Source organism: Bolinopsis microptera, chromosome 12, assembly GCF_026151205.1.
Source record: "Bolinopsis microptera isolate Bmic1 chromosome 12, MBARI_Bmic_1.0, whole genome shotgun sequence".
In the NCBI taxonomy this organism is placed as follows: Eukaryota; Metazoa; Ctenophora; class Tentaculata; order Lobata; family Bolinopsidae; genus Bolinopsis; species Bolinopsis microptera.
In genome coordinates, this window is record NC_087083.1 from 10,649,744 (window position 1) to 10,721,185 (window position 71,442).

The 71,442-nt window shown below is 37.2% G+C and overlaps 3 protein-coding genes and 1 long non-coding RNA gene across 4 annotated transcripts; 3 read left to right on the plus strand and 1 right to left on the minus strand.

Moving 5' to 3' along the window:
- Positions 1-3,384: 3,384 nt before the first annotated feature.
- Positions 3,385-4,603, minus strand: LOC134824056 (uncharacterized). Its single transcript, XR_010161340.1, has 3 exons — positions 4,450-4,603; positions 3,914-4,078; positions 3,385-3,543 (listed from the first exon to the last, which is right to left on the minus strand). It is a non-coding gene; the product is annotated as an uncharacterized LOC134824056 (long non-coding RNA).
- A 7,119-nt stretch (positions 4,604-11,722) lies between these two features.
- Positions 11,723-16,012, plus strand: LOC134823897 (uncharacterized). Its single transcript, XM_063835495.1, has 7 exons — positions 11,723-11,967; positions 12,226-12,391; positions 12,887-12,929; positions 13,064-13,143; positions 13,304-13,384; positions 14,219-14,299; positions 15,872-16,012. Exons 1-7 carry the CDS (start codon positions 11,753-11,755, stop codon positions 16,010-16,012), a joined length of 807 nt encoding a protein of 268 aa, XP_063691565.1. The 5' UTR covers positions 11,723-11,752.
- An 886-nt stretch (positions 16,013-16,898) lies between these two features.
- On the plus strand, positions 16,899-23,070 carry LOC134824411 (uncharacterized). Its single transcript, XM_063836313.1, has 12 exons — positions 16,899-17,004; positions 17,700-17,809; positions 17,984-18,061; positions 19,554-19,640; positions 19,840-19,882; positions 20,006-20,129; positions 20,468-20,527; positions 20,725-20,864; positions 21,160-21,242; positions 21,428-21,498; positions 22,196-22,277; positions 22,562-23,070. Exons 2-12 carry the CDS (start codon positions 17,720-17,722, stop codon positions 22,667-22,669), a joined length of 966 nt encoding a protein of 321 aa, XP_063692383.1. The 5' UTR covers positions 16,899-17,004; positions 17,700-17,719; the 3' UTR covers positions 22,670-23,070.
- Positions 23,071-25,485: 2,415 nt separating this feature from the next.
- Positions 25,486-30,141, plus strand: LOC134823964 (growth/differentiation factor 6-B-like). Its single transcript, XM_063835561.1, has 5 exons — positions 25,486-25,752; positions 26,566-26,687; positions 28,468-28,557; positions 28,781-28,944; positions 29,134-30,141. Exons 1-5 carry the CDS (start codon positions 25,667-25,669, stop codon positions 29,773-29,775), a joined length of 1,104 nt encoding a protein of 367 aa, XP_063691631.1. The 5' UTR covers positions 25,486-25,666; the 3' UTR covers positions 29,776-30,141.
- The last annotated feature ends 41,301 nt before the right edge of the window (positions 30,142-71,442 follow it).

The following is a 71,442-nucleotide window of genomic DNA, read 5'->3' on the forward strand; positions in this document are numbered from 1 at the left end:
ATTTCGCAAGTAAGTCATTTGTCTTATAGTTGCAAGTTTCAGCCGCGGAAGGCTTAAAATTCGAATACCCTTTGGGGGTGGTTTTGCTTTTTTTTTGAATATTGGATAGTGTCAAAGGTGCGGGGGGGTGGGTTCACATCAAAAGTTGCATTCTTCACAGGAAAAACCTTTCGAGCATCTGTGTGGGGGCCTCATAAAATTTTGTAATACCAATTTTTGTACAAAACTAAAATTTGCTTGTTGACGCAGTTTTCAGTCGGGTTTTTTCCCCAATTTGGGATTTCTAAAGATTTAAAAAACGGGGGAAACCCCCTTCGGTCCTCCTTTTTTTTGGAAACAAAAAATTACTCCTTGTGATCAAAATTTTTGGGGGCCGCTAAGCCCCTTTTTTTCGCTGGACTGGGCAGGGAGGAGTTTGTGCAGCACTCCATTGATTGCCGGACGGTATAAGCCGTTTTGGATTCAAAACCCCCCCAAAACTCTTTTGCAAATATGTGAGTTTAGTCTATATTAGTTGCAGTTTCAGCCGCGGCAACAGTTAAATTCGAATACCCTTTTTTGGGATGGTTCCTTTATTTAAAAATTTTGGTAAGTTCAAAAATTGGGGCGGGTGTGTTTACATAAAAATTGCTTTCATTCACAAAAAATTTTTTCGGGCTTTGAGGGTTATAAAATTTTTGAAAAAACCAATTATTTTCAAAACAAATTTTGCTTTTTACTTCAGAATTTTATCTTTGTTTTTTCGCACACATTATTTCATTTTAAAATTAAATAAATTTCAGGTGAACCCCTTCGGTCCCCAAAATTTTAGGAAACAAAACAATAACCCATGTGAGTCAATTCTTTTGTTCCTTCCCAGAGGTACCCCCCCTTTTCAGCTGGAAGGCGTGCAGGTAGAAGGGGTTTTCTGCAGATCCATTGATTGCCCGGGCGGGAAAACAGCCCGTTTTAAAGGTTCAGAACTCCCCGCAACCAATCTTCTTCAAGTAAGCGAGTTTTAGTCTAGTATTTGTTGCAAGTTTCAGCCCGGCAGCAGCTTTTAAAAATTCGAAGTCCCCTTTTGGGAGGTTCGTTTTTTTTTTAAATATTTGGATAAGTTTCAATTGTGCGGGTGGGGTTTCCAATCAAAGTGCATTTCATTCACGGGAAATTCTTTTGAGCTCTGTGATGGGACCCCCTTTAAAAATTTTTTGTAAACCAATTTATTGTCAAATACTAAATTTGCTTTTATTAATATTTCTTTATGTTTTTTTGCGCACACTTTTGCATTTCTTAAAAATTTAACATTTTTCAGATACCCCTTGGTCCCCCCCCAATTTTTAGGAAACAAAAAATTACCCATTGGGAGGTCATTTTTGTGTTCCTGCCCAGAGGCACCCCCTTTTTCGCGGACATGGGGGCAGGTAGAAGCGATTTGCTGCAGCACCCCATTGAAGGCCGGAACTATACGCCCGTTGAGGATTCAATACTCGCCCCGCAACACCCAATCGTCTCAAGTATGTGCTTTTTTTTAGATTAGTCAAATTTCAGCCCGGCACAGCTTTAATTCGAAAAACCCCTTTGGGATGGTTCGCTTTTTTTAATATTGGATAATGTCAAAGGTGTCGGGTGGTGTTCACATTCAATAGTTGATTTTTATTTCCGGGGAATTTCCCTTTTGAATCTGTGATGGGGCCCAAAACTTATTGTAATACCAATTTTTTACAAATTAAACCTTTTTTTGTTTACCATTTTCAGTCTTTTTATTCGCAACATATTGCATTTCTAAGATTTTCATAAATTTCGGATAAAACCCCCTTTGGTCCCCCAATTTTTTAGGAAAAAACAATTTTTCCATTTCACAATTTCTTGGTTCCCCGCCCAAGGTACCCCTTTTTTAGCTGGACATGGGTGCGGAAAGCCCATTTGCTGCAGCACTCCCCTTGATCTTTCGGACAGGTTAAGCCTTGACGGATTAAAGTACCCCCCGCAAACAATCTTTTTGCAAGTATAGCATTTAGTCTAGTATTTGTTTTTAAGTTTCACCGTGCAAGCGCTTTAAATTTTGAAATACCCTTTTAGGGATGGTCGCTTTTTTTTAAAAATTGGGTAAGTTCAAAGTTGGGGGGGGTGTTCAAACTTTGGTTATTTTTTTCACAGGAATTCCTTTTCGGCATCTGTGAGGGGACCTATAAATTGAAATCCAATTTTTGTCAAAAACAAACTTTTCTTGTTACTTAAATTTTTAGTCAGTTTATTTTCGCACAATTTGCATTTTTCTTAAAAACAAAAAATTTTAGGATGAACCCCCTTCGGGGCCTCCCAATTTTTAGGAAAAAAAACTTCCCTGTGCAGTCACTTTGGGGTTTTGTCCAGAGGCTACCCTTTTTTTAGCTGGATTTTCTGCAGGAGAAGCGATTTGTGCACCCCATTGATTGGGGCAGGTATACGAGTTGCGGATTTAATCTCGCCGCAACAAACTTCTGCAAGTTTTACGATTTAGCTAGTATTAGGTTTCAAAGTTTCAGCCCCCGGCAAGCACTTAAGTTCGAAGTACCCTTTTTGGGGGTGGTTCGCTTTTTTTTTTAAATATTGGATAATTGTCAAAATGGGGTGGGGTGGGTTTAAATACAAAGTTGCATTTCATTTCCAGGGAAATTTCCTTTGAAAACGTATGGGACCTCAAAAATTTTTTGTAATACCAATTATTTTACAAAACAACTTTTGGGGTTTTGACTTCTTTTAGGGGAGGTTTATTTGCAACATTATTTTCATTTCTAAATTTTTAAAAAATTTTTAGGAAGAACCCCGTTCGGGTCCTCCAATTTTTAGGAAACAACAACCTTACGTCCATGTGGCAGTCACTTTCTTGTGTTCCTGCTCCCAGAGGCTACCCCTTTTTCAGCTGGACATGGCGTGCAGGTAGAAGCTGAGTTTTGCTGCAGCACTCCTTTGATCGCTGGGACAGGCTATACAGCCCATGTTGACGGATCTAGATACTCGCCCTGCAACACAATCTTCTGCAAGTATAGTCGAGTTTATCAAGTATTAGTTGCAAGTTTCAGCCGCTTGGCAAGCAGCTTAAGATTCGAAGTACCCTTTTAGGGATGGTTCGCTTTTATTTAAATATTGGATAAGTGTCAAAATGTGTGCGGGTCGTGTTCACATACAATAGTTGCATTTCATTCACAGGAATTCCTTTCGAGCATCTGTGATGGGACCTCTTAAACGTATAGTAATACCAATTATTGTACAAATACTAAGATTTTTTGCTTGTTGGACCTTCAGTATTTCAGTCTATGCTTTATTTCGCACACATTATTGCATTTCGTAAGATTAACATAAATTTCAGGATGAACTCCTTCGGTCCCTCCAATTTTTAGGAAACAACAACTTATCTCCATGTGCAGTCACTTTCTTGTGTTCCTGCTCCAGAGGCTACCCCTTTTTCAGCTGGACATGGCGTGCAGGTAGAAGCTGAGTTTGCTGCAGCACTCCATTGATCTGCCGGACAGGCTATACAGCCAGTTGACGGATTCAGATACTCGCCCGCAACACAATCTTCTGCAAGTATAGTCGAGTTTAGTCTAGTATTAGTTGCAAGTTTCAGCCGCTGGCAAGCAGCTTAAAATTCGAAGTACCCTTTTAGGGATGGTTCGCTTTTATTTGAATATTGGATAAGTGTCAAAGTGTGTGCGGGTGGTGTTCACATACAATAGTTGCATTTCATTCACAGGAATTCCTTTCGAGCATCTGTGATGGGACCTCATAAACTTATTGTAATACCAATTATTGTACAAATACTAAACTTTGCTTGTTGACGTCAGTATTTCAGTCTATGTTTATTCGCACACATTATTGCATTTCTAAGATTAACATAAATTTCAGGATGAACCCCTTCGGTCCCTCCAATTTTTAGGAAACAACAACTTACTCCATGTGCAGTCACTTTCTTGTGTTCCTGCTCCAGAGGCTACCCCTTTTTCAGCTGGACATGGCGTGCAGGTAGAAGCTGAGTTTGCTGCAGCACTCCATTGATGTGCCGGACAGGCTATACAGCCAGTTGACGAATTCAGATACTCGCCCGCAACACAATCTTCTGCAAGTATAGTCGAGTTTAGTCTAGTATTAGTTGCAAGTTTCAGCCGCTGGCAAGCAGCTTAAGATTCGAAGTACCCTTTTAGGGATGGTTCGCTTTTATTTAAATATTGGATAAGTGTCAAAGTGTGTGCGGGTGGTGTTCACATACAATAGTTGCATTTCATTCACAGGAATTCCTTTCGAGCATCTGTGATGGGACCTCATAACCTTATTGTAATACCAATTATTGTACAAATACTAAACTTTGCTTGTTGACTTCACTATTTCAGTCTATGTTTATTCGCACACATTATTGCATTTCTAAGATTAACATAAATTTCACGGATGAACCCCTTCGGTCCCTCCAATTTTTAGGAAACAACAACTTACTCCATGTGCAGTCACTTTCTTGTGTTCCTGCTCCAGAGGCTACCCCTTTTTCAGCTGGACATGGCGTGCAGGTAGAAGCTGAGTTTGCTGCAGCACTCCATTGATCTGCTGGACAGGCTATACAGCCAGTTGACGGATTCAGATACTCGCCTGCAACACAATCTTCTGCAAGTATAGTCGAGTTTAATCAAGTATTAGTTGCAAGTTTCAGCCGTTGGCAAGCAGCTTAAGATTCGAAGTACCCTTTTAGGGATGGTTCGCTTTTATTTGAATATTGGATAAGTGTCAAAGTGTGTGCGGGTGGTGTTCACATACAATAGTTGCATTTCATTCACAGGAATTCCTTTCGAGCATCTGTGATGGGACCTCATAAACTTATTGTAATACCAATTATTGTACAAATACTAAACTTTGCTTGTTGACTTCACTATTTCAGTCTATGTTTATTCGCACACATTATTGCATTTCTAAGATTAACATAAATTTCAGGATGAACCCCTTCGGTCCCTCCAATTTTTAGGAAACAACAACTTACTCCATGTGCAGTCACTTTCTTGCGTTCCTGCTCCAGAGGCTACCCCTTTTTCAGCTGGACATGGCGTGCAGGTAGTAGCGGAGTTTGCTGCAGCACTCCATGTATCTGCCGGACAGGCTATACAGCCAGTATACGGATCAAGATACTCGCCCGCAACACAATCTTTTGCAAGTATAGTCAAGTTTAGTCAAGTATTACTGTATTAGTTGCAAGTTTCAGCCGCTAATCGTCAAAACATTTCACATATACTATCACATAGAAACACTAATATAACAATAGGGCTCGGAATTCCCAGATTCGTAACTTAATTATGTCGCGTGAAATCGATACAGGAAGATCGCCCGAATTTGTTGGATTGTGGCTAACTGTCAGACACCGCAATAAAAACAGTGTTAAAACGCACATTTTTATTCATGTGCTGTGGCGCCAATTTAATTGATAAAATCTTCAAATTAACGACACTTGATAGATTTGACTTTTATCTTTCGAAAATTGTGGTTGAATAATGTGCATAATATACACAAGCATCAAATAATTGTCTTATAAGTGTACGTACTGCTGTGTTATGTTGTAGGAAGAAAAACATTCAATTACCAAACACTAAATAACAATACACGTTTGTAAGAACCTATTACTTAAACTAACCTTAAATTATAAATATTTTTTCTGGATACACACATTTACTTGTTAACTTCATGGCAAAATATGTCCATCATCAGTTCCGATACTGATAAAACCCGTATATCTTGATCCATCTGTGTTTGGAAACTTTTCTCGGATCGCCGACACAACACATGATGGAAGTACGTATCGAACCTTTCTATCCAAATCTTGGGAGCTTATCAAATTCACAAATGATTTGTAGGCTAAATATCTCCACTTTTTTGGTGTCAAATGTGCTTTTAGATAGTCTACCCGTTTTACAGCATCATTGATGGTGAAACTAAACAGGTATCTTGAATATCTAAGCCCTTGTTCAGATAAGACCATATGAAAAACCAGAAAGCTTCTCCTACTACTGGTGTCTCTTCCCTCACGGTTGTTACAACCTCCGACTGCACAATGTCTTACCATCAACCGTCTTTTGATAAATTTTAACTAGTAAAGAGTTGTTGCAGTGATAACACGTGCCGCAGTCGACAACAAACGCGAAAATTTGTAACAGCTCTGACTTAGTTATTAATTCTTTAATTGGAAGATAAAACTTTTATCTACGGGGTACAGACTACGGATACATATGTTAGGTTCGTGTCTACACATTACACGTTATTCAAGAAAGCACACATTTGCAAGCTTTAAAATACAAAGACCGTACAGAACGAAAGTAAACAAATTGAACACTGATCGTGCTACATTCAAATTCCATGAAGTGAGCTGTCTTTAATTGCTTGTAGGAACTAGATTAATCGCTGTACACCAAATTTAGGAAGATATGTGAAATATAATGGTTTATACCTGATGGTAATCTTGTCGGTTCAACAAAAAAACCAACAGAAAACTTGTTATGGACAATTAAAATCAGGCTTTTTTACACATGTCGTATATGCTATCCCGTCACCTAGCCACAACTTGGAAAAATGTAATTGATATACCCCATATTATCTCAGCTTGTGAAGCAATTACGACGGAGCTATTTTGGGATTGCAGCAGAATTACTAAGCCTAGCTCACTACCCAAGTTTCGAGTATTTTTGAAGAATTCGCAAATTTACACTTCATGATCTCTTTAAGATTCGAAGTACCCTTTTAGGGATGGTTCGCTTTTATTTGAATATTGGATAAGTGTCAAAGTGTGTGCGGGTGGTGTTCACATACAATAGTTGCATTTCATTCACAGGAATTCCTTTCGAGCATCTGTGATGGGACCTCATAAACGTATAGTTATACCAATTATTGTACAAATACTAAACTTTGCTTGTTGACGTCAGTATTTCAGTCTATGTTTATTCGCACACATTATTGCATTTCTAAGATTAACATAAATTTCAGGATGAACCCCTTCGGTCCCTCCAATTTTTAAGAAACAACAACTTACTCCATGTGCAGTCACTTTCTTGTGTTCCTGCTCCAGAGGCTACCCCTTTTTCAGCTGGACATGGCGTGCAGGTAGTAGCGGAGTTTGCTGCAGCACTCCATGTATCTGCCGGACAGGCTATACAGCCAGTTGACGGATTCAGATACTCGCCCGCAACACAATCTTCTGCAAGTATAGTCAAGTTTAGTCAAGTATTACTGTATTAGTTGCAAGTTTCAGCCGCTGGCACGCAGCTTAAGATTCGAAGTACCCTTTTAGGGATGGTTCGCTTTTATTTGAATATTGGATAAGTGTCAAAGTGTGTGCGGGTGGTGTTCACATACAATAGTTGCATTTCATTCACAGGAATTCCTTTCGAGCATCTGTGATGGGACCTCATAAACGTATAGTTATACCAATTATTGTACAAATACTAAACTTTGCTTGTTGACGTCAGTATTTCAGTCTATGTTTATTCGCACACATTATTGCATTTCTAAGATTAACATAAATTTCAGGATGAACCCCTTCGGTCCCTCCAATTTTTAAGAAACAACAACTTACTCCATGTGCAGTCACTTTCTTGTGTTCCTGCTCCAGAGGCTACCCCTTTTTCAGCTGGACATGGCGTGCGTACATACAAACAAACATAATCTTTCGAATTATAATATAGACTAGAAAGCCCGTGGTAACACTGACAGGGATGAAGCTAATAGTATTCTTTGGACTTTTGAAGGAAAGTTTTAATCGCATCAAAAAATATCCATCCCGACCGAAGATACACGATACAGCCGATTGAAATGTAGCACGCACTGAACACAAATTAATTACCGTTAATTCTTCAGATATAAGTGTTTATAATTAAATCAAATAATTGAACTTTCATCAATGAGGTATGTAACTATAAGTAAATCAATCTACATACTATACTTATTATTCTGTTAAACATAGAATCGTCTAACTTACGGAGGGCCGGTACTGAAGGGTAATTAGAGGTAGACGCACAAACTTGTCCTAGAATCCAGAACAAACTGTGGGCTACTAGAGTTTTCCGAACTAGCATGCCATAACCTATGAATAATGAACGTTATTAAAAGGAACGTATTTTTACTTGATAATAATTAGTCCATCTCACGAGAAAGTTGAACCACGTGCAAAGCTGTGGACAATGTGACTATATTTGGTATTGTCACTCAAATATGGGATACTCCTTTATAACTAATACCATTAGGTGCATAATGCGTAGTTACCAATTACCATAACAACAATGAAGTAACCATAGCAACAATGCAGAAACCGTCCTACATGCAAACTATATTCACGCTTGTTAATAGAGCGGGCCCTATAGAATCATAGATTACAGAAATTTAAAAGGTGAAAATAATGAGAATTCAGAACTTATGCGATGCAAATAATACAACAAATGAAAAATAATTACGAATAAGGAGAATTTAAATATAAACTAGCCATTCGAATCAAAATGCCAGCACCTATGTTTCTATATTTCTATCATTCAACAGAAAGAGGGCCCAATATGTGGATGAACAGCAGCAAGGTGAGGGACGAGTGTCACGTGTTATTAGCGGGGTCACGTGCTATTGTCACGTGTTATTAGCGGGGTCACGTGCTATTGTCACGTGTTATTAGCGGGTCACGTGCTATTGTCACGTGTTATTAGGGGGGTCACGTGCTAGTGTCACGTGTTATTGGCGGGGACCATCCATATGAGAACGCATGTTGCACCGTTATTACAGGTGTAGGATGAGATTCAGTGAGGTGAACTGATCATTAGACACTGGACAAAGATACAATAGACAGTGAACTAGTGGAACTAACGTAAATTTAGAGCAACTGTTGGGAAAGTTATCGAGCGCAGATGGTAATTTTGAAATAAAATATTGATTGTTCACCAGATTAGAGTTTGTCATATTTTAAATTCTGATCGGCCCCCAAATTTATTCAAATTCCACGTATACGGAAACAGTCATTCCGACGAACCTCTATATTATATTTATGAAAATTATATAATAGCATGGGGTCCCCAGGTAATAATAGGGCCGGAATAACATGATGCGAAATAAAATCTCCAAATTTCCTTTCTCTCAAGTTTGGAGGATGTATTTTTCTATGCTGGTGTTAATCTTCTCGAGTAATGTAAGAGTGTTTAAATGCATATGCAGCAACTGCTCCTTTCATAATATTTTGTATCATTTCTCAAAAAAGTCACACTTTCTGTGGTATACACCCTGTATAATATCACATTGTAAAGTTATAAAGCTTGAAATTATCTTACATTCTGGAATTGAGACTTGAGTAGAGTATCCTTTTTCTTTTATTCCTGATCAACGGAAAATATCTTAGGTATTGAGTGGGCATTGTGTTCTACTAAGATAAAGTATGAACTATATGAGTACAGAAGTTGATTTCTAAAATGATATATGATCGCTAGAAAGTTTTGCCGCGTATCAGAAATAGCTAGGTAGTACTATAGTAGGTAATTACATTACTAGATTACTGTAGCACAAGCAACCCGGTTGCTTAGCAACAGTGTAGTACTAGTTACCATAGCAACAGCTTACACTCTTATAGTTATTGTATAGCGTTGATATTGGTGCTGATTTGTATCCAGATTGTAACGAAAAGAATTTGTTGCGTTATCCAAACTTAGAACATTGCCAATGAAAATAAACATAATTTTGAAATAACTTAAATTTACATAAATATTCCTTTACTATCTTACTATATATAAAGCGAGACGATATATATGTGTTTATCCGTGCCATTTTACTGACACCACGGCATCAACTTTAACGCGACTTTCTGCAAAAACCGTAAAAGATATACAACTGAAACTTTTTTGACTGGGTCAAATGCTTTAATGGCCTCCAAATCAGCATGAAAAAATAAAAAATCGGCCAAGGAATAGGAATTTTAGAGCCCAAAATTTGGACCCCCAAGTGGTGTCAAAAACGCGAATTAAATAGGTAATAATTATTTTAGTCTCTTGAGTCTTGACACCATTTTAGGGTTATACGGGTTCCTGCTAGTATAATATGATTTATCGCTAGCTTCTGAAGTATCTTAGAAACTTACAGCAGACTAAGTTTTCGAAAAAGTGTGTTTACGCTTTCAGACTTGCAATATACCACTGTCACGAGTAATCATGAGTAACCACTGTCACGAGTAAACATTAGTAACCACTGTCACGAGTAACCATTAGTAACCACTGTCACGAGTAACTATTAGTAACCACTGTCACAAGCAACCATTAGTAACCACCGTCACAAGTAACCATGAGTAACCACTGTCTCGAGTAACCATTAGTAACCACTGTCACAAGTATAGTAACCACTACCATAAGTAACCGAGTAACCTGCACTACCATAAGTATTAAGTAACCGAGTAACCAAATAGGTTCCACTAGTAATTTGGTGACCAACCTTTTCATTTTTGCGTAGCCTCATGAATTAAAACAAATATATGGCACACATACTAATATTCACATATTTGTGTGCCACATATGACGACAAATAAAACAGTGATAACCACACAGACAAGCATTTTATCAGTAAAATAACCGGATTATGCTGCTCAGGTTACCGGGGAACAGTTCAGCTGTGTTAGTTAAGTGACATTGTGTTTCAGATAACAGCTGATGTTTTGTTAATGCTTTAAAGCTTGTTCTATTATTTTCTTTAAATACTATTTATACCAGTCTATTAAAATCCTTGACATTCCTGACTGAAAGAAATAAACCCATGTGATTTACCGTACATCATGAATTTCCGGGCATCCCCATTCACCGTGTACTCCGATTTACCGTGTACCCCAATTTACCGTGCACCACATTTACCGTGTACCCCGATTTACCGTACTATTTTAAATTTCCCATACTGACCGTTAAGTTGGGGTTTGTTTACCTCAAAACCTTCACATTTTCTTAAATCTTTAAATAAGAGCTGTTAGCCTTCACCTCCCACTTTTACATTGTCATATCCTGTACGTGATATTCGAGCTAGGGTTTGCTTTGTGTCGTCACTCGTCATGTACCTGGTTCCACAATTCGTTAAATAATGATATGTGGGCTGTGGTGAGGACTGGGGAGGTGAGGCATATTGCTTTGATTGAGACATGGCAGTGTTTTGTTTCTTGGGTGTGATTCGCCAATTGTTGTTGCTGATTGGTTAATTGTTGTCACGTGACAGAAAAAAATACCCATCACAATTCACATCTTCAGCATGCCTTCAAAATAGTGTATCAGGATGTGCTCAGCTATAATTATATTATAGGCTTGACTAAAAAAGGTTTTCTGTAATTATTATACTATTATGCTAGTTACGTCATGGCTTAGTAACTAGCCGTTATCTAGCCATGACGTCACAGTAATTATCCGTTATCTAGTGATGACGTCACAGTAGCTATCCGTTATCTAGCGATGACGTCACAGTAACTATCCGTTATCTAGTGATGACGTCACAGTAACTATCCGTTATCTAGTGATGACGTCACAGTAACTAGCCGTTATCTAGCCATGACGTCACAGTAACTAGCCGTTATCTAGCCATGACGTCACAGTAACTAACCGTTATCTAGCCATGACGTCACAGTAATTATCCGTTATCTAGTGATGACGTCACAGTAGCTATCCGTTATCTAGCGATGACGTCACAGTAACTATCCGTTATCTAGCCATGACGTCACAGTAACTAACCGTTATCTAGCCATGACGTCACAGTAACTAGCCGTTATCTAGCCATGACGTCACAATACCAGAGAAGCAGCTCACAGACCAGTACCTCCACAGTAGAAGACATCAGCTACACTTCCACAGCGAACCAGTTAACTGGGTACCTGTACAGTGAGGTGGAGGGATTCTGTAACAACCTCGTCACAGACCAAACCACAGACCAAACCACAGAGCAAACCACAGAGCAGACATCAGAGCAGACATCAGATGTCGGCAAATGGAAGTGTGTTATTATTCGTATTTGTAGAAGTTTGCTTTGTCTTGTGTGACCAAGAGGCTTGTGCTTTATAATATTTGGTTTGAAAATTGGCCCATATTACCAGATACAATTTTAATCAATTTGTACTAATGACCCTGAAAAAGTATCTTTATCTCTCCTCTGTAAGATATTTGTTAATATTACACTTACTTTACTACTTTACTACAAGTAAAGGGGATTGTCCCTAATGGGTTAATGTTAATATTACTACTGCCCCACCAGGTACGGGGGCATTAAGAAAGGTGTGACTGTGTACAAGACAGCCAGTGACTTCCAATCAAACACACCCTGTATGTTGGGCAGAATACAGATAGACTGTCAGCCTTCTTATCTGGATGCTTATCTCACCAACCCACAAACTAGGTTCTACTATGATAACTCTCTCAAGGTACAGTGGTCATATTATAGATACATACATGGTTGTTATGGTAACGTGTTGTTATGGTAACGTGTTGTTATGGTAACGTGTTGTTATGTAAACGTGTTGTTATGTTAACGTGTTGTTATGGTAACGTGTTGTTATGGTAACGTGTTGTTATGGTAACGACGTAACGTGTTGTTATGTTAACGTGTTGTTATAGTAACGTGTTGTTATGGTAACGTGTTGTTATGTTAACGTGTTGTTATGTTAACGTGATGTTATGGTAACGTGTTGTTATGTTAACGTGTTGTTATGTAAACGTGTTGTTATGGTAACGTGTTGTTATGGTAACGTGTTGTTATGGTAATGTGTTGTTATGGTATGCCCGGGTATATACTTATTATGGGTATTCATTATCGGTACTCATTAAGTCATAAGTGATTTGTCCCCCCTTAGTAATTAGTAACACCCCAATGGTGTTAGATATTAATATATATGCTCATACATATCGGGATATTTCAGGAAACGAAACTGCTCCAGACTGTGAACCAATACATAAAGATTTGTAAGTTATAAAGAGGGTATCCGACATGAGCCACATGACTACCCCCTCCCCCAATTAAATTGTATAATTTATTTAAAGCCTGTAATGGAGAAAATACCAAACAATTTATTTTGCTTGAAGAATATTTCCCACAGATTATACGGTGTTTCAAACAAAAAAGTGTCTTGTCAACTACAATGTTTGTATTTGCAACGTAGCAGCGCACAGAAAAGAGGTAATCCTTTTAAAAATAATTCTTCCCTTTCTGAATTAAGTCAGGTTTGATTGAGTCATCTCTTTAGAAAATGCATTTGATACCTTGCTTTCTTCTAATTTTATTTCTCTCTGCATTTAAAAATGCGAAGAGTTGTGTAAATTAACAAAATGTATTTCAGGGGGATACGTTTATAACAGGTTACTGTTCAGTTCCTACCCACAAAAACATGATAGTAGAGACAGGGGTTCCCACCATCTGGGTAATGATTTCAAATAATTTCAAAAAGTTCGGGGGGAAGGGGGGGGGGGGGGGGGGGGGGGGGGGGGGAAGGGGGGGGGGGGGGGGGGGAGGGGGGAAGGGGGGGGTCTAGTTTCTAGGTGTTCTCTCGCAAAAAGAGTTAACTAGATCTGAGATGTTATTTGTGCTTACTATGGTCTCTACTTTATCCTTTATCAATAACTTACAAAGTATTTCACCAGGTTACCATAACAACACGTTACCATAACAACACGTTACCATAACAACACGTTACCATAAAAACACGTTACCATAACAGCACGTTACCATAACAACGCGTTACCATAACAACACATTACCATAACAACACGTTACCATAACAGCACGTTCCATAACAACACGTTACCATAACAACACGTTACCATAACAACACGTTAACATAACAACACGTTACCATAACAACACGTTACCATAACAACACGTTACCATAACAACACGTTACCATAACAGCACGTTCCATAACAACACGTTACTATACCAAAACGTTACCCAAATAACACGTTACTATAACAACACGTTACCATAACAACACGTTACCATAACAACACGTTACCATAACAACACGTTACCAAAACAACACGTTACCATAACAACACGTTACCATAACAACACGTTACCATAAAAACGCGTTACCATAACAACGCGTTACCATAACAACGCGTTACCAAAACAACACGTTATCATAACAACACGTTACCATAACAACACGTTACCATAACAACGCGTTACCATAACAACGCGTTACCATAACAACACGTTACCATAACAACGCGTTACCATTTCAACATTTTACCAGGTACACTACAGTGGGTTTGTCATAAAACCAGGATTTGACAAAGAGGGGAAACCTTGTTCTGACGTTTTCTACATATTTCAGGTTAACCTATGAACACCCTTCAGTTTGAGATTTAGGAAGAGGCACTGTGTTCATATTTATCAAATATAATTTTAATCACTCCCCCGCAGCTTCTATACTATTGTGACTAGTCATCTTACATTTAAATACCAAGGAAGATTTGTACTTATTTGTAGTTGTAACAGTCTCCTAGCTCAATCATTCGAGTGGCCGGCTTCTGGTATACGTTGGCCAATCTGCCGTTCCCTGAGAAAACGCATTAAGTCACATCGATGTCATTTTGAGAAAATGGGACAAACGTGTTCGTCGTTTTTTAAGTAATTTTATTCGCATAAACGGGGTTAATTTTGACATCTATTTGTAAATAAATTATTGTCATATGTCCTAAACATGCTTAAAAGCATAAATTCACCAACACTGATCTACAAAAACCATTTTCCTCCAGAATAACTGAACTATTTTCCCATCCGCATTGGACTTAATGCCTTTTCTGAGGGAATTGCGGACTTAATGCCTTTTATCAGGATCGATTTCAACCGATTCCTCTCTAGAAAGGCAGTAAGTCCATTTTTTCTCAGATAAAGTCAACACAGAAAATACAACATTTCTATATTTTTGATCATATCTTTGCAATATAATTATGTGGGCCTCCTGTGCATTGCAAGTAAGTAATATTGACGAAAAATGGATAATTTTTCGTTCAAAATGCCTATAACTTCTTAAACATCAAATATTTTGGAATAATTTTTACAGCATCGTATTCAGCTCGGTCAGACGCATTAATTTGGGTAAAAATATTTAAACATACAATATTTAAAGCACCAAATTTTTCAAAAAAAGTTTCAATAATTCACACAGGTTCAAAAATTTTGAAAATAATATTTCTTTAAATTTTGAAATATTAGTACCAAAATTGTTTGCTTGCTGAGCTGATTACGACCGCATAAAAATTGTTTCGATATAACTAAAACTGTGGAAGTTATAGGCCAAAAACTATAAAAACTGCAAATAAAGTCTGGACTTAATGCCTTTTCTCAGGGAATCTCAAGGAACAGAAAAAGTTCCCTCAGAGAAGGCATTACAAATGGACTTAATGCCTTTTCTCAGGGAAGGTTTTGGGATAACGAGCTAAATATTCACGTTTTGTGTGACTTAATGCCTTTCGCGGCAGCTAAAACAGTATTTTGATAACTTGATTCATAGCTTAAGTTGTAGAGAATCTTCTCCTGAAAATTTTGGTACCAATATCTCAAAATTTCCAAAAAATGGACTTAATGCGTTTTCTCAGGGAACGGCAGCAATGTCCTCCACTCTTTTTTCTTTTGATTTGAATAGACGCTATTATATCAAAAGTGGTAATATTTGTTGTGAGGACACGATCTTAAATTTAAAGTAATTAAAATTATTTTCCAAATTTTCATTTTCATATTGTCGCCCTTTAGAGCCGCACTGAAATGGTTAGTAGCTACTGCTAGCACTTGTGCCTGCTGCTGTCCATATGGGCGGGATATAAGCACACTATTTCATTTCATTATTCTATACCCAAATACAGAAACACCTTTAAAACTTTTAAAAATGCACAATCATCTACAGTTTGATTACAAAGGAGACCTGCCAATGTTTGTGGTAAACTTCGCGTTGGAGAGGCAAATGACACAGCTAGGTAACATCAAGATGGTCCTGGAGAAATGTCTACTCTCCCCTGGGTTCAGTGATTCTGGGATATCCTTTTGAGTTGCTAATAGATAGTTTAACTGATCATTTTCATTAATTAGATTTATTTACTTGGTTATGCAATGTTTGTGAAAAGATTCGAGTAAACGAGTAAAAGAAAAGAAAACGCTTAACTCGCGTAATTGCTATCTCACATTTGGTTAAATATTTTATAATCACAATATTTACCATCCCACATTAGCTGGTTTAACGGACTTTAGTTACCCTCCTATATTATCGAGTGGTTATGGTAACGTGTTGTTATGGTAACGTGTTGTTATGGTAACGTGTTGTTATGGTAACGTGTTGTTATGGTAACGTGTTGTTATGGTAACGTGTTGTTGTGGTAACGTGTTGTTATGGTAACGTGTTGTTATGGTAACTTATTGTTATGGTAACGTGTTGTTATGGTAAAGTGTTGTTATGGTAACGTGTTGTTATGGTAACGTGTTGTTATGGTAACGTGTTGTTATGGTAACGTGTTGTTATGGTAACTTATTGTTATGGTAACGTGTTGTTATGGTAACTTATTGTTATGGTAACGTGTTGTTATGGTAACTTATTGTTATGGTAACGTGTTGTTATGGCAACTTATTGTTATGGTAACGTGTTGTTATGGTAACTTATTGTTATGGTAACGTGTTGTTATGGTAACTTATTGTTATGGTAACGTGTTGTTATGGTAACGTGTTGTTATGGTAACGTGTTGTTATGGTAACGTGTTGTAATGGTAACGTGTTGTTATGGTAACGTGTTGTTATGGGAACGTGTTGTTATGGGAACGTGTTGTTATGGTAACGTGTTGTTATGGTAAAGTGTTGTTATGGTAACGTGTTGTTATGGTAACGTGTTGTTATGGTAAAGTGTTGTTATAGTTACCCTCCTTAACGGCTTATAACACGATTCCCTCTCGACTGTAGGCCTCTCGCGCCAAAACTCAGGAGATAGCAGAAATTCTGACTCCAGCAGAAACCTAATCAGATTACCTTCTACTACTTCACTCGGTTCAATCGGTCAGAACTTTATTGACAAAGCACATATTTGTTTCATAAGTTTGGGCGAATTCCGATGTGCTGCTGTCCGCGGACAAAGGTTGTGTTACCATTTTCACTTTCCCCTCCCCTCCCACATCTCTTTTGTCCCTCCCTCTTGCCCCTCCCACCTCTCTCTTGTCCCTCCCTTTTGCCCCTCCGTCCTCCCCCCTCTTCCCCTTCCCCTCCCACCTCCCTCTTGCCCCTCGCTCCTCTCCCCCTCTTTTCCTTCCCCTCCCACATCCCTCTTGCCCCTCCCTCCCCTCCCCCTCTCATCTCCCCTCTCTCCCCCTCTCCCTCTACCCCCCTCCCACCTCCCTATTGCCCCTCCCTCCCCTCCCCCTCTTTTCCTTCCCCTCCCACATCCCTCTTGCCCCTCCCTTCTCTACCCTCTTCCCCTCCCCCTCTCATCTCCCCTCTCTCCCCCTCTCCCTCTACCCCCCTCCCACCTCCCTATTGCACTTTCCTCCTCTCCCGCTCTTACCCTCCCCCTCTCACTTCCCTCCTCTCCCCCTCTTCCCCTCCCACCTCCCACCTCCCTCTTGCCCCTCCCTCGTATCCCCCTCTTTCCCCTCCCACTTTCCTCTTGCCCCTCCCTCCTCTCCCCCTCTTTTCCCTCTCCCTCTCCCCTTCCCCTCCCCATTTCCTATTTTATTTGCCGATAAGTAAAATTGTAGGTTGTGGCAGATGGACGGGAATGGAAAGACGTGACTCTTTTTCTTCAGCTCGATCAGTTGTTACCTCTACCAACAACAGCTCACCTCCGCTCTCCATGAAATCATTCTCTGTGAGTTACCAATATCAGATCTCAATATTTTACAATCTTTAAGTTTGTCTAAACTTAATCATGAAAAAGTTATTGGAAGTTCTAAGGTTTAATGGTGACTTCTCAAGTTTTCATCCTTACATCAATATGTTGTCATCTCCTTATGTTTCAGGAGCCTCATCTCAAAATTTTCAGGAACCTTATCTTCTCGACGATCCGTTAGTGGTGTTTTATGTTGACAGTAGTGAGGATGAACAGAGTGCTCGGGGTTCTCAGGAAAGTTGAGGGGAAGGGGTGAAGGGGGATGGGGGGGGGGAGGGGAGAAGGGGGCTCTCAGGAAAGTATAAGGGGGAGGGGGTAGAGAATGAGGGGCTCCAACTGTAGATCACTTAAAGTGAAAGTGTTTCTTAATCCAGCGATATAATACTCAAATATTGTTCGACTGTACCAGACCATGTAGTACCTAGCTGAGCGTGCAGAGAGCGTGATCCATTTAATTTGTGCAGTTATCAACTTTACAATGGTACGTTACATAAATACTAGCTCTGTAGTATATATATATATATACTACAGAGCTAGTATTAATGTAAAGTACCATTGTAAAGTATATATACTTTCACGTTGTAGTGGCTCAGTTGGTTAATCTGCCTGGCATTGCTTAAGGTACCAGGTTCGATTCCCGACTCTGTCACTAGCCGTGGGGTGAGCGTCGTCGACGCTCAGCTAAGGATCCTGAGTGGTCTATGCAGCCCCCTGGTCCACTCAGCCAAATACTCGAGAAATCGGGTGTGAGGGTTAAATGAGGAGCTGCCCATTGCAGCTAAGTCTCGGGCGAAGAAAGTATGGTACACACTACCTTAACCGTCACTGGCCTAATGTATAATTGAATCCTTCGGCTTCCTGTAATTGGCTGGTTACACACTTGTGTAACAATGTGGCTGTTGGAATGTCCGAAGTAAAATAAGTGTTGAGATTTAAAAAAATATATATATACAGGGTGGGCCAAAAGTCAGTACCCATACGTTGGCCTTAATAGCTCCGCCGTGTTTTATATTTGAGAGCTGTTGCTTTGCAGATGGCATACTCTACTTACTGGTTCGAGGATTCCGTCGTCAAAATTTGAAAATTCGGATATTTTAGACCACGCCCATTCAATATTAAAACACCTATATTGTTTTCTCTGAACATGCTGAACACCTAATTTTTTCAGAGACGGTAGATTATCAAATGTTGCATATGATCTGAAAACATGAGGCAAAACGGATTAGAAATGACGAAGTAATCAAGCATTTTCTGTCTCTCGTTAACAAAATTGAATGGGTGATTATGTGACACCGTGACACGACACTTCAATTGGGCACCCTTAACAATTCCCATAATGTTTAACGGGGGCACCTTATCACGTGATTAGGTAAACCAATCACCTGATCACACGTAATGAATAAACTCGTTATATATACTTCATATCTCGGTCATCTGAGAAGCTACAGTTCTAATTCTTATGGCCAAACACAATTCAATAACATTTAGCTTGATCCGACTATCCAAACTATCAAATAAATGTGAAAATGAACCTCCATTTGAAAAAAATGAACGCAAATATTTTTCGAGTTGACAAATTCCTCGAACCAGTGGTGGTACTAAGTCATACCAGAAAGAAGTATTTAAATTGGGCACTCAGTGAATGAGCTATAAAGGCCAACGTATGGGTACTGACTTTTGGCCCACCCTGTATATATAGTTCTGTTAATCCATGTTCAATCTCCAGGAGTCGCTAATGCAAAGTATAATCATACAAGGAGAACAGATTCCCCAGAGTCTGGTTGGAAAACTCGCTTTCTCCACTCGACAGGTTTACACTCATTGTAAAAAGTGTGGTCTCTCCTTTTTTTAAATTGCTATCTGGGTAACGATTAAAACACGGTTGTGATGAGAGTTCATGCAACTCCTTCAGCAATATATTTATAAAAGGTTTAATGTGGTTATTTCTTGTTATTGAGTTTATGATTTTGGTAATGATACTGATAACAAATCAGATCCTTTTATTTCAGAACAGTGTCATGTCCAACATGAGCGATACTTCAAGTGTTACTTGTAAGAAAAAAGATTTAAGATTTACATTTATCACTTTATTGAGTGAGGCAAGTTGTTAATAATAATTTACGTACATTTAAACATATAGCATTTTACTCCTGCAAAACGTCTCGATTCTCTCAGCGAATCTTGAGCAACAATACGAATCTAAAGCTAAGAAATCTTCCGGAGAGTTATATAAAGACTATGTTGGGATAATAGAAAGCGTCAGATTCTCTTCACTCAGCCACTCAACTTTACCCTGGAAGTAAGTGACAATTGTGTGATTTAGGGTACACTTGTGTGATTTAGGGTACATTTGTGTGATTTAGGGTACACTTGTGTGATTTAGGGTACACTTGTGTGATTTAGGGTACACTTGTGTGATTTAGGGTACATTTTTGTTTCAGGGTGCCCTTGTCAGTTGTCTAATTTAGGGTACCACTTCGTGATATTCGATATCACAGCCGCAACAGTCAGCATTAAAAGATTAAACAAATTTCCCACCAGCTTAAGCTGCCATAACGAAATGTGGGTTAAAATGTATCATTATTGTTTTATTATGTTGTTGATTGATCAATTAATTAATTAATTAATTATCGTCAGGGTTATCGATCAAAAGAGAGGAGTGTGGATTTTGGAAAACACTGATTCTGATAAATTACAGTGAGTATATTTCTTTACAAGTTAAAGTAAATTACAGTGAATATATTTCTTCACAATTTAAGTTTAAATGTTAAAGTAAATTTATTTGTTTCGCGATTTATTAGCAGCTAGTTGGCTGCTGCAATTCCAATTTTCCGCAAGAAACACGATTTATTTTGGTTAATTATTTTGATAAAAATAAAACCACATTCTATAAGTATCTGCGGTGTAACAAGAGTAAATGCTGACTGTGATACCCTGGTGGACTACCTGAACAATCTGAACAACAAAATTGAGTACGACAAGTTCCTCCATAAAGCCATGGTGGTCGAAGAAATCAACGAGAATCTACAGATATGTGGGTACAATTTTATCTTGCTACAACTTACAATTCCATATTTTCAATCATATTCTCGTCATGTTACCATGGTTACGACTTATTAATGTACACTGTGGACCTAGCTTGTTTTCTGTTTTAAGTCAATAAACTCCAACCAAAACTCGAGAACTTTTCTATAGAAAAAGTGATCATCTCATCAGCAAGGACTTACCAACTTCTTCTAGTAACCATGGTTACTTACCAACTTCTTTTAGTAACCATGGTTACTTACCAACTTCTTCTAATAACCATGGTTACTTACTAACTTCTTCAGTGTATATGCAGTTCAAGACAAAACACTGTCTAATGGTACAGTATGAAAGAGACGCCTGTGTTTTTCAATATGTCTGCAGAAAGGTAAGGTGTTGTTATGGCAACGTGTTGATAATGATTTAAGCTCCTTTCATGTTGAATTTTTAATATTTTTTTATTCATTGGGTTATCGAATTCTAACCTCATTGAGAAAAAAGTACATTTATTCAGGAAAATAAGCCTGTGTAATCTAGTGCATCAGTATGTAAAACTAAAATAAGATTCTTCAGGACAAAAAAGCCATGTTGGTCACTGGGAGCATTACTCATCCGAACTGTCCTCCTGATAAAGATATTACCAGGTAACTTATAGTTATTATGAATTATAATAATTATTAATTGTTTAATTAATTATTTATATTTTAGGCTGTAACCTTATTAATTCAATGGAATAAACCTAGCATGCCTTGGTTGCAGCATCGCTTCACTTATAGGTGCATATAGGGCCCGATGTAATTGCTGCGATCAGTTTACTGGTCAACTGGTGTTTCGGTGTCCCTAATTTTGTTTACACTCGGTCACTTGTCAAGGCATGTAAGGTCATTCGGCGATATTTTCTTTGAAATAAAATGATGTATTTGTGTAAAAATTTGAAAGTTTATTGATAAAAAATAAAAAATTAATTATTATTATTATTTAATTAATTAACTATTTATTTATTTAATTATTATTAATTATCAATTAAAACTTGTAACTTAATTCTTAATTAGTTGGGCAGAGCACTTCTCTAATCTGCTCAATCCACAAACAACACCAGTGGATTTAACAAATATTGATAGCATTCCAGTTGAGGCATGTTTCACTTTCAGTTCTTCAAGAAGACGAACATCATTCAAAAGTCAAAACCCAAATTTACCGTACACCCTGATTTACAATACTAATTTCCTTTACCAAAACTGTACTGTTAATAGGGGTTTTACTGTATTAACTTACATAATTTTTTACATTATTACATTATTACATAATTACATAATTACTTAATTACTTAATTGACCTCAGGTTGTCAGTGGATGTGAGCGGCTTCATCGTAGAGTCTTTACCTGACGATCCAACTCAATGTAGTCTTGTTTTCGTTTCCAAGGTAACTCATAGTAGTCTCGACTTTGTTTATAAATAAAATTCAGATTTTCGTTTATAATGTTCCCCCCAGGTCAGTATTAGTGAAAGTGAAAGTGAAAGTGAAAGTGAAAGTGAAAGTGAAAGTGAAAGTGAAAGTGAAAGTGAAAGTGAAAGTGAAAGTGAAAGTGAAAGTGAAAGTGAAAGTGAAAGTGAAAGTGAAAGTGAAAGTGAAAGTGAAAGTGAAAGTGAAAGTGAAAGTGAAAGTAAAAGTGACAGTGAAAGTGTATAAATATAACGTTCCCCTAGGTCAGCATGGGTCCTGGTTACTTCCCTCACTCTCTCCTCTGGCTGGTTAAGAGAAGACAACCCCTACTTTTAGCTCGAATTGCTGCTCACTTTAAAACTAAAAAATGAGGGAAACTGACGTCATGTATCTGTAACGCAGTTCAAACACAAGGATTCGTTTTTATACGAGGGCTATAAGGCCTGGAACTGTTAATGATGATGTGATGAAAATTTATCGGAATACTTACGATTCTATTTCATCACACATTTATGTGTTTGTGAACAGTTTATTAAAAAACAGTTTATTAAATAAACTGGATTAAGGAGGATTTACTTGGCCGAGGGTTACAAAACCCCGAGATTTATTAGCAGTTTAAATTTTACTGCTTTATTAAAGTCAGCACAGTATAGTGAGATTTTATAATTGATTTGGCACAATATTGTTAGGTTTTAATGGATGATCATCCCCAAATTACTTTTTTTCTTAAAATAATGGTTGTAAAAGTAAAACATAAAGTTTTGTACAATGTTTTGTGAAATTATGAAATTTTATTGAATTCTCCACAACTTTCTACAGTTAACAACTGCTGACTGCAACGTTTTAAATATGAAATCTAGTGCAGTATATCTTACTCGTCTGTATCTTGTATTTATCCTATGAAATAATTTCCACCGCGCTATATTGTCAAGCTGAACCTCCTGCAGTTTCTGAATACCCTCGATTTGCTTGAATCTCAAAATGACGAGCTACAGCTGCGATTTTTAATTTTCAGTGTTACAACTTACAAGATTCTTATAACTTTATAACACTGACAACCATAAAAGTCCATCAGCTCGTCGCGGGATTACGATATAAATTTCGTTAATTAACAATTATACAAAGAAATACAATAGTAATGGTTGGTGTGTGGCTATACAGATAACAATGAGTCGCTATAACAATGAGACACTTATAAGAACACGCCTCGACAGAACAAATACTCCCAATCAGGATATTAACATGCTGATTTCCGTGATTTCCCTGATCTCCTTGTTATTTCCAGATCTTACATTTTTAATTTTATCAATAGTTAAGTTTCCATGCCCTGACACATTTTTTCTTCTAATTGTTTTTTAATTTCTTGGACGTTAGAAAGTAAAAATCAAATATCGATTTTAATTCGTCGTGAAGATTTGCTTGAAAGTAACATATTATATTGATTACAAGTAAGTTTTTAGAAACTTTAACATTTTGAATTTCACTTATACGCATCACTGCAACAACAATTTTTGTAGCATGATGCTACGGTAACGCATAGTTACGGTAACGTTTTGCTACGTAACGTTTTGCTATGCAAACATGTTAATGTTGCGGTATCTTATTGCTATCAAATATGGCAGCATTTTGCTATGGTAACGTGTTCCTATGGTAACGACTAACGTGTTGCCATGATGATTTTATTGTTAGAGTTACGTACTGGCTACTGTAGCACTGTTACTCGAGACCTCAGTCATAAAAAGTTTATGTTTATGGTAGCACATTAATTAATAATTACTGCTATATTCTTATATTAGCAAACTGTAGCAGTACTCCCAATTACTCTAGTTGGCTGTAATTAAAAGCATTATAAACCCAAGTCGCCCGATGAACCACAAGAGCTCGTCTACAGGACATTAAAACGTATCGTTAATTAACCGAACCACTAAACCTCGCGGTCACGTGATAAGAGAGCGCGCCCACGTGTTACAGCGTGTTACCACGTGCGTGTCACGTGTTAGGTTTATTAGAGCCGGAGTGCTGATTAGCTACGTGACATCACGGGTGTTGTATGAGAAGTATTCCTATCATCCTATCAGTTTGTTATCGTATATTAGTGAGTTAGTATATTGACAGACGAGGGCTTACTGCATACTATTGCTTGTAGGCTAGTTTCATATACTGTACTAGACCAGTCGCAGGCTTTACTTTCTGAATTCCCTGGTCGTTTTAACGCCTTCTTTCTTCATTCATTTTCTTCATTCGTAACATCTGGAAAATGGAGAGGTTCGTTTTTATGAAGTTAGGGTTTAGATTTTATTTTATAAATATATAAATAACATATTGGTTTCTAATTATGTTTTTGTTGCCTAGAATTGTAATGTGTACGTCACCTTATAATTTAAAACGTGTAATACTAATTGTCAATTATCTATTTAGATAGGTTTCACATTAATTTTGTAGCATGTGACTGCAATAACTGATATAATTCCAACCCTTCAAAATTGATTTAGATCGGTTCAGTTTGTTAAGTAGTGGACATTTTTAGATACTGTAAAGCTGTAACATGTTAATGTTATGTTACATGTTATGTTAGGGTTTTTTTCCATTTATATAAATTTGGTTAGGGTTACAAAAATGTAGCTTTGTTAGTTTAAATTTCAAATCGAACAGTTGGATCAAAATCGAAGGTAAACCTTAGACATAATCCCATTTTTCACCACTTTTCAGCATTTTTTTCAGTTTTTTTTTCAGTTTTCTGCATTTTTTTCCAATTTCCTGTTTTAACTGCAGTTACAATCACTCCGTCAGTACACAACGTTTCAATAATTAAATTTAAGTAGTATTAGTAATACGGTACTCATCCATTCAGATGTTGGCAAATAAAACAGATAATTATTAATCACAGTGTAGCTGATTTCGATTAAAGATCAGCTGGACTCTATCACAGCTTGTATTAGGTACAGAGTGGGGCACTGCATACGCGTGTTGTTTAAATCACAACCCCCCTCTCCATCGCATTAATAAAACTCTAGCTACCAAGGAAATAGGACACATAAATCATTACAGAGTCTATATTTCAATTACTTTGAGCTCACCACGTGACACGTCCCTGAGCTGAATAGAGCAATCTGATTGGTTCACAATAGCGAGGGAAATTGCCTATGTCCGTGTACAAGTTACCATGGTAACATGTTTCCAGGGCATCAAATCAGTTTGACATCTGTTGAGTTTGACATGAGTTTTTGTTATTCCAGGATCCAGTGTTGCAGTTTAATTCAGATAATTCAACGTTGATAAAGCACGCGACAACTTACTGCACACACAGCACGTGCTCGTTACCAAGGTAACAGATATTACAGCTCACTTAACACGTGACAAGAAAGAAGATGACGTCACTTCAGGGATCGAGCAGGACTTTGCTCTGCAGCTTCGTTATCTTCCTCAGTAGCTTCACACATCTCGACTGTGGAGGGTAATCATTACTTTCTTTTTTCACGCTCAGAAGTTTGATTATCAAGGAATTATTGTTAGTTCCTCTCTAGTTCGCAGTTTTTGAGACAATGCATGATTTCCACAAAAACATGTGTAGTTAAGGGGTTGACGAGAATTCACGAAAGAAACTTCCTCCTGATATAATAGTTATACCAAGGCATATTCGGGATAGATATAGCATTTCAAACTGATCGTTATACATATGATGCAATTTCATTTTGTTCTATATCCAAATCAAAAGCGAGCTTAGTCAAACTCAACTATCAACAAACAAAATGTTGATCAAAAAGTTATAACTGTTCGGCCGATTTGGGGGCTATTTTCTGAAAACCGGATAGAAATCGTAAATGTTGGCCAAAAAAACCCGCTAATCGTTATACGGTTCAACTAACGCTCAGTAACGCTGAAGCTCTGAAGTAAGAGTTAAAACTAAAATTTCATATCATTATTTTACCTGTTTTAAACTCACCATTCAATTACGACGACACGTGACTACCCTAGTGATAACACGTGACTATCCCGTTATAAATCAAGAGGCTTGCATATAATGAACATATTGACACGGGTGCAGAGTTGAGTCTGTACGGAACCTAGTAGTTTCAGATCCTTGTTTAACTTGCCGTACAGCAAGGTCATCCACTACTTTAGCCCGGCGAGGCACATAACTCCCTCTACAACTCCATATCAAATGTTTCATATATACTAGCCAGGTTTACAAGATATATCCTTATAACACGTGGCTACCCTAGTGATAACACGTGACTACCCTAGTGATAACACGTGACTATCCCAGTGATAACGAGGTATCAGCCCCGGATTATCTGATAGAGCTCTACAACAAGTTCAACAGAGGAGTCGGAGAAGTGGAGGAGGAGGAAGAGAACGCTAACAAGATATTCACATTTTACAGATCAGGTACAGTAGGGGTTAAGGATTAAGGAAGGGAGGAGGGGGAGGAGGATGAGGAGGGTGAGAAGGGGGAGGAGGGTGAGGAGGGGGAGGAGGGGAGGAGGAGGAAGAGAACGCTAACAAGATATTCAAATTTTACAGATCAGGTACAGTATGGGGTAAAGGAAGGGATGAGGGAGGATGTGGAGGAGGGGGAGGATGGGGAGGATGGGGAGGAGGGGGAGGAGAACGCTAACAAGATATTCAAATTTTACAGATCAGGTACAGTAGGGGTTAAGGATTAAGGAAGGGAGGAGGGGGAGGAGGATGAGGAGGGTGAGAAGGGGGAGGATGGGGAGGAGAACACTAACAAGATATTCACATTTTACTAAACATTTGTTAAACAAAATTTTATCAATCACCTCGTTGAGTCTCTGCAAAGTGAATTGTATCTATTTTGTATGAAAAGGTATTTTGAAGATCGGGATATCCATCCTTGCCAAGATTAAAATAATTGAAAAACCGCGCCGATAACAAACATGTTCTCGCACTTGTATACTATAATATACTAAAAGTAAAACAGGTTAGGTGTATACTACAACTTGTCAATTGTTTGATTGTGCGGTCCAATTTGTTTAAGTGAGGAGGAAATCACTAATTTCTGTCAATTGCCAATAAATTAGACCAGTGATTATAATTGTGAATATAATGAATTATCGCGATGTTATTAAGGTAGATGAAAGGCGCAACATCCGTCACGTGTACAGAATCATATGTAATAAACACGCGTGTAAAAAAGTTAATTGGGATGCATAACTTATAGTAACTAAGTAAAACAGTATGGAGGATAAATACAGAGCCCGTATCTACTATCTTATTGACCTAAATGTTGCCGTCTAAAATTATTTCGAGACTTGACCAGTGTTCGACACATGAAACTTATTGTGGTTATTATAAGCATTATGGTTATAAGCAGGGTTGATACATGATAAGGCTATGGTAGCGACATATATGTGAAGCACATGAATATTGTATGTTACTGAAATAATGCATCGTTAACCATGGTAAGCACAATAACCAGGGCAATGGAGATGTAATTTCCGAATTAAAAAGTTTCGCCCTTGCAATCCAAGAGATATCTTATCAACAATCGATCGCTCTACGGGAGCGTAAGGATTTGTATTTATAGTCGAGCATGACTCTTATTATTTTATACCACCAATTTGCTGTCCCACATCCAAATCAATCAACTCGTTACATTTGAAAGTTCATGTGTTGGTGTCAAGCAAGTTTATAAATCATTACTTAAGTGTAAAGTAATTCAAGAAAATATGAATAACCATGGTTACAATATGAATAACCATGGTTACAATAACCATGGTTACAATAACCATGGTTACAATAACCATGGTTACAGAGGGATGCAGCTCCTATTGCTGGAGAAGCCTTAAAACTGAACTCTCAGCAGATTTTAATTAAGAAGCCTTATAAGGTTAGGTGCGGTTTATTGGTTGTGGGAACCATTGGAGACTTCTATTGTAGTTCATGTAATTACCTGAACAAGGACCATAGTTACTCGGGGAAATTCATTTACTTACTGAAACAAAAAATAACACTTATTTGATTAGTAAATAATGCAAGTTTGATTATTTAAAAGAAAATGCATCTGACTTCTACAATAACACACATTGAATTAGTAGAGAAAACTTATTTAATTTCTAAAAAAAACTATTCACTTAGTAAAAAAATCTATTCAATTACTGAAAAGAACTTATATTTATATACTAAAAACACTTTACATCTTCAGGTGTGACAGAATTGGAAGGTTTCTATTTACCACAAAAAGCGAAATTGGATTTTAATATATCAGCTTTTAACAGAGAGGATAGAATCTTAGGTGAGAGAATTAAAAATAAGGAATATATAGTACAAAACTTATAATTGCAGTTGGTTAGAAGATCACGAGAAGGGATTTAAGATGAATGCAATTATTATTGATGATGCTAAAGAGATTGCGAAGAGATTAAGATTAAACCACAATTTTCGTCGTATCGACGTGCTAGCTAAGAATCCTATCGAAAAAGTGAAACTCCAGTTGATTAAACACTCACACATTTCAGCTTCAAATCTGAGAGTATTTGTGGGCGATATAAGTGAGAGTATACCTTTAACAAAAGAGGGCTCCGTTACAGCCGTAACATTGAAAACGACCTGTAAAACGAGAATATACGACCGCTCAGATGTTTTACTGGTGAAAGGAAGGGTTTGGAGACATACTAAACAGGCATGGAAATGTTACAATTTGCTGAGAATTTGTTTTCTTATAGTTTGAATGAAACGTCCAGATTGAAAATGAATCTTACCATGTGTTTCCAAAGAAATTGTTGCGTCCATAATTCAATTATATCCGTTCTCGCAATTTCCGCCCAAATAAAGTCCAAAAAGACGATTCTAACCAACACATGTACCTCAGCTGAAGAAGTCAGACACTGGACAGTGGATAAAGATCAAAGTAAGCTCCATAGAACGCACCCTAAATAACCTCACCCCCTACCGACACTTCTACCACTTCGTGGTGCGCTGCTCCATCACCACCCAGCTCAGTCATGGTTACCTGGACAAATACGGGGGCAGAACCCCTATCTTCAGCATCTCCAGGAGCAAGGAGCCAACTCTGGTGGTGTACACAGTGAATAACTCATCTAAGCCCTTTAGAGAGTACATGAGGAGTAACCAAGAGGGAAGACAGGCCGCTCTCCCGGGGGAGGGAGACCAGGGAGTGCGAGCTAGCAGGGGCTTCCAACATAGGTGTGTCCTCATGGATCTGTATTTAAACTTCACTAAACTAGGCTGGGGCAGTAAGATAATCCACCCGCTAGAGCTAAAGATAAATCAGTGTGCGGGGCAGTGTCCCTACCCTATGTCCCATGCCATCGACCACTCAACCAGTGCTCTCTTTAGAGGGGCCTGGTACAAGAAATTCCCGGACTCGGTAGCCAGGCCCTGCTGTGTACCTTCCACTTACAAGCCTGCTACTCTAATGTTGAGTGGTGATCACGTGACTGTGCTTAAAAAGTTTGATGATTTGATTGTCAGTAAATGTAAGTGTTTGTAGTAGGAGTTCTGAGGAACGTTTGATGTTATACTGTGGAACAATTTGTTTAAATTACCGCAGTTGATGTGTTTTTATGGTCAAAGATTGAAGACTTCTTGGGCTTAACTAAACTGTGTAAACATTTTAAGCAGTTTTGCAGGTTACAGAGAAATTGGCTAGTTTTATTGTTCAGCTGAAAGTGAAACAGAGTTGTTCTGTTTAGTTTCACTTCATTACTTACCGGTAGTGTTACTTATTTTAGTGCTTACTGTTATTTTGTGGTTTTCATGTTACCTCTTAAAATATAGCTTATTTTGATGACAATACTGAATCTGCAATCAATTGAATTTTTTGTAATTTATCTTATGAACCGCAATTTTTACTTCCAGTACCTCAATTTGGTTTCATACCATCATCTATTAACTGAATAATTGGTTTCTTGGAAAAATCTCCATCCAATCTGTCAAAATTGCGTTCAGAAATTTTCATATTTGAAAATGGGACAGAAATTGGAAAATACGAAATTTAATTTCGTTTTGTTAAGCTTTCTGCATGCAGTGAGCTTCTTCCAACTGAAATAAAACTTCCAGCACCTCAATCGTGTCATATTCCAATTATAGTTGACTGACTAATTAAATTGTTTGCAGGTGAGAAATTCAGTAAAAACTGTAAAATTTCGGTTCTGGAAATTTCATCTTCAAAATTTGCAAATGGGACAATATTGAATATGATTTTTAAATTTAAATTTTCTTCAAGATTTGGACTTCCAGTAATTTTGGGGTTACTTTGCAATCTTTTGCTTTTTACCTAATTTGCACGTTAGTAGAAGCTCTTACGGGCATTTTCTGCTCGATACGCTAGGGACTTCAGAAACACTGCTCCTTTCTAAACGTATTTTTTCCGTTTACCCTTTTTATTTGTAAAAAGGCAATAGTGAAAAATTACTAATGGACTTTTTTGCAGAAAAACGTGGATTTTTGGTGAGCGAGGTAGGTACTTGGTTTTATATATGTCGTAATCCGTTAGTTACTGCATGTCAACTAGGGCTCTTACTAATTCGCTCGCCCAAAAATTATCACGTGACTTACTAATAACTTTTACAAGACGAACATGTTACAAAAAACCGGAAGTCTCTAACTCTTTTACTTTCAAAGTTAGGCCCCATCCAGTAATATATATTATGGCTAGCTTATAGGTGAATAGAATCATTTATCATAATCCAGCGCACTACCTAGTCATATCATTATCACATGATCGAGACAGATTTTCGCCGATATCTCGCTAGGGGAGTATTTATTTAACTTTATGTCGTGTGGGGTAATTCGTTGTACTTTGTACTTGTAGGTTTATAAGTATAACCTACCAAAACGCGCGCCGAGTTAATTGGACTCGTCGACGGTCGTGGAACAAATATTTTACGAGTATCACCCGGGCCGTTAAGTGATTCAGAATCAGCTTTCGAAAATACATTGAACCAAGTAGATTTCAACCATGTCAGGGGTTCTTTTAGAACAATCTCGAAGATCGATTGTAAAATTTGATTTAGCAGTAGCACGCTTGGAAAATAATGACGGTGACCTATTAACTTTTGGTAGTCCGAAAACATGGTATTTTTTTCAAAACAATGCATAATCTACCAGCTAGAGAAAGAAACCCTGGTTACCCTAACATTATCCACACTATCTGGCCTTGTAAACCAAAGAGCCGGGATTCTCATCTCAGCTACTGTTTAAAAAGCTAGAACCATGTTTGCGATTCATTAGTCTGCGCGCCTGGTGAACTGCTAAATCTACCTTTACAGGTCTACCTTTAGTAGTCTATAGTACAACTCTCTAGCATGAGCTGCTGAATAGCACAGGTTAGCACGGCCCACGGGTTGAGATCATCGAGCATAATCATGATAATGCCATACAATATGTTCATTATATGCAAGCCTCTTGATTTATACAGACGTATTAAAGAGCAGCTCTCACTGACTCTCAGTAACAATAACATAAAACCTGGGCTTGTTGAGCCATTAGTCCCTTTTCCTCCACATGACAACCACGTAATACAAGGTTAGAAAGAGGGAGCATGCTCTCTTTGTAGCCACAATACTTATACACGCCAACGGTTCTCCTTCGTTTGTGACACTGCTTACAATTTTAAAGCTATCCAAAGTTAGATAACCACCTCCGGAGTAGTCCACTATCAAGTCGTGATAGTTACCGAGGTAACAAGTCCCAGACGTGTTACCATAGTTACCCAGACTGGGATCAAGATGGTTATCTTCCTCACAGCCCTCTTCTTCGCTGGAGCTGCTGCTACTGATGATGATGGTACGTACACAGTAGTTACTAGTTAGAATATCGTATTCAACAGTTACTAATTAGAATATCGTATTCAACAGTAACTAGTTAGAATATCGTATTCAACACTTACTAGTTAGCATATCGTGGGGGCGCAGCGGGGTCCAAGGGACAGCAATAAACTGGGACTGAAAAGAATCAAGTACTCACGTAAATTTTGTAACTTCACAACAGTAATCTGCATTCTCCAATCAGAATTTACGATTTACTCAGGCCTCATCGTCTTAAGATTTTGACATTTCCCAGTGGTACTACTGCTCTTTAATTTTTCGCTGGAAATTAAGCACTAAGCAAATGCTATACCAGTCCCTACCGAACTCAGTACTTGCCACATTGAATGGAATAAGTACATGTATTATAGTGGGATTTGGGAATAATTTACGAAATGCTGAAGTCAATTGCCTGCCGTTTAAACAGTACAGACTGCAGTCATAAACGCAGCCCAGTTACCAGGCGACCATGTAATGGGGACTAGGGGGCTTGTTTTTTCTGGGTTCAATTTTTTCCGGGGGGGGAGGGGGGGGGGGGGGGCTGCAGCCCCCCCCCCCCTGCCCCCCCCTGGCTACGTGCCTGCCGCAAACTAACCCGTCCAGTGTCCACTACCTCCGCAAACTAAACCGTCCACTACCTCCGCAAACTAAACCGTCCACTACCTCTGCAAACTAAACCGTCCACTACCTCCGCAAACTAAACCGTCCACTACCTCCGCAAACTAACCCGTCCAGTGTCCACTACCTCCGCAAACTAAACCGTCCACTACCTCCGCAAACTAAACCGTCCACTACCTCCCTAGGTGTGTTTACTTTAGAAACCGACTTAACACACTTACACAGAATCTAAGGAGCATACTATCTCAATTCTCAATACGGTATCAAAAAATATTTGATATCACATCTTTCAGTGGAGTATGTTATCACACAGACGACAGCAAACACAATGCTTTCATTAGAGCTTCGAAAAAACTTTTGGCGAAAAAAGATATTTTTAAGTTTTCGAAAAGTTTTTCTAAAAACTACCTTTCAAGAAAAACCGATCATTTTGAGCCAATAAACATTTTTATGATTTTTGGTAATTACTAATTAGCTAATTAGTAATTATCCAATTATCTGATTGTCTGACATGAACATTTTTCCGACGAAAGTTTTTCTCGTCGATAAGATAAACACCCTCGATTAATTCTTAACCTTCTACGATGTTCACAGCTGAAGATATTTGACAAATAAGAAAAGAGGTAGAACGTGGCAAAAGTGGCAAAAAGTGGCCTTAGGACAAGTGGAAAAGTTTGGAAAAGTTGGTCAGCCGAATGAAACCTAAAAATTGAACCTAAAAACGTCATAAATCCTTTGGAAGCCTCTTGTGTCAGTAGATCGATTTTTTCAGACGGATACTTTTCCAAATACTGCAACTCTATCTACAACAAAGGCTGCCTAGACTAGAGATTTTTAATATGCAGGTATACGACTGTATACCAATCTAGACCTTCAGGTTGTACAGTCACTGCTTTTCGAGCTAATAGAGCTCCTCTTTAGTAATACGAATAAATTTATTTGTGTTTCTCTCTATAATAACAACAATTTTTTCTCTAAAAAGGAATATAACGGATACTTATGTTTTTCTGCTGATAAACTCAAAACAGCTATTACATTTATTTCTGTTTAACACTTTTGTTTGTTTTGGGGATCAGATTTTAAGGCAAACGAAAGGCATTCCCATGGGAGGGAATTCTAGTAGCCAGTTCGCTGATCTTTCGCTAGGGAAGTGTGAATTCAACTACATGACACGCCTAATCAAAGAAAAGAAGTTCGGTCTCGCTAAGCTCCTCTCAAGAAACTGCAGATATGTCGACGACCTCAACACCATGAACTATTTGCATTTCTCCAACCTAATCAGGTCCATTTATCCACCTGACCTGCTTATGGAGAGGAGTGGTGACGACAATAAGTCCGTAAACTATCTCGACATCAACATCTCGATGAATAACTCCGGACACGTCGCCACCAAGCTTTACAACAAACTTGATGACTTCAACTTTCCTGTGGTCATGTACACCTTTCCTAACAGAAATATTTCCTCTTCTGTTGGTTATAATGCTTTTTACGGTCAGGTCCTTCGTTACTCTTCCATTATCTCTGACCTTAATTCTTTGCTGTGTTCTACCAACACCCTTTATAGGACACTTCTTTCAAGATGTTATAATGACAGACTCCTGAAGAGTAAATTCAGAAAGCTTCTGAAAGACCGACCTAGTATTCTGTACAAATACAGTATACTTGATGTCAGCGACATCCTTGACATCACATTTAACGTGGATAGGTGATCACTGACGAGTGATTGCTAGGGGGTCTTGGCACATTAAACCGGTACAGGTGTTAAACCCCCGAAACCGGTGTGCCAAGTCATCTGCTGATGATGTTCACATAACATTATTTCCTCTCTCCTTTATTCCTTCCGTCTTTTCTTATACTTACAGTTCAGTTACTTTATTTCACCAGGTCTACCTAAGGATCAATTATTCTTTGGCTGGGTTTCACCTCTGGTATTGGCTTCATTCCCGTTCCTTTTCCTTATTCTTTATATTTATTTTTTATATAGTTTAGTGAGACTGTCTGTACTATCTTTGCACTTTGTACTGCCAATGTCCATATCACGTAAAATATTGACCTTATAAGGTAATCGTGACGTCGCGTTATCCATGACAGTTGGCACGAGTACTAAACAGACCGTGCCTGCAGTCACGTCAGGCACGGATTTTTAGCTAGGTACGGCTTTTTGAAAGACGTGCCTGACATGCCTCGGGAGTTGTCACGTATCCTTGGCACGCCCTCTAAACACACTACGTGCCTCTGGTCATGAATGTCGTGCCTGTTGGGATTACATCTGAGTTCTGACTGCACTATGACAACAGTCATGGTGACAACAGTCATAGTATGATAGTATGGTAGGGCCCTTAAATTTTGAGAATAAACTATCGGCGACATTCTTACAATTCCTCTACAATTCTGTTGGTTATAATGCTTTTTACGGTCAGGTCCTTCGTTACTCTTCCATTATCTCTGACCTTAATTCTTTGCTGTGTTCTACCAACACCCTTTATAGGACACTTCTTTCAAGATGTTATAATGACAGACTCCTGAAGAGTAAATTCAGAAAGCTTCTGAAAGACCGACCTAGTATTCTGTACAAATACAGTATACTTGATGTCAGCGACATCCTTGACATCACATTTAACGTGGATAGGTGATCACTGACGAGTGATTGCTAGGGGGTCTTGGCACATTAAACCGGTACAGGTGTTAAACCCCCGAAACCGGTGTGCCAAGTCATCTGCTGATGACGTTCACATAACATTATTTCCTCTCTCCTTTATTCCTTCCGTCTTTTCTTATACTTACAGTTCAGTTACTTTATTTCACCAGGTCTACCTAAGGATCAATTATTCTTTGGCTGGGTTTCACTTCTGGTATTGGCTTCATTCCCGTTCCTTTTCCTTATTCTTTATATTTATCTTTTATATAGTTTAGTGAGACTGTCTGTACTATCTTTGCACTTTGTACTGCCAATGTCCATATCACGTAAAATATTGACCTTATAAGGTAATCGTGACGTCGCGTTATCCATGACAGTTGGCACGAGTACTAAACAGACCGTGCCTGCAGTCACGTCAGGCACGGATTTTTAGCTAGGTACAGCTTTTTGAAAGACGTGCCTGACATGCCTCGGGAGTTGTCACGTATCCTTGGCACGCCCTCTAAACACACTACGTGCCTCTGGTCATGACTGTCGTGCCTGTTGGGATTACATCTGAGTTCTGACTGCACTATGACAACAGTCATGGTGACAACAGTCATAGTATGATAGTATGGTCGGGCCCTTAAATTTTGAGAATAAACTATCGGCGACATTCTTACAATTCCTTTACAATTTTGGTAGAACACCTCTTCTTCATGATATTCATTAATCGTTAAGATGAGTAAGTGGGGCGTTGTTTAGGAGTCGCATGACGTAATGTTGATAGGTGAAAATTCTGTTTTTCCTCCACTAGCGAGATCAACAAATGAAACAAGCAGTTAATCACACAAAAATATTTTCGATGGTCTACATCTTCATCAGTTCTCAAATTATTTGTTATATAGTATTATTTGTTATATAGTTTTTTATAGTGTTGAAAGTATTAAAACTTTCAACACTACTATGTAACAAATAATTTGAGAACTGATGAAGATGTAGACCATCGAAAATATTTTTGTGTGATTAACTGCTTGTTTCATTTGTTGAGCTCGCTAGTGGAGGAAAACAGAATTTTCACCTATAATCATTAATCGTTGCACAGTAGTTATGAGTTAAAAATAAAATTACCAGGTTGGCTACCAGTCGTACCTATGGTGTTTATAGAGTGGGATCTTGAGTCGACACCTTTCGAAGTTAGAACTGATAGCGTGCTGGGGAGTGACGAAACGGTGAGAGTGGTCTTCTTCTCTGCTGGTGGAGATTATGCAGGAGCAGTCTACATCTTCTTCAGATCTACTCTACAATACTGGCTCGACTGGTGCAGCAACTCCAACACTAACTTCCCTGTTAATCCCCCCTCTGCTACTGACAAGGTGTGGCGTATCACTCTAACCAGAACTGCAGGTGATTTCAACCTTAGACACCACCCTAGACTAGTGATACACTGTAACGAGGTGGAGGTTCTCAACATACTGCTCTCTGAATCAACGTGCAGTAATAACGTTTGGAGCACTATCTGGAACAGAGACGTGACAAAGATAAGGTTTGATTCCGCCGACAGAGCATCTGATTACTACAGACAACAACCAGGTGACTAATAACAACAAGCACTGGTTTAACAAAGTAACAATTTAAACTTTAATTTATAAATAAACTAACTTGCTGTTTCTCTCGTAAGCTCGTGATTACGTGTTTTTGTGCCTGCATGAGCAAAAAAAAAACACGTAATCACGAGTGTGTTATTTAACATAATATAACACATATATAGGATATGGGATATAGGATAGTTAGCATATTGTTACTTATAACTTAATATAGTGGTCATAATTTTATCAATTACTGTTCTCCGAATGAGATAGAATCACATTCTTTCACTGAAGGCAGAGTTATAATCATATTGGCGATAGCGGATTGCAAAATAGCTAACTATAATTTAGAAATATTGCATATTTTGTAGTAGACATCATGGAGACAAGCCATTTTCAGCTACTAAAGGTTAAAACAATTATCAATTGAAAACTGATGTTTTTACAAAATCTCTTGAACATAAGCAGTAAGGTATTTTACCAAACAAACTCAAAACTGTTTTGGTTCAATATTTATTTTGCAGAGTTTACACAGTATGTGCATTATGCAATGTGCATTGTGCCTTCATAGTTTGTTGATTAGGCGAATTTTTAGCGTTAACCCTGATGACTGATAACAATTTGAATTAGTATTGGGCTTAGAATTAAGAAGGAAAATTCGTGGTACGAAAAGACATGAACCACAAAAGTCTGGGTGGCAATAATTTCCTCGAAACACCGTGGTTGTGTGGATATTTAATTTTTTACATATTGTTTTAAATCTAATGTTATTGCAACACATCTGAAGTGTACTTAATTCCTCATCTTATATAGTAAAGATTTTCTTATCTTCCACTACGATTTTCCAGTTGTAACGTTATAATTCCAGAACCGTGTGGAGAAGGAACATATCGGAATGATGCTATGACCAGCTGTGAGACATGTGACGCTGGATTGACACCAAACTCTGACAAAACAGCCTGTGGTAAGATAACTTTAAAGCTTTTATTTAATATTATTGGTATGTTTTAAATTTAAATTTAACTGTGCTATAGAATGAAAACCGAGGATATTGGTACTCGCAATAACTTCTTAATAAGGTAGTTCAAACGAATTGCTGCTTAAAGATTTCCTAATTCTTCAGAGCCATGTCCAGCTGGAAGCTACAAGAACATTGAGATGAACACATGTGAAGAATGTCCTGATAACACGATCAGTTCAGAAGGAGCAGCCTTGTGTACAACTTGTGAACTTGGCCAGGAACGAAACTCAGGGAGAACTAAATGTGGTAAGGATTGTTAACAAGAACCGAGCCGAGATGATTATATCTATATATAGATGGGCAAAGATATAATAAGGCTTCAGACGGGACAAGGATAAGGCGCCAGATAGGGCTTAGAATAAAGAAGGCAAATTTGTGGTACGAAAAGACAAGAACCGTAAAAGTCTGGGTGGTAATAATTCTATCAAAAAACTGTGGTTGTGTGGATGATTAATTTTTTACATATTGTTTTAAATCTAATGTTATTGTAACACATCTGAAGTGTACTTAAGTTCTTATATAATAACGATTTTCTTATCTTCCACTACGATTTTCCAGTTGTAACGTTATTATAATTCCAGAGCCGTGTGGAGAAGGAACATATCGGAATGATGCTATGACAAGCTGTGAGACATGTGACGCTGGATTGACACCAAACTCTGACAAAACAGCCTGTGGTAAGATAACTTTAAAGCTTATATTTAATATTATTGTTATGTTTAAAATTTGAATTAAAGGTGCTATAGAATGAAAACCGAGGATATTGGTACTCGCAATAACTTCTTAATAAGGAAGTTCAAACGAATTGCTGCTTAAAGATTTCCTAATTCTTCAGAGCCATGTCCAGCTGGTAGCTACAAGAACATTGAAATGAACACATGTGAAGAATGTCCTGATAACACGATCAGTTCAGAAGGAGCAGCCTTGTGTACAACTTGTGAACTTGGCCAGGAACCAAACTCAGGGAAAACAAAATGTGGTAAGGATTGTTAACAAGAACCGAGCTGAGATGATTATATCTATATATAGATGCGCATAGATAGGATAAAGGTTGAGAAGGGATAAGGATAAGGCGCCAGATAGGACTTAGAATCAAAAAGGCAAATTTGTGGTACGAAAAGACAAAAACCGTAAGTCAGGGTGGTAAAAATTCTATCAAAAAACCGTGGTTGTGTGGAATCTAATTTTTAGGTACATATTGTTTTAAATCTAATTTAATTGTAACACATCTGAAGTGTACTTAAGTTCTAGGGACTACGGGTGGAAGATGAATAATTGATATTCCAACAGCATCTTGTTCCCTGCATTGTGCTGATTCCGGGAAGCATTTTGTTTACGCTCTCATCATTCTGTAGGATGAGATATCGTTCATTTAAAATTGGGTAATTATAGGCCTGTCAAGGATTTCAGCCTAATTAAGAGCTGATCAATTGCAGCTAGTTGTGCCATATAAGGGATAACTGAGGTCACGTGACATTCAGTCCTATCACGTGACCGCTAATCCTATCACGTGACCTTGATTCGTAAAGCCTCGGGCACGTGATCACATTCGTAACGTGTCGTATGCCGACTAGGAGATTTTGTGACGTCACCAGAGCTGAAGCTACTTGATCAGGCCTTATATGGAATAATATCGTGTATCGGGTGTAATTGGACCCAATTAGAGCAGCTGAGCGCTCAATTATAGCAGCATCTGGTACCACCTTCTGAAACCCAGCAGACAGCTGGCCCAGAGAATCGAAATTAGAAGGATTTTTTATTGATGGAAATCGAAGCGGAAACCTTGTAACCCTATGTTTTCGATGACGCCGAACAAGATTAAACAGGTTATAATTGTCCTACTCTCGTGTAAATTGCTCTAAAACGTGATTGAAATTGTAATGATGCTATCAATTGTAATACAGTTTTTACATTAAGCTGAGCGGCGTAACGGCTGGCATTCCTGGGCCGCACTCATCCCAGATTGTCATTCCGCCGCAGCTTCAATTTATCTGGATATTACAGCCTGGGGTCCCCAGGTAACGACTGGAACCGCTATATCTGCCTAATCTCAGCTATTGTAAATAACGAAGCCTGTGATCCGCACATCAGGTATTGACCACATTGAACGGGCTTGAATCGAACAAGCCGTGTTATTAATATTAAAGATATTAATACCAAAAATCGTATTACTAGATTACCTTCTTGTCATTTGTGCGAAGTGCGTACTCTTTATACTGCAGTTTGAAGTGCATTACAGAGTTAATGTTATGTGTATTATACAGTTACAGTTATGTAACTGTTGCACACAGTAAAACTTACTGCGATCGCGCTGATAAGAAGTGAACTGATAAGAGTCGAGTAAAATTGCAACGTAACTAAAATCAATGTAACACCGCTATATGAATAGTGATCATTTCTCAAATAGTTTTCTCAATATTGCAATGAAGTTGTCCGATTTTATTGATGGAACGTGTGACAGCCTTCCATGTCACAGTCCTCCGTCAAACAAGGACATCCTTCGTTTTCTTTTGAGCCACAAGGAAAACCATGCGACTCATGTCGATTTAATGCTGGCCGAGGTTTCAATTTTGATATTAAGTCATTACAGTACCATCGAAATGTACAGGCAAACGGACTTCTTTCAGCCTTGCAATATTGTCAAGTGAGTGCTAGTGTTTTTTAGGTATTTACCCTACAGCACAGGTTGTTCACGATGCATCAGTCCGGTTTCAAACATATATTTTCTGCTGGGGGAAAATAAGAGAAATATATAAGCCGATCGATCTTTCATAAATTAATCTACAGATGTTTGAAACCAAACCAATGACCAATGTTTCATGAACTCCTCAAGGTGACGCAGATAGAGCTGTTCGGGAAAAAGGCGTGGCTCTCTGCAGGCAGCTTATAGAGCTAGAGCAGAAGGGCATGAACCGGACAATACGCCCGAATGGAAAACCGCGGATATTTTGCAAGCCAGAGATTAACAGAAATGCAAAATCGTACCTTGACCTTGTCATTTACAACACTGACATCGAGGATAAAGATCCGGTGAGAAAGACTAAGTCTTTCAAACCGTACCATTTATTTGGTCTCTGTTACAAAACTGCGTGCAGTAAGTTCATTTCAAATTGTACTTACTATGACGTAACTATTAATATTATATTATTGTATTAATAAAGTTATTGACATACGTTTGTATTCAAAGCTATAAGGTCAAAGTGAAAACAATACGGATGGTATCGAATTTAAAAAGGAAAGTTTATGATAACAAGTTATATTTCAGAAGAGCTGAAGTGGGCTGCAGTCACTATTCCATCGGTAGTAAGGGTGCATCCCTCTGATCCTGATCAATTCGACAGGTTCATAGAATCACCTTTGGTGACGAAATATCCCTGCCACCAGCAAGCAGTCGAAAGAGCGGTGGCACTGATGACAGAATCAAAGCTGAAGTGTGCTAACAAAGACATGAAAGCAGGACACCACATTGTTGTCTCTGAGGAGAGGCAACAAAATCCAGGAAAAAAAGAGGAAGTTCAAAAAACTAATGAAATGATTTATTAAAAGAGAACACTCGTTATATAATATTTTGTATGATGTTTCACAATATTGAGTTTATTCCCGAAAATTTCGAGACTACTTCTTTAAAATTAGCTTTCTCTGGATGATATGCAGACTGCAGCAAAGAAATATCAAACAGTCATAAATATGTTAGTGATTCCATCGCTATACTTCGTCCACACACTGAACTTAGCAATCTTGATTATAAGTATTAAACAATGCAATATATATAAATAGATTTTAATTCCAAGTGTTCGTAGAATAATTGAAAACGTAGCACTGTAAATGCGCCAGCTATTCAACTTATGATAACTTAATCAAATTGATGACATTCAAGTGCATTTTGAAAAAATTTACCCGATACTATGATATTTTTTATAGTAATAACACGACGTTCAATTCAAGCCCATTCAATGACTGATGTGCGGATCACAGGCTTCGTTATTGACAATAACTGAGATTAGGCAGATATAGTGGTTCCAGTCGTTACCAGGGGACCCCAGGCTGTAATATTCAGAAAAATTGAAGCTGCGGCGGAATGACAATCTGGGATGAGTGCGGCCCAGGAATGCCAGCCGTTCAGCTTAATGTAAAAACTGTATTACAATTGATAGCATCATTACAATTTCAATCACGTTTAGAGCAATTTACACGAGAGTAGGACAATTATAACCTGTTTAATCTTGTTCGGCGTCATCGAAAACATAGGGTTACAAGGTTTCCGCTTCGATTTCCATCAATAAAAAATCCTTCTAATTTCGATTCTCTGGGCCAGCTGTCTGCTGGGTTTCAGAAGGTGGTACCAGATGCTGCTATAATTGAGCGCTCAGCTGCTCTAATTGGGTCCAATTACACCCGATACACGATATTATTCCATATAAGGCCTGATCAAGTAGCTTCAGCTCTGGTGACGTCACAAAATCTCCTAGTCGGCATACGACACGTTACGAATGTGATCACGTGCCCGAGGCTTTACGAATCAAGGTCACGTGATAGGATTAGTGGTCACGTGATAGGACTGAATGTCACGTGACCTCAGTTATCCCTTATATGGCACAACTAGCTGCAATTGATCAGCTCTTAATTAGGCTGAAATCCTTGACAGGCCTATAATTACCCAATTTTAAATGAACGATATCTCATCCTACAGAATGATGAGAGCGTAAACAAAATGCTTCCCGGAATCAGCACAATGCAGGGAACAAGATGCTGTTGGAATATCAATTATTCATCTTCCACCCGTAGTCCCTATTAAGTTCTTATATAATAACGATTTTCTTATCTTCCATTACGATTTGCCAGTTGTAACGTTATAATTCCAGAGCCGTGTGGAGAAGGAACATATCGGAATGATGCTATGACAAGCTGTGAGACATGTGACGCTGGATTGACACCAAACTCTGACAAAACAGCCTGTGGTAAGATAACTTTAAAGCTTTTATTTAATATTATTGGTATGGTTTAAATTTGAATTTACTGTGCTATAGAATGAAAACCGAGGATATTGGTCTAAAATGAGAAGTACGAATGAGTCGGACTTTTCAATTTACTCGTATCGTACGTACTTTTCAATTCTACTGAAAAGTTCTCCTTCTAGAAATCGATGGAAGAGTTCTAAATCGCATGTTACGGACTAATATTGAGCGTTTTCAAAAACTTGTGTTTCTATATTCCAAATCCAATCGTCCATTAACCTAAAGTTTAACTTTAAGAGAAACAAGCTGTTTAAATAAGTAAATTGTCTAGTAATTTTGTAGAATTTTTGTTTTACTTTTAAATGCTTGCCTGACCTAAAAATTGTGTGTTTAATTTGTTCGCGAACGGTATATTTTCTCTAACATTGGTAAACAATTACATTTTACAACGGCCCCAATGATAATAATAAAAAAAAAATTCTATTTCTATCTCAATCTGAATCGTACGTCGTATGAGTCGGACTTTTGAAAGTCACGTACAAGAACGTACTTTTCCCCCTAAACGAGTCCGTACTTCTCATCTTAGATATTGGTACTCGCAATAACTTCTTAATAAGGAAGTTCAAACGAATTGCTGCTTAAAGATTTCCTAATTCTTCAGAGCCATGTCCAGCTGGAAGCTACAAGAACTTTGAAATGAACACATGTGAAGAGTGTCCTGATAACACGATCAGTTCAGAAGGAGCAGCCTTGTGTACAACTTGTGAACTTGGCCAGGAACGAAACTCAGGGAGAACAAAATGTGGTAAGGATTGTTAACAATAACCGAGCTGAGATGATTATATCTATATAGATGGGCATAGATAGGATAAAGGTTGAGACGGGATAAGGATAAGGCGCCAGATAGGACTTAGAATCAAAAAGGCAAATTTGTGGTACGAAAAGACAAAAACCGTAAGTCAGAGTGGTAATCATTCTAATTCTATCAAAAAACTGTGGTTGTGTGGATATTTAATTTTTCACATATTGTTTTATACGCTAATCTAACTGCGTATAATGCGATTACACTATTAATTGCTCGAAGCGCAGCCGAGTGTAAATTGATACAATAATCGCACGATCGGCGAAGCCGAGTTCGATTATTGCAATTATTTCATGAAGCGCAGCCGAGTGCAATAACTGGTGTAATCGTATTATACATGCAGTTATAGATTCGCGTATAACTCCACCGCGCTTCTGGTGTTATATATAATCGGTGCGATTAGTTTATAATCGCACGGACTGTGCTGTTAGTTGCTCTAAAAACAATGAGATTATAAACTTATCGCACTGTTTTGAGAGCACTGAGCAATTCAAAGAACAGCGCACTTCAATCCTCCACTTGAACCCGAAACCTCCTCCGAGAAACAAAGTAACGTCATATATTCCGCCGACTCTCTCTCGGTTGATTTGCACAATCTAGAAGCTCCACAAAAATGTCTGATAACGACCTCAACAGAGAGTTCAATACAGATAAGAAAAGGAAACATAGGATAACCGTCCGATGCTCATTGCTCCTGTTATGTGATTGGTCGGATCTGAATCAATACAAGTGACATAAGTCATTGATTGCTATTGGCCGCTAGGATGGGATGGACCAAGAATCGGCCCGTCCCTATTATCTGCAGTTGTGATGATTGTTTGAATGTTTTGCTTGCCTGCTGTGGATTTTCAGACCACCCAAGTATCACCCGTTAAATCACCTCTGAAAGCTATTAATATATCACAGTATCTTTCAGAAAATCAGTGTGATTAGTTTTGTAATCGCACCGAATATATTTTCGGTTGCTCTCAAAGCAGTGCAATTAGTTTTGTAATCGCACTCCCTGGAAAAAACCGGTGCAATTATGAAAATAATAAGTGGCCGTCAAATAGGTCAAAAGTGGAGTTATAGATTTATAAATGTAATTGTAACACATCTGAAGTGTACTTATATAATAACGATTTTCCTATTATATATATATCTCCCAAAACGATTTGCCAGTTGTAAGTGTAACGTTTTAATTCCAGAGCCGTGTGGGGAAGGAACATATTGGAATGATGCTATGACAAGCTGTGAGACATGTAACGCTGGATGGAAACCAAACACTAACAAAACTGCCTGTGGTAAGATAACTTTACATTTTATATTATTGTTATGTTTTAAATTTGAATAAACTATGCTACAGAATGGTAAACTGTATACAGTATTTGAGACTTGGACCCCCGAGCAAACGATAGTATAGTTATGTTAGAGGTTGCTTGAAAGGGTTCGGGTTGGGACAGGAAAATTAAATCGCGGAAAAGAACATAAGAAACCGACAAAATAACCATTATAATTGTATCACACAACCCAATTAATCAGTTTAACTTGATTTAATTAATATGACATTATATCGTCATCGACAGTGAGCTGTACGGGACTGAAGGCTGAGTGGACAACTGCGATCAGAACAACAACAAGGTTCCCAGTAGTCCCAGGAACCGTGGTGGAAGTGACATGCTCGGACTCTGGAGCTCTCAATAAAGGGAGCAGCGAGGTGACCTGGGGGTCCTTTCCGAAATGAAACTTAGTAGTAAATATTGCTTAGTTTTCCCTTTTTTGCTAAAATCCGTTCCGAAAACCAACTTAAGTAACAAAGTTAGCAAATTTTCAAGCAAAATTTTTGAATTAAGTTTTTACTTCGATTTTTGCTTAGTTTCAACTTAAGAGCTATTTTTGCTTAAGTTGCTTCCAATTTTTCATTTTTTGCTAATTTTTTTAAGTTTGGTTCAGACCAACCTTAGAATTGTAAGTTTTTACTTAATATCCCAAATTTCATTGCAAGTTGATTGAATTGAACAATTTGAACAATAATTCAGTGTTCATAAAAGGATTTTCTTTAGATTTGTTTGGAGAGGCGAATCATACACAGTTTAGGTTCTAAAAAGGATTTTAAAGTTATCATTTATCAAGAAAAGTAATCATTAACAATATTATTCCGTACATTAATTCCTTTTCTGATTTCTTCCGCCTCGTTCGGCTGCCTTGGAGGGGCAGCCCGCCGGGATTGTTCAGCTTGCTCTTCTCTCATATCTTGAAGAATGTGTGGCAAAATTTCTGGATCACGAATTCTCCTATTACGGCAGTAATTATGAAATACAACGCATGCAGCAATGATATCGCAACTAATTCAAGCGACCTTTCAAATAAGCTTTCTCAGCATTAGCAAGTTGCAACAGTAAAGTCTTCTCTTCAGAAGTAAACGAGCGTGCTCTTTGTTTGCCGGCCACACTCATGGTAACACTACGAGGAAACAAATTAGGGAGATTCAGATTTAATCACAGTGCAGATTCGAATTTCAATAGTGAATATTAGACCTCATAAAATTAACATTTATTGATTATCAAATTCAAATTGCGATATCAAATTCAACTCAACATGAATGGTTATATTCATGATAACAAAATCCATGGCACACCAACAAGCACGTGATCGCACCAACAAGCAATTGCATGACGAATTACGTCATCAGAGTTTTTGCGCGCATTTTAGGCGCGCATTTGTTACTTGCACGTGTAAATTTGTAACTTTGACGCGTTTCGTAAACACTTTAAGTAAAAGTTTCGGAAACGCTGCACTTTACTTAAGTAGTGTTTCGGTAAGGACAAACATGATTTTACTTGGCGATGACTTAAACTAAGTAAGAACTTAAGTTTAATTTCGGAAAGGACCCCCTGCACCTCAGGAACGGAATTTATTTTCGATTTCAATGAACCAGAGTGTATAAATACAGGTATTGTAGAAGCGAATATGCTAAATGACCATATGCATAGCATCACTACAAAAGGATAACTAAACTCTTCATACAACCAGGATAGTATCATCAGAACCGACGAAAGGGGGTAAAATAATGTCGTAAGGGAAAGAGTTGGTTATATGACTATAGAAAACTAATTTAATTTAATCTTACAGTTGATGGGCTATGACCAATTATAATTAAATAGCTCAGATGATACTGCAATCTAACTTAGATATCTAAATAAGAAAATGTATGTTTGAGTTTTCCGGGTGGAAAAGTATGACAGCAGAAACCCAGTACCCATGCATTCTACATTATACAGCTCAGAAAGCCCGTGGTCGCAGGGAGGAAGCTAATATTAATAGTACTATAAGTAGTACTAGTACTACTTAATGTGTTTTCAATATCATTTGTATACACATGGTCAATTATATTGTATTTTACTGGGCCGCGCTCAGCCTGTCATTCCGCCTAATCTCTATGTTTATGAACATGATAGCCTGAGGTCCCCAGGTAATATTGTATCACGTGGTGACCCCCACTGTCGCTTCACTATAATAGTACTAGTAAAGTTTCTACGATACAGGGGGAGCCGCGCACTCGTGCGCTGCGGGTCATACAACGTATGACAACAATTATAAGGGTGGCAAGCTGTGCACAGGATCGAGGAATATAGTGCAACAGCAAAGAAACTGCTGCTAACTACTGCTCACTGCTGCTAACTAGTAGTATAGGCTGGTCACTGCTCGTTGGTCGTGTTGCCGTTGGTTTGGAAACCGTTTGAACAAAACCATATATTTTGCCAGTACAGTGTGTCAATGAGGTTCTGGCTTGATCAATATTTGCATCGCCTTTATAAAACATAGCGTGTTTGCGTGAGTGTCTATCTAGTCTATTGAGTACGTATTACGTAATCAAGTAAGCCTAGCTAATGAATTTACTGCAGTAATGGTATCTTAGTAGAGGCTCTTACGGGCAAAAAGACGTGTTTTCTGCTACGAGTTTAGAGACCTAACCGCTAATTGGACACAATAGTATGATGTCTAAGGATCGATAATATGTTAAGAAGTATAAATTTGGCCTTATTAGTCACGTGCTATACCAATGCGCGTTTTAAACTTTGACAGTCTATTACTCTAAGGCAAATAAAGTAATTATATCCATATTTTGTCAGCAATAAGATCACATTATTTTCTATTTAGTGTGAAAATATGAGCTAGAACGGACATAATCTCGCTGAGTTATAGCTGTTTGAAATTTATGATGAACGCGCGGGTGCCAATTGATAACAACTAAATGCTTTTGCGCGTAGTGCGCGTCGAAAATTTGGCAAAAACGCTTGCGGAGTGACAATATTCAAACTTCGATTAAGTATATGAAGTGGGTACTTCTCGGAAAGGAAAAATTTAGGCAAACACGATGTGACTATTTTTGGGTTGATTTAATACAACTGCAAAAAATTATTCAAACTTAAAGCAAAAAAGTCAAAATTTTTACCACTTTTTTGGATTTTTACCTCAGAACAAATAGAGGGATTTGTTTTATTTTTATACAATCTTGTGCGGCTGTCTTTTAGCTATCTTTATGCAAGTTTTGCCGACATGCCAACAAAATTAACTTGCTCAAAATATCAAAAAACATGGTTTTTTGGCCTATTTTTGGCCCAAAAATCGGTTTTTTGCGATTTTACCCCAGAACAATCAGTCCAATCATCTTGAAACCACTTTCAATCGATTCTACGGTAAAAAATACGTCTAGTAAGGTGTATCTGGGGTCCCTAACGTATCGAGCAGACAATGCCCGTAAGAGCCTCTACTATCTCTTGCGACGGTGATCTGTAGGAATGTGATCTGTAGAAATGTGCTATAACCTTGGTTTTGTTAAAACCTTTGCAGTTATATGAATTTTGACATGTTGGAACTCGTCACTCATGTCTTCACGATCCAGATCTAAATTAAGACGTTCAATTTTATCAAAATTGCACACGCGTTTGTTTATGTAACCCACCACCTCTCCCCGATTTTCGTGAGGGTGCTTTTATTTTTAAAACAGGTTAAACTTAAAGTACGAACATTACGTGCTTCTCATCTGACATCTGTAAGCTCAGTCCCGAAGCCAAGACCATGAACCTCTTCGCAAATATGAAATATGGACCTTCTCTTCAAGTTCACGGACAGTAAGATTTTAGTTGCTACACGTTGTAATTGTATACCTCTCGTGCACGCACGCGGCGATCAAAAGCTAGGGGTTGCAGCGTGTGTTGACCATTGTTAATGGTCTGGCCCGGCGTGCGCTACTTCGTAGCGACGTAGCACTTGCCGCGCCATCGGGCAAGTGCGCTACTACTACTAGACTTCAAAGAAATTTAGACGAGTAACATTCGTCTGCAGCGTGTGTCAAGATTTTAGTTCAAACTTTCAAATGAGTAAAATACGTTTCCCGATAGAGACAGGTTAAATTATTATTTGAGAATTTGAACCCGGCCCGGCTGGGCTGCACCGATTGTGAAAATAAACTGGTTGTTTTTTCTCAACCCTTTATGCTTTAACCCTTTTAATTGCATTATATATTTTCTGAGTCGTATTTTGCAGTTTCGATCATCAATCATTCATTCTTGTATTGTCAAGTCGGGAGTGTTATATTAGGGTTCTCTTTAATGAAATCCTCCCAAAGTTATGTCCGTCCAAATAAGTTCCGATAAAGTACATAACATATTAAAATAATAAACAGGTAAGCAGTCTGAGCGTTAATGAAGATTGGTAAGATAAGCAGTCTGAGAGTTAATGAAGATAAACACTTTTTTGGGTAATTTCACAGGTACGCTGTCTGTCTGTGTAGTGACTAGTGTGTGTGTACTGTGTGTCTGTGTGTGTTTGTTCGTCTTTGTGACTGTTTGTTCGTCTTTGTGACTGTTTGTCGGTAGTAAGCCTCCATTTTATCGTCTGTAGGTCCGATTTTTTGTGTAGTACTGACTTTTTGTGTGCCTGCAAATAACACCAGTCATTTATTTTTGTACTCATGAATTTAAGTGCTGAAGAGAAACAGAGTTATGAAATAAATAAACTCCTCATTTTATTAATAATCGTATTTGTTACTTCAAGTTTGAAAATGTTCAAAATACGTATCAATTTACTCAACCAAAACAAGTTTCTCAAAAAATGAATACTCCTGAAACTCGTTTTTGAATCAAGTTCCACGTTTTAAACACTAAATATTATGAACTATTCAAATGCGGATGAGTTGAATAATATAATATCGATAAAATAACGGTGAAAAAAGTTACGATTATAATTAGGAATAGGAGCATGTTAGAAGCTAGCCCGATACTTTAATCTATTTAAATTCACAACTTGTACCAAAATAACCATAATTATAATATAATACTGATAGTTAATTAGTTTACATACATATCCATAAAACAACAATATTCGATATAAATCCGATAGAAAACAACGCGTTTGATTTAAAATACTATTTAATCATATACCGTGTAAATAATAAGAAGTTAGTTATAACTAAATTGTAAATTTGTTCAATAAATTTGCGCACCCTCTACTATTATACTAGCAAAAGGGAGGCTGTTCTCCAAAGCTTCGGTGAAATGTTATCGTACAGCAATATTAGCTCTTCGCAGTGTAAATTGTAACTAAAAGTTAAAAGAAAATATAATCATTATACTTTGAGGGGTTATCACTAAAATCTAGACCATATCATAAATATAATCAGAGCAATAGGCAGGTTAATTGTAGATTTAAACAAAGAAATTGATTCCTACCAGAAAGGGCCTCAAACCTTCTTAACCACGTCAAAATTAGATTTGCTCGCTTGTAACATATAGCTTAACTTGAATTGAAAATATAATAATGATTAGTCGTAAAGGATACCGGCTATGTACAAAATCTTAACAGTTGTTATAAGGGTCGTAAACAGATCAATAACTTTTAAAGCCAAGCACGCGCGAACACAACTCACATCACACGTGGCGTTACAACTCACGTGACGTCACAGTTAACATGACGTCATGATAGCGTCATGATGACGTCACATGGTGTAAAATCACGTGATCACGTGGCGCGCAGCGAAAGTCCGGGGAAATCACACTCACTTAGTTGTTCTATACCGGATGATCACTTTAACAGTTCCAGGAACTTGTTGACCCGTACCAGCCTTTGATTTATCACCTGTACCTAGAAATGGGAGTGGGTCAGGGACTTTATAGATATGAAACTTACATTTACAACATACCTAATAAAAATCACCTTACTTTGCTAGCTTGATTGATTGAAAGCCCCTCGTAAGGGGGTTGTCTCTAATGAACTAATTTATTGATTACAATCATAATAAGTTAAAAATAAAGACCCCAATGGGCACTCCTGAAAACATAACTACTAGAAAATATATCAAAACTAAATAGAAAAAAACTGAGGACAAATGTGATAAAATCGCAACAAACTGCAAATAATGGAAAATACATTTTGGATTCGTTATTTAATGGCACGCAGCAGATTATAAAAAATGTAGTAAAAGTACAAAAGAATTTTTTTTCTTCACAAATCACGTTTACAAATGGGTTTGAGATTGAGTTTAAAAATTAATTTCACTACATACAACAAACAGATTCTCTTTAAAAATTTACATATTATAATAGCATTGATTTGGATTGGTATAAAAGTGATAGAAAACAAAAAAATTTTTTAAAAATTTAAAATTTTTGGGCGTTGGATTTTTGCGCCAATTTTGCAGCCAAAAAAACAGTTTAAGGGGGTTTCTGTTTTTATTTTTGGGCCCCACGGGGGCCCAGGCCACTGATTTCGGGGGGATGAGAAATTTAACTTTGTGGGACCCCCTCAATTTTTTTTCCCCAAACCCTCCCTCCCTTTTGCGCCCTTCCCTTTATTGTTTTCTTTTCATTTTTGATTTGGGAAAAAAAAACCTTTTTTGCGATTTGGGATTTGGGGGGAAATTTAATTGAATTTCTTCGGTTTTTTCGATGCGGGGCTAAAAAATAGGGGGCTTTTTGGGAATATTTGGGGAAATTTTTAATTTTTTTTGGCCGTATTTTCCAAATTTTAAAGGGAAACCCAATTTATTTGTTAAAACCTTCAGTGATTAACTTTTTTAAGGTTTTTCGGGGGGGGACCCGGGGGCATTTACCCTTTTTATTTGTTTTTTGCGGGGGCGGGAGGGGGGAGGGTTTATTTAGAAAAAAAAAAATTTTTTTTTAGGGAAAATTTTTTGGGGGGGAAATTTGGGTTTAAAATTTTTTTGCTTGGGGTATTGTTTGGATTTGAGTAAATTTTCTGGAAAAAAAATTTGGTTAAACCCGTAGGGGCGTGGGGGCCCCTTTTTTTTAAAAATGTTTCCCCAATTTCCCGGCAATTAAAAAACGGGGTCCAATTTTTCCTTTTTTTTTTGTTGGGCCCCTTGGGGAAAAACCAGCTTTTTTTTTTTAAATAAAAAACGGGAAAATTTTAAAATTTTCCCAAATTCCTTGGGACTTTTTTCCCACTTCGGTTTTTAAAAAACAAAAATATTACTTTTTAAAAAATTAAAAATTAAGTTTTTATTTTTGGGGGTTTAAAATAAGAATTAAAATTACTTTTTTGGGCTAGATATGATTTTTGGGTTACTAAATTTTTAAATCAACTTTTTTGTAAATAAAAATATGATTTTTTAAAATTATTGGGGAAAATTAACCTTTTCTTTTTTAAAATTTTTAAAAATTTTTCATTTCCCCCCTTATTTTTTATTTAAAAATAAATTTTTAAAATTAAACCCCCGTTGGGGGGGGGTACATTTTTTTTCCCCCCCTTCCTTTTTTAAAGGGGGAAGGGTTTTGGGGACGGGCCAAAAAACACATCCTTCCCTTTTCCCCCGGGGGGGATTTCCGTACCCCGAAAATTTTTTAAGGGTTTTTTAATTTAAAATTTATTTTTTTAAAATTTGGGGTCAAAATTTTTTTCCCCTTTTTGGGGGAAGATTTAAATTAAAATTTGGGTTAAAAAACTTTAAAAGTCGTTTAAAATGTAACGTTTATTTTTCCAAGTTTTTTTCAAAAAAGGATATTGCATCAAGATTTTTTTTCGTTTTGAGGTTGGGGAAAATTTTGGGGGGGAAACCCTTGGCCCCTGGGGGGCCCTTTTTCTTTTTTTAAATTTTTTTAAGGGGTTTTACTTTTTTTTTTGGGAAAACCCCTTATCGGAAAAAAAATAAAAAATGGGGGGCAATTTTAAATTAAAAAAAAGGGAATTTTCCCGAAAAAAAAATAAAAAGGAAAGTTATTTCACGGGAAGGGGGGGTGAAAACCTTTAATTTTTTAAACCACCCCCCCGGGATTAAAACCCAATTTTTTTTCTTGTAGTTTTTTTTTAAAAATTTTTACGTCAAATAAACGGGTTTTTTGGGCCCCCCCCTATTAAAAAATTAAAAAAAAAAAGGGGTTAAAAAACAAAAAAAATTAATAATTAACAAAATTAATTTTCCCCGGGCGACTTAAAAAGTAAGGGGGTTTTTTCAGGTTTCCTTTAATATGGAAGGCACTTTTGGGAGTTGAAAAAACGGGGGTTTTTTCCCTTTCCTTTAAGGGGGGTTTTTGGGGCCCTTCTGTTCTCAAAAAACCAAAAAACAAAAATTCTTTTCAATAATAAAATTTAAAATTTTTTACCCCAGAAAGGGGTTTTTTTAAAATGAAAGGGCCCAAATTTAAAATTAAAAAATTATAAATTTTACAAACCCGGGCCGGGGGGGGGCGGTTTATTTAAAAAATTTTCATAAAATTTTTTTTTTTTTATTCATCCCGACTGCAATTTTTGAAATAAAAAAAAAATTTTGATTCCCCCCAACCAAGGAAATTTTTTACCAAAGCCAAAAGGTTAAAAATCCGATTTTTTGGGCGGGCCCGGGGGAAGGGGTTTAGTCCGCCCACCTTTAACCCCCCTTTTTCCCCCGTCAAACTTACCTAGGGGGGCACCCGCTGGGTCGGCTCCTTTTTTCCAACAACCTTGGGGACGTAAAACAAAAATTTATCGTGGCCCAAGGGGGGAAAACCTTTATCCTATTTTAAACCTATTAACAAAACCAAATTTTAAAAAATTAAGTTATTATCCCAAAATTAAAAAATTATTATCCCAAATTAAAATTTTTTTTCCAAATTAAAATTTTTGTATTTCCCAAATTTAAAAAATTTTTTTATTTAAATTTTAAAAAATTATCTAAATTTAAATTTTTTCCAATTGTTCCCCCATTATTACAATTAAACCCCCATTATCCAATTAAATTATTATCTTAAATTTTTAAATTATTAAACCAAATTTAAAAATTATTATCCAATTTAAATTTTTTTATTTCCCAATTTAAAATTTATTAAACCAATTAAACCCTTTTTTAAACCAATTTAAATTATTTTTTCCCCAATTTAAAAAATTAATTTTTCCCAAATTAAAAAATTAATTAACCAAATTAAATTTTTTAAAACCAATTTAAAAATTTCCCCAATAAAACAAATTTTTAAGGAATTTTGTTAACCGGGGAATTTTTTTTCCTTTCCCAATCCGAAAAAAAATTTCCCCAAAAAAATTGGGGGAACCCTAATTTAAAACCCCCCCCAAATGGACGCAAAAACCCCCGGGTGAATTTTAAAAAAAAGGGAAAAAAAATTTCCCCCCAGGTTCCCCATAAATAAATTTAAACATTTTTTAAAGGGTTTTAATTTTTCACAATTTTTTGCCCTTTAAATTTTTTTAATAACCCTTTTGGGGGGACAATTTTTTTTAAATTGGGCTCTTTCCCCAAAAAAGGGGGCTCACTTGATCTAAAAAAACCTTGGGAAGGGAAGAAAAGGGGGTGTTTTTCTTTAAAGAAAAAAAACCCCCTCAAAATTTTCCGCTTAACACGGGGGGTTTTTTACATTTTCGGGAACATTTTACTAAAACGAGGTAAAGTTTTTTCCCTTTTTTTTCCTTTTAATTTTCAAAGAAAATCCAAAACCCCATTTTTAAAAACGTTAATTTTTTTTTAAACAAAGGGAAAGGTTTAAAACCCCGGGGGGTGTGTAAAAAAAACTTTTTTCTTTGAGCCCTTTTGGTTTCCCTTTGGCAAATTTAAGGTTTTTCCCTGAAAAACGGATTTCTTTAAATTGGGGGGGGTTTGGGTTCGTCCCCCATGAAAGGGAGGGAGAAAAAAGTGTCCTTCGTTGTTGGGGGGTTTAAAGGGTTGGGGTTGGTTTCAAAAAACACGAAAATTTTCCCAACCTTTTTAGTTCCAGTTCCCCTTGAAAACCCCTGTGCAAGGGGAAAAAATTTCCAAAAAGGGGCACGGACCATTTAATTTTTTATGGTTTAAAACCAACAATTTTTTCAATTTTACTAATTTTTCCCCTGTTTTTAGGGGAAATTTTAAAACCCCCGGTTTAAAGGTTTTTTTATCCAAGGATTTTTGGGAAAAAAAATAGGGGCCGCATTTTAAAATCAGCCTTTTTTCATTTTTTCCCTTTTCCCCCGGGGAAAAAAACACCCGTAACCCAAAAAAACGGAAAAAGTTTTTGTGTTTTTTTTCCCCTATTTTTAAAAAGGGGGGAAACCAAATATTTCAAAAAAACCCTAAAAACCCCCTTTTTTAAAAAGCCCCTAAAAGGGCCAAAAAAGAAACTGTGGGCAGCAAAAAATTTTAAAAACCCCCCGCTTTTAAAAAAACCAAGGGGCCCAACTTTTTTTTTCCCGGGCGGGTGTTGGGTATTTTGGTTACTTGGGGGATGTGTTTGGGGGGGAAAACCTTTGTTTTATCCGTACTTGTTGTTAATTTTAGCCACCTGGGGGGGAGGGGATAAGGGGTGGATAAGAGGGGGGGGAGGGGGGGAGGGAGATTTTAAAAGGAGGAGGGGGAAGGGGGGGATTTAAGGGGGGAAGGGGGGGGAGGGGGGTTTAAAAAGGGGGGGAAAGGGAGGGGGGGATAAAAGGAGGGGGGAGGGGAGAAAAAAGAGGAGGAGGAGGGAGGGGGGGTTTAATTGGGGGAAAAAAGGGGGGATAAGGGAGGGGGGAGAGGGAGATAAGAGGGGGGGAGAAGGGGGATAATAAGGGGGGGGGAGAGGGGGGGGATAAATTTGGGGGGGAGGGGGAGGTTGGGGATTTAAGGGGGAGGAAAGGGGGGGGAGAATAAGAGGGGGGAGGAGGGGGGGAAAAATAAAGGGGGGAAAAGGGGGGGAGTTTAAGAGGAGGAGGGGAGGGAATAATAGGGGGGGAGGGGGGAGGGGGGGATAAGAGGAGGGGGAGGGGGGGAGAAAGGGGGAAAGGGGGAGGAGAAAGGGGGATTTAAAAGGGGGGGAGGGGGAGGGAGAATAAAGGAGGGGGGGACCTTTTGCCCCACGGGTTTTTTGGGTTTTAATTGCGGGGGGGCTTTTTTAATTTGCCGGTTTTTTTAAATTTGGGAAAAAGGCCCGTTTCCATCCCCCAAAAAGGGAAGGGGCCCCCGGACAAATTTAAATTTTAAAAGGCCCAATCGGTTTTTTTATAAAAGCAAAACCAAAAAAATTTTTAAAATTTTCCCTAAACTAAAAACAGAAAAAGGGAAATTTCCCAAAAGGGTTTTTTAAAATTTTTTTTTTCAACCAAAAAAAAAATTTTTAGGGGTTTTTTCTAATGGGGCCCGGGTTTTTGAAACCCCAGTGGAAAACTCCTTTGGGTGGAAAGGAAAAAATAAATGGGGGGATTATTGGGGGGTGGGGGTTTTTCAAAAGGAAAAAAAATTCTTTTTGGGGGGCCCCAAAAAACCCTTTTTTCACTTGGTTTTTCAGTTTTTTGTCGTCTGCTTTTTTAGGATCTCAAAAAAACTGGTTTGGGGGTGGGCTTCGATTTGGGGGGGGTATCCTGCGAGGGGGGAAAAAAACAGGGTTTTTTTCTTTTTTTGTTTAGGGGGGTTTAAGGGGTTTAGTGCCCCGTCCCCCGTTTTTGTGTTTAAAAACCCAGCCGGACAGTAGAGGGGGCCCATTTTTTTTTCTGGGAAAAAAAAAAAAATGCGGGAAGCGGGCTGTTTTCACATAAAATTTTTTGTTGTTTTGAAATTTTAAATAAAAATTTTCCTTTTTTAAATTTTAAAAACATCCCAAACCGGTCCCCCTAAGGGGCCCCTTTTGGCCACCCTCCCCCTTTCTCTTTCCTTCCAAAAATCCAAAACCCCAAAAAACCGGGGAAAATTTTTCCCGAGGGTTTTAAAAAAACTTTTTGGCCCCCCCACTGGGGGTGTTTAGTGAAAAAAGGGCCTTTGGGAATCGTCCCAAAAACCCCCATTTTCCCGAATTCACCCCGTTTTATTTTCCCTTTTTTAGGGGCCCGGGTTTTTTTTTTCCCCCTTGGGGGGCTTCTGTGGGGGGGTTGGGGGCCCCCCTTTGGGGCGCTTTAGGGGTTGTGGGGTGGTTTAAATTTTTTGGGGAGTGGGTTTAAAAAATTTCTTTTTATCCAAAAAAAGGGGGGTTAAACCTTTGGCCGGGTTTTTCCACCCCCTTTTTTTCACAAATTTAGAAATTTAGTTTGGTCTTTTTCCAAAAGGAAAATTTTGGGGACGGGTTCTTTTAAAAAAAAAAACAAAAAAAAAAACCAAACCAAACCAAAAAAATTTGGTTTCAGCTTAAAACATTTAAAAATATTTTTTGTAAAAAATTTTTTAAATTTAAAGGGGGGCAAATTTCCCCCCCAAAATTTAAAATCATATTTATAATTTTGTGGGGAAAGGGTTAAATAGGGTTTCCCTTTTTGGGTCCCCGGGGAAAAATTTTTTGGTTTTTTTCCAAAATCCAAAATCAGCCTTAAAACTTTAATTTGGGGGTTTTTTAATTTTTTTCTAATTTTCCCATTTTAAATTAATTTTTTTTTGAAACCCAAACCCCCGGAACCGCCCCCCGTCCCCAAAAAAATTTTCTAATGCGGGGGCCCAAAACCCCTACACTCCCCGGGGCCTTCCAAATTCCCCAAATCCATAACATTTCTTCCTTCTTAAATTTTTTAAGTTTCCCGGGGGCCCAAATTTTTAAAAAAAGGAAATTTTAAAAAAGGTTTTAAAAAGGGGTTTGGGTGGGGGTTTTCCTTTTTTGAAAAACATCAAACAGGGATTCCCCCCAAAAACTAAATAGTCCAAAAAAATTTTTACAAATTTTTTTCTCCGTTTCCCAAAGAAAAAAAAAATCCCCGGGTTTTCCCCCCGAAAGGTCCCCCTTAAAAAACCCAAATTTTCTGTTCCCCTTAAAAAAAATTTCAGGGAAAAAAATTACCCCTTGTCCCCCCAATTTAAAAACAGGGAAAAAAAAATTTAAAATCGTTCCCTCCAGTTTTTCCTTTTCCATTTTTCCTTTTTTTTCCCCAAAGGGGGTCCTTACTTTTTTAAAACGAGCCAAAAACCCCCTACCGGGCCCCCCAAAAATGAAAACAAAAAATTTTTTTTACAAACACCAAAATAATTTTATAACCGGGAAATTCCCCAAAAGGGGGCTCATACAGTTTCCTTTCATGTTTTTTTTTTATTTTTCAAAAAAGGGGTTTTATCCTTTTTTTTAATTCCCCTAAATTTTTGGGGCGTGAAAAATTTTAAAAAAAAAACTGAAGGTTTTTCATTTTTGATGTTTTTAAAAAAAAGATCCCCGAAAACCCAAAGTCAATAATTTTTTAAAATTTATTTTTAATGTCCATTTGGATTTTTATCCCAAAAAGTTTCTAAAAAAACGATTTATGGAGAGTGACCGGGTGGGAAAGGGGGTTTGGAAGGGCCCCCAATTTCCAAAAAAAAAACCCGTTTTTTGGGGCCCCTGAAATTTTTTTTTTTTTAAACCAAAAAAAACCAAATGTTTAGAACCCAAAAAAGGGTTATGTTTTTTTGGGGGAGCTTGGGTGTTTAATTTTTCTTTGTAAAACTTTTCTGGGGGGGTCCCCCCAAAAATTTGAATTTTATCTTCCCAAATTTTTCATATAATATTATCTTTTTTAAATTTTGATTTTTTAAATTTTACGGGGAAAAAGCTCAATTTAAAATTATTTTTTTTAAATTTTGGGTCATAACTTCGAAATTTCCCTTTTTTCTTTTTCCCCAAACTCCCTCAAAATATTGCAAAGGGGGAATTTTTTTTTCCCGAAAATTTTAAGGGTTTAAATTTGGGGACCTTTTTTTAAACCCCCCATTTTTAAACTTTTCAACATCATTTTTCCCCGATAAACCCTAAGGCAACATTTTTTTATTTTTTCGAAAAATTTTCCTCCCTCCTCCTCCCCCCCTCCCCCCCCCTCCCTCCCCCCACCCCCCCCCCCCCCTCCCTCCCTCCCTTTCCCCCCCCCTCCCCTTTCCCCCCCTTTCCCCCCCCTTTTTCCCCCCCCTTCCCCCCCCTCCCCCCCTCCCTCCCTTTCCCTTCCCCCCCCCTCCCCCCCCCCCTCCCCCCTTTCCCCACCTACCAAAAATACCTTTTTTACCTTTTAAAACCTTTTTCTTTTTCCCCCACCTTTCCCCCTCCCTCCCCCCCCTCCCTCTCTTTTCCCTTTTTTCTCTTTTCCCTCTCTTTCTCCCCCTCTCTAAAATCCCGTTAACGGGGGCCCCGGGAAAAGTAAAAAAAAATTTTTCTATTGGGAAAATTTTTAAAAACCCCAAAATTTTTTTTAAAATTTTTTGGGGCGAAAATAAAATTTTTTTCCAAACCCCGGGTTTTTTTTTTTATTTTTTAACTCCAGAAAACGGGGGGGGCAGTGATAAAAACAAAACGAAAGGTTCTGTTAACGGGGCTCCGAGACGGAAGGTTTCCTTTTTGGGGCAACAAAATTTTGGTTTGAACCAATTCCAAAAAAAACAAATTTTGTAATTTTTTTCCCCCCCGCAAAATTTGTTTCCTTTGCCAATTTACTTCCAAAATTTTTATTATCCCGGGGGGGGCACAGCCAAAAGGTTTCACTGGGGGCCGGTTTTTAAAGGTAGCTAGTTTTTTAAAGGGGGAAAAAAAGGCCAAAAAACCCTTTTAGCTTTCCGGGAAAAACCCCTGAAAGGGAAAATTTTTGGGGCCCCAAACCTTTTGGGGCCGGGGAAACCCACCAGGGAAGGGCAAATTTTCCCCAAAAATTTTTTATCCCCCTTTTCCCAAGGGTTTTCCAAAAGGGGGAAAATATGGTTTTTTCATTTTCCAAAAAGCGGGGGCCCAATTTTCAAAAAAAACTTTTTGGTACCCGGTTTTTTTGGTTTTTTTCTCAAAAAAAAATGGGAATTGAAAGGGGGAATTTTTGTAAAAACTTTTTTAAAAAACCGTGTCCCCCGGGGGCCCGGGGCTGTGGGCCTTTTTTTGGGAGCTGTTTAAATGTTTATGAAAATTTTGTAGGGAATGGGAAAGGGGGGGGTTTTTTAAAAAAAAGACTTTTAGAGATTTGTTGGGGGCCCCAGGGCAACAAAAAACCAAATAAAAATTTTTTGATAAAGAAAATTTTAAAAAAAAATTATGGGTTTAAAAAAAAACGCGGGGGCCCCTTTTCCCTTTTTCGCGAGGAAAACGTACGGGGGGGGCAAATTCGCCAAACTAAACCCTATAAAAAAAAAATAAAAAAAAAAAAACCCCCCTTTTGCTAAACCCCTTTTTTCCTTGAAATTTTTTTTAGGGGGGCCCTTTTCGGGGGGACATTGATTTTATTGGAAAACGGGAAAAATATAGTTTTCCTTTTAAAAATTTTTTCAAAATTTAAAAAAAAAAATTTTTTGGAAAAAAATCCAAAATTTTTTTACAGTTTTTTGTTGTGTAGGGTTTTTTTAAATTACGGGGGGGGCCCAAATCTCGAAATGGGGCATCCAATTTTTTCCCCCCTAATCAAAACCCTTTAAACTACAAAAAGTAATCTTTTTTTTTAAATTAATCTACCAATTTTTAAACTTTCAAATTTAAAAATAAACCTTTTTTTTACCCCCGTTTAAAAACTACCAAAATTTTGTCTCCCTTTCTAGCTCCCCCTCGTAAGGGGCCCGAGGGGGGCCCCCCCCCGTTAAGGGGGTGACCAACAATCAGGAAACCCCTTTTTTCCCAACCCTTTGCTTCCTTTTCCTGGGTTTCTCTTCACCCCTGAAAAAAAAAGGGAAAATGGGGTTTAATGGTATTTTTTTTTTTAATCCCCCGGGGGGGGACTAAAAATTTAAAAAAAACTTTTAAAATTTAAATTAAAAATTAAAAAACCCAAATTTGCTAAAAACCTCGATTTTTAAGCGCTTTTTTCTTTGGGATACCGGGTTTTAAAGGGTTTTTATCATGGGGCTTGAAGGAAATTTTTTTTTCTTTAAAAAAAAGGGTCGGTTTTTTATTTTTGCTCCCCCCCCCTTTTTAGATTTTTAAACCGCTTTTAAATGAAAAAAAAAAAAATTTAAATTTTTAAGGGAAAACGATAATTTAAAAACTAAACTTAAAAAATTTGGGGAGGGAATTTTTGGTTTTTTAAAGGAAAAGTGTAAAAAATTTTCCCCTTTTTTGAGAAAGTTTTATTTTTTTTCTCCCACTTTTTTTTTTTTCGTAATTCTAGGGGTAGGTAAGGTTTTAAAAACCCCCTTTTTTTAAAAAGTTATTTTGGGGCCACACCCTTTTATTTTAACCCCATTAAAAAACCCAAAAAACTCATTAATTACACTATATTTTAAAGTACCCTGGCAAATTTTATACCCCCCGGGGAAAAAGGGGGGTTCCCCAAAAAACATTTTTTTTTCTAGTTTTTTAGTAAATGGTCCCCCGTGGGAAATTAAAAAAACAAAATTTAAAAAAAAGGGGGAACTGGGGGGGCCTAGATGGGGGCCCAAGGGAAAAGAGAGGGGGGCTCTTTCCCCGGGCCCCCCCAGGGGGGTGGGGGAACCTGAAGGAAAAAAAGTTATCTTTTGGGGGGAGATGAGGAAAAAGGGGAAAGTTAAAATTTTGGGGGGAAGGGGGGAACCCCTCCCGTTGGGGCCCCAAGGGGGGGGGATGGACCAAAAAGATAAAAAAAGTAGGGGGCAAAAATGAAAGGAAGCCCCTAGGTAAAAAATTTTTCCCGGGGCTGGGGTTCCCCCAGGTTTTCGATTAAAGGGGCTTGACGAGCTCCCGTGGGGGCTATTTTTTAACCATTTTTCCCAAAAACACGCTTTTTTTATGGTTTTTTTCCAAAAAACCAAAAAAAAGGAAAAATTTAAATTTTTCCCCGTAATGATAAGGTTTGATTTTGGGGGTTGTTAAAAAAAAACTGTTAAATAAAAAAAAGTAGGGAGGGGAAAATTGTGAGCTTGGGGTTTCGGTAAAAAAGGTTTATTTTCAAAAAAGGGCCCGGGAAAAAAAAAACCCAAACCTGAAAATTATTTTAAAAATTTGATAAAAAGGTTGGGGGGGGTCTTTTTTTTTTGGTTTTTTTTACAAAGGGGGGGGCCGAAAAGCAATACCGTTTTTTTTAAATTAACATTGTTTAACCCAAAAAACCCCGCTAGTAGTTTTTGGGGGACAGGGATTTTTCTTTTTTTTTTCCAAAGGTGCAAGGAAATTTTTAAAGTTAAAAAGAAGTTTAAAAAAGTTTTCAAAAGTTTAAAATTTCCCCGCCCAAAAATTTTTTGCAGGGGGAATTTCCCCCCGGGTCATTTAAAATGCAATTTCTTTTTGTCGAGGGGGAAAATTTTTTTAGTTTTTTTTTGGGAAAAATTTAGAAAACAAACCTCCCTGGATTTCTTCCCTTTTTCATAAAATTTTCCCCCACCCCAAAAATTAAATATATTCTTCATTTTTTCAAAAATTAATTTAGTGCAAAGTGGTTTCCCAAAAAAACTCAAAATTTTAATTTTTTTAGGGAAAGAATTTTTTTTTGGCCCTTTTCCCGGAAACGTTTTTTCAAAAAAAAAACCAAAAAAAAAATATTTTTTGAGGGAATTGGGGGGAATTTTTTATTTTTTTGGTTTTGGGCCTTCAAAAAATTTAAAAATCAAAGACCCCCCCTTTTTCCTTTCCTTTAAATCAACCCCCCTTTTTAATGCCCCCCTTAAAAAATTTTTGGGGGTTAATATTATAAAAAAAAACAAACCTTGTTTTTTTAAACCAAAACTTTGTTTTAAAGGGGCGGTTTTTAACCCCCCGGGGAAACCGGTTTAAGGGGAACCCCCTTTTTTTTTTTAATTTTAAACCCCCCTTTTTATTAAAAAAGTGGGGTAAGGGGGCTCCTTTCCCCCGGGCCCGAAGCAAAAGATTTAAAAAATTTCCCTTTGGTTTTTTTTAAAACGAAAACTCATTTTGGGGGATAGTTTTTAACCCCAAAATTCAAAAAAAATCAATTTTCAAAAAAAGTTCCGTCAAAAATCTCCTTCCCCGAAATTTTTGTGGGTAACCCCAAAATTTTCCGGGGTTTCCCCACCCCCCCCACTATTTTTATTAAACTCACGGGGAAATTTTTTGGCCCCTGGGGAAACCCATTGGGCACTCTTTAACCCCAATTACAAAGGGGCCCTTCCCAACTTTTTCAAATAATGGAAAAAAACCCTTTCTTATTTTAAAGAGGGTGGTAAGGGGGGGGCTGGGGTTTAAAGGGAAAAATACCGTTATTTTTAAAATTACTCTTTTTTATTTTTTGTGGAAGGGAGTGTTTCCCGTTTCCAAAAAATTTTTTAAAGGGGTGTTTTCCCGGGGGTTTTTGGGGGGGGACTTTTTTCAAAATATTTTTTAAAAAATTGGTTTCCCTGGGGTTTTTTGGGGGCTATTAAAAAATCAAAAAAACCTTTCCCCAATTAAAATTTTTCCGGGGGGTTTTGGGGGGGACTATTTTAAAAATACAAAAAGTTTTTTTCCCGGGGTTTTTTGGGGGCATACACACAAAAAAACCTCAACATCCAAAAACAGGTTTTTCCAGGGGGTTTTACAAAAAGTTACTATTTTTTGAAAATTTTGGGAAAACGTTTGGGAAAAGGGTAGGGAGTTTCGTAATTAAGGGGGTTTGGGGCCTGATTAAACACCCAAACCCGTGTTTAAAAATTTTAAAAAGGTGGGTACAGTAAAAAATTAAACTTATTTTAGGGGGGAGTAAATGGGGCCTTTTCGTTACCCTCTGCCCAGTAAAATTTTGAGAAAGGGGTAAAATTGGTTGGGGGGAATTTTTTTTTTTTCTGGTTTGGGGGGGCCCTTTAGACCCTTTTTTAAAAAAATAAAACAGGGGTTTAAAAAATAAACCCCCTTAAATTTTCCTAGCGGGGATTTTTTTTTTTTTAACATTTTTTTTTTTTTATCAAAAATTTTTTAACGCTTTTTTAAACCCAAAAAAATTTTAATTTTTTTTGACCCTCTATGGGGTGGAGCCCCAAATTAAAAATTTTAGATCTAAGGAGAAATAAGGGGGAAATTGTTATTAAATTTTTTTAAAAAAAACTTATACAATTACAGGAAAAAAAAAAGAGCTCTCCCCTCGGGGGGCAATTAAATTTTTCGACTTGGGAATTTCTGGAAAACCCTTTTTTTTCCTTAATTTTCTCATAAATTTAATTTTTTGCTTTGGAATCTATAAATAATAAAGTTACCATGTTTATAAATAATTTAAAATTTGCCCCTAAGGGAAAAAAACGGTTGTCACTGTATAAAAAACGTATAATAAATTTAAAAATTTTAAAGGGGCCCGGACGGGATGATTTTAATTTTTTTTTGGTTTTTTTCCCAAAACCCCTTTAATTTTAGGGGGGGAAATTTGGGAAAAATCTTAATAAACTTTTTTTATAATATGAACTTTTTATGCAAGGAACCCAAATTTAAAAACTTTTTTTAAAAAGTAAACCAAAAAGGGTTTAAGGGGGTTTTAAAAAATCTTATCTTTTTTAAATGGGGGGGCCGGGGGGGGCTCCTTCCGGGGAACCCCCCCCTAAAACTTCCCGTTGGGGAGGGGGCTTTTTTTCTCTTTTTTTAAAAAAGAACCCTTTAATTTTTAAAAAATGGGAATTCACTGGGGAACCCTTTTCCTGATTTTGGTTGGGGGCTGGGGGCTTTTTTACTGTTTTGTTAAAAACGTCAGTGGGTTTTGGGCCGGGGGGGGGATATTAAAAAAAGGGGGGGGCCCGGGGGGTCCCCAACATGGGGCCGGGGGGCCGGGGCCCTTTGGGTTTTTTGGCCCAAATTTTTTATTGTGGGGGGCCGGGGGGGCCCGGGCCCGGTTTGGGGCAGGGAAAAAATTTAAGCATAAATTTTATAAATGGGGTTTTTGATGGGGTTTTAATTTTTAAAATTGGGTTGGGTTTTAAGTTTGGGTTTTAAAAATTTTAAAAATTTCGATTTTACGGAACCCTTTAATTGGGGTTTTAAATTTCTTAGGGAAATTTTTTTGGGGAAATTTTTTGTAAAGGGGGTTTTTTGGCCGGGGGGGGGGCCGGGGGGTAAATATTTTTTTGGGCCGGGGGGCCGGGGGGGTTCCTCCGGTTTAATTTCAAAGTTTTTCCCCCCGGGGGCCCGGGGGAAAGGGGCCGGGGGGCCCGGGGGGGAAAACCCCCTGTAAAAAAAATTTTTTTACGTGGGGCTATTTTTGGGTTTTTGTTGATTTTAAAAGCAAAACTTTTTCCCCCGTACGTGGGCCCCATTACTCTTTTAGAACTTTATTTTTTGAAAAACCCCCCCATTTTAAACAGGGGGAATTTTTTTCACCCTTTTTGCAAAGGAGTTGGGTGAAAGGGGGGTTCCCAATTTGAAAGTTATGCGGGGAAAAATTGCGGTTAGTGCAGTATTAAAAAGCGGGGTTTTTAATGCGGGGGTATTTTTTTCTGTGGTTTTTGGGATAAACAAAAAAACCCGGAAACAAAAAGGAAAAAAATTTGTTCTGTCCCAAAAAAGGAGAACATTTCCGTATTTTTCCTTGGGGTTCAGTTCAAAATATTTTTTTTATTTTTTCCCGGGTTTTTATTTTAAAGAGGGAAAAAAAAAATAAAACTTTTTCCGGTTACTTTTTATTTCAGTTTTTAAAATTTTTTTTTTTATTTTGGTTAAGGTTAAACTAATTTTAAGGAAGGGGGAAAATAATTCCTGGAAATTTCCAAGGGTTTCCCCCCAAAAAAAAGGAACCCGGGATTTTATTTTAATTATCCAAAAAAAATTTATTTTGGGCCCCCCAAAAAGTACTTGGAAAAAAAAAGGTTAAAAAAATTAAAATTTTTAAATTTTGTTTTTTAAAAAAATTTGGGTTTTTTTTTATTTTCAAAGTTTAATTAAAATTAACCCTTTTTTAAAGCCTCCAGTAAAGTCGATCAAAGCCACTCCCCCTTTGCCTTTCCCTAAAGCCTTTTTTAACCTGCCAAGGGCCCAACCCTGGGGTTATTGAGGTTTTTAAAAATTTAAAGAAGGGGAAAAAAAAAAAAAGGGTAACTTTTTAGCGCCCCCTTCCAAAAAATCCTCAATTGGGGAAAAGTTTTGGGCCCCTTTTTTTTTTAATTAAAAAAAACAAATTTTTTGGGGGACAAAAAAAAAAACTTCCACTGCAACTTTTCTTTAAAAAGAAATCCCTTGGGAAAAAAAACCCAACCCGGGGTTTTCCTTTTGGGCCCTTTAAAGGGGGCCCGGGTTTATTTTAAATTTGGGAATTGGTAAAAAAAAAAAATAATTTGCGTTTTTTTGGGCGATAGTGGGGTTAAAATTTTGAAATTTTAATTTTAAACCCACCGTTAGAAGTTTTTGGGAAAATTTGGCCCCCGGAAAACCCTACTCCCATAATTTCCCCCGCTCAGGGAAAGGGGAAAACTTTTTGTTGTTTAAGGGGAATATTTAATTTTTTCCCAAAAGGGCCCCCAAAAAATTTTTTGGGGAACCCAAGTTTAACCCGGGAGTTTGGGCCCAAATTTTCATTTTCCCTTTGGGCTTGGGGAAAAATTAAATAAATTTTGGTCAAATTTTTAAAAAATTTTTTGATACAAAAAATTGGGGTTTTGGGGGAGGATTTCCCCAACGGTTTCCCAAAGGGAATTTTTTGGGTTAAAATTTTTTCACCCCTTTATGATTTTCCCCTTTTCCTCTATTTTTAAATGTGGGGGGTTTTTTCCTTTAAAAAAAAAACCCTTTTTTAACTCATTATTTTTTTGGTTTTTCTCTTTTCCCAAGCATAAACCCCTTTAAAAAATATTTTTGGGTTTTTAATTTGGGGGCTAAATTTTTCAGGGGAAATTGGGTTTTTGGGGAAAAGAAAGGGTTTTTAAATTTTTTGTCCCCCAAAATATGAAAATTTTAAAAATTTTGGGGGGAATTTTAAATTTTTTTTCTGGGTTTTTGGTTTTGAAAAAACGGGGGAAAATTTTTTTTTTATGATTGGGGCAATGTTGTTTTTGCCCAATTTTTGAACAGGGTTTATGGTTTTAATTTTTCCCCAAAAAAATTTTTAAAAGAAAATCGGGTTTAAAAATTGAAAAAAAAACAATTTAAATTTTAGAATTTAAATAGGGGCCCCCTTTTAATTAAAATTTTTTTAAAAATTTAAATTAGTGGGCAAAGTTTTAAAAAAGGTTTTTTGGCCCCCATTTTTTAAGATCTTTTATTCTATACCTTTTATTAAGGGAATTTTGTCCAAGGGGCCCCCATAGCTTTTTAAATTTTTAAACCCCAAATTTTTGGTTAAATTTTTTCCCAAAAAATCACTAAAAAAGGGGGGGGGGGAAAAAAAATTTAAATTTTTTTTTATGCCCCCCAAAAATTTTTAAGGGGTAGTGTGTAAAAAATTTGGGGATAAGGGGGTGCTTTATTTTTCCCATATAAAAAACAATTTTTTAAAAAATTTCAAAAAATTTTTGTTAATTTTTGATTGGGGGGATTTAAAACCCAAAAATTCTTATTAAAAAACCCGATGGTTTAAAAAAAAGTAAAAAAATGTCTTGGGCCCCTTTTTTTTAAGATTTTTATAAAACCCATTTTGGAAATTTTTTAAAAAAAATTCCTTTTTGAAAAAGATTGGAAAAGGGAAAATTTTTCCAGAAAAAATAAGAAAAAACCCAAATTTTTTTTAAATTTTGAAATTTTTTTTTGTCAAAGACATCGAAAAAAGTTGGGGAAAATTAAATTTTCCCCCGGGCCCCAAAACCCCCCGGGCCAAAAAAGTTAACAAGAAAAAGTGTGTTTTTTTTAAAAAATTTGGGATTTGGATTTTTTACAGGTTTTTTTAAAGTTTTTTAATGATCCAAACTTTCGAAAAAAAAAAATTTTTTAAATTTTTATGGGCGAATTTTCCCCAAAATTTTTAAAAAAATAAAAATGGATGTGACCAAAAAAATTAAAAAATTTTTGGCCCCCCTTTTTTAAAGGAAAAATATACTTTTTTATTTTTGAATAACTATGTTTAAATTTTTCATCAAAAAAAAAATTTTGGGTTTAAAATAGTTTTTTTGCCCCGGGCCCCAAAGGGGGCAAACCCGAAGGGGATAATTTAATTTAATTTTTTATAAATTTTTTTTAAAATTTTTGGGAGGTTTTTCCCCACCCCGGGGGGCATCGAAAATTTTCGGGGGGGGGCCCCCCCCTTATTTTTTTTTTTTTAAAACTACCCTTTTAGATGTTTTTTGGGAAGGGGGGTTTTTCCTAAGATTCTTGATTTTTTTTTGGCCAGGGGGAAACCCCCCCTTTTATTTAACCCCTTCCAAAACAAAAAATTTTTTTTCCCATCATTTGGGGTGAGTCGACCGAGGGGGATGGGATAGATCCGATTGGGGAAACCTTAGGGTACCCCCGGGGGGGCGGGGTGACACTGGGAATTTTGAAACCCCGGGAAAAATTTTGGTTTTCAGAAAGGGGGGGGAAAAGGGTCTAAACCCCCTAGGGGGCCCCCCCAATTTAAAAAAAATTTTTTGTGGGGGGCGAAATTAAACCCCATTTTTGGGGGCCATTTTTTTAAACGGTTTGTTTTTAAAGGGGAAAAACCGTTAACATTTTTTACCAAAAATGATAATGATTTTTGTGGGGCTGGGTTTTCAAAGGGAAATAGGGGGTGTTGGGGTTTTATCCCTAGTTAAGAATTTTAAAAATAAGGGGTTTTTAACTGGGATATTTATCCCTTTTTTTTCAATTTCCCCCCACATGTTTAGGGGAATTTTTTCAAAGGGTTGTGTGACAAAAAATAAAGGGTTGGTTTGTTGCCCTTTTTGGGTTTTTAAATTCCCTTTTCCAACTTTTTATTTATATAATAAAAAATTTTTTCCCGGGGCCCCTTCCCGGCCCCTCCCAAAAAAAAAATTTTTCATTACTCAGCAAATTTTTTTCAGGGGGGGCCCAAAAAAATTCACAAAAAATAAATTTTTTTTTTAATTTTTGTGGGCAGGGGGGTAAAACCTAAATTTCCCCCTTTTTAACGGGAAAAAAAAAATCGTCCCCCCAAAAAATGGGAGGTTAAAAAGGGGGCTTATGTACCCATCCAATAAAATGGGGGGCACTCAAAAAAAAGGTCAAAAAAAAGGGGGAGCAAGGGGGGCCATATTTTTCTTTTCCCTTTTCCCCTGGTTTTTTTTAGTGTGACAAAAGTAAAACCCTTTTTTCCCTTTTTCCGGGCCCTATTTTAAAGGGGGATTAATTTTTAAACCCCCCGATTTAAAAAAAAATTTTCCCTTTTGTGACAAAGTTAGCCAGGGATGAGGGGGCGATTTTTTTCCTAAAAAACCCTTTTTAAAAAGGGGTTTTAAATAATTTTTTATAGTGTGGGGGGGCCAAAAATTTAAAAAAAATTTTCACTGTGCCTTTTTAATAGGGTACTTTTAATTTTCCAAAAATTTCCCCAAAACCCCAAATTTAACGTGTCCTTAAAAATTTAAAAAAAGGGGGGACATTTGGAAAAAGGTTGAGTTCCCCTTTTTTTTTAAAAAATGTTTTTTTATTTTACTAAATTTTTTAAAAAAAATGTAAATTTAAAAACCTTTTTGTTTTTTTCTTTAAAACATTTTTATCACAATTTTATAAAAAATTTCTTTTCCCAAAAAAAAAAAGATAAACTTTCAACCCTTTTAAAAAAAAGCACCTAAAAAAAATTTAAAACCCAAATTGAAAACGGTTTAAGGGGAAAAATTTTAAAAAATAATGGGGAATTGCTCCCGGGGCAGATATTTTTACTATATAGCTTTTTTTACAGGGGGGTGTTGGGTTTTCCTTTTAAATTGGAAGCTACCCACTGCTTACACCGAGAAGAGCAGAAGCTGTTGTAGATATTTATCTGGGGCGAATGTAACTGTGCTTGGTAAATAATGTAAATATGTTTTATATCGTGCTTGAAGATTTCAACGATACAAATTTGATTTACAAAAATTTTTATAAGCAACTTCTTAAGTTGCATTAAAATACAAACATTTCCAGGCCACCAAATTTATCTACGAATTATTCTTAATTGGACGATTACCTTTTAAAATAACCCACATACCAAACAAGAATTTTAGTTTAAATATCCTTATTAGCCTTCATAACATGTCCAAAATTGACACCTTTTAAGTAAAGAAAAATTAAAGAATATTAAGGTACAGAATAAAGGACATTGACTCGTATTATATACAGCGGACTTCTTAATAGTGCCGGCTTCTAAAAAGCTACAAGTTGAATAGTTCCAGCAACCTGACAAGCACGGTAATAAGGAACAATCTCTGTGTGATTGGTTTATGAAGGAGTAGTTTATTGGCCTTGCTTCTCAAATTCCGTAGAACTCAGGACCCAGGGCCATCATCAATGTGGTCTGTACACTTATACATCAGGTCATTTGAGCGTTTTCAACTTAAAACCATATTTTCACCAGGCACCATATTGTTATAAAGATTTCCAGATAGGAACATAATTAAGCTAACAAACAGAATACAGCTCTGTGTAATAAGAGTGGTCGCTCCTGCTTCTCAAATCAAGATTCAAGAGTTCTACCTTCCTCAGATGTCAGGGTAATTTAAAGTGTGTACAACAGGCTTGTTGTCATGGTAATTTGATTGACTCTTGATCAGGGCGTGTTTTATTTTACATGCTGGATAAGTAACTGAATTAACTAAATACACACTAGACTTTAAATAAAACACTGTTCCAATTTCTAATGGTTACCAGGCATCTTATTTTTCAGATATAAGGACGGAATTCTGGAAAGATCTGCAGGAAGCTTTTAAGTGGAAATAGGAAGTTTAATAAATACCACAGTTACTGAATTACACGCATTTTTATAAGGTATTGGTAGTTCTTGAGATTGATGTTGCCTACTATTAGGAAGGAGGGGAATGGGATTCTGATCCAGGTGAATAATTTTTATAGTGAATCGAGTTTACAAATTTAGTTCACCATTTCCACCATATTCCACCATATTCACCGTGGTATGCAAGCCTCTTGATTTATAACATCTATTTATAACAATCTGTGGCAAACGCAACCGTGTTATAAGTCCTCCCACCATTTTTTAGACATGAACCAATATTATTAAAGTTTCCGATTATTACGTTTTTAAAAGTTCACATGTTTGGAGTATTGTTGAAGCAAGCTGTTATGTCTTTACTTTAAAAGTTTAAACACGCCCTCCAGTGGCATTAGTTAAAGTTGTGCTATTCTAACGCAAAGTGTGTACTGTGCAATGCCACTTCTTCCTCTTCCTTAACCAACAAATTAAGTAATACTAGAAACAGAAAGTGAACAGTAAGACATATTATTACTGTGTACAGGACACGGGTGTACGAAACGAGATTAGACCACAATGTGTTTATAAAATTTGTGGTCATTAGAGGCAAATTAAACTTGATTGTAAGTATGTGGGTACACTTGTAGGTACCACCCGTATTCACACTATAATATTGTTGTTGTGAAACCAGTAT

What these genes read in the sequence shown, in the direction of transcription:
- LOC134823897 (XM_063835495.1), top strand. Translation starts at nt 11,753, where the DNA reads ATGACGTCACAATACCAGAGAAGCAGCTCACAGACCAGTACCTCCACA. An exon ending in TCAGATGTCGGCAAATGGAA is followed by an intron (nt 11,968 to 12,225) that starts GTGTGTTATTAT and finishes CTGCCCCACCAG; the next exon opens with GTACGGGGGCATTAAGAAAG. An exon ending in ACGTTTTCTACATATTTCAG is followed by an intron (nt 14,300 to 15,871) that starts GTTAACCTATGA and finishes AATCATCTACAG; the next exon opens with TTTGATTACAAAGGAGACCT.
- LOC134824411 (XM_063836313.1), top strand. Translation starts at nt 17,720, where the DNA reads ATGGAAAGACGTGACTCTTTTTCTTCAGCTCGATCAGTTGTTACCTCT. An exon ending in AACAGAGTGCTCGGGGTTCT is followed by an intron (nt 18,062 to 19,553) that starts CAGGAAAGTTGA and finishes ATGTTCAATCTC; the next exon opens with CAGGAGTCGCTAATGCAAAG. An exon ending in CGATACTTCAAGTGTTACTT is followed by an intron (nt 19,883 to 20,005) that starts GTAAGAAAAAAG and finishes CGATTCTCTCAG; the next exon opens with CGAATCTTGAGCAACAATAC.
- LOC134823964 (XM_063835561.1), top strand. Translation starts at nt 25,667, where the DNA reads ATGACGTCACTTCAGGGATCGAGCAGGACTTTGCTCTGCAGCTTCGTT. An exon ending in CAGAGAGGATAGAATCTTAG is followed by an intron (nt 28,558 to 28,780) that starts GTGAGAGAATTA and finishes CACACATTTCAG; the next exon opens with CTTCAAATCTGAGAGTATTT. An exon ending in TTTGGAGACATACTAAACAG is followed by an intron (nt 28,945 to 29,133) that starts GCATGGAAATGT and finishes CATGTACCTCAG; the next exon opens with CTGAAGAAGTCAGACACTGG.